Source organism: Heterocephalus glaber, unplaced genomic scaffold (assembly GCF_053883595.1).
Source record: "Heterocephalus glaber isolate CG9 unplaced genomic scaffold, H.glaber_assembly_v1.0 deba00001454, whole genome shotgun sequence".
Classification (NCBI taxonomy): domain Eukaryota; kingdom Metazoa; phylum Chordata; class Mammalia; order Rodentia; family Bathyergidae; genus Heterocephalus; species Heterocephalus glaber.
In genome coordinates this window covers 11,977,376-12,047,833 of record NW_028258303.1, presented here as the reverse complement: position 1 = coordinate 12,047,833, position 70,458 = coordinate 11,977,376, and the positions used below count along the sequence as shown (strand labels likewise).

General features: G+C 41.5%; 2 protein-coding genes and 2 pseudogenes across 4 annotated transcripts; 2 read left to right on the top strand and 2 right to left on the bottom strand.

The window, feature by feature from the left end:
- Positions 1 to 5,487: 5,487 nt before the first annotated feature.
- Positions 5,488 to 8,419, bottom strand: LOC101720067 (tripartite motif-containing protein 60-like; annotated as a pseudogene).
- A 1,471-nt stretch (positions 8,420 to 9,890) lies between these two features.
- Naaa (N-acylethanolamine acid amidase) lies at positions 9,891 to 37,079 on the top strand. Of its 3 annotated transcripts, none has more exons than XM_004848049.3 (11): positions 9,891 to 10,065; positions 10,395 to 10,559; positions 13,499 to 13,625; positions 18,467 to 18,557; positions 26,833 to 26,909; positions 30,690 to 30,862; positions 30,989 to 31,051; positions 31,765 to 31,831; positions 32,774 to 32,802; positions 35,538 to 35,614; positions 36,199 to 37,079. In XM_004848049.3, exons 1-10 carry the CDS (start codon positions 10,052 to 10,054, stop codon positions 35,611 to 35,613), a joined length of 882 nt encoding a protein of 293 aa, XP_004848106.1. In that variant the 5' UTR covers positions 9,891 to 10,051; the 3' UTR covers position 35,614; positions 36,199 to 37,079. The 3 variants fall into 3 exon arrangements, with proteins under 3 accessions (XP_004848106.1, XP_004848105.1, XP_021116709.1); XM_004848048.3 differs by having other exon boundaries at positions 9,896 to 10,136; XM_021261050.2 differs by lacking the exon at positions 32,774 to 32,802 and having other exon boundaries at positions 9,896 to 10,136.
- Positions 21,372 to 22,962, top strand: LOC101720408 (importin subunit alpha-4-like; annotated as a pseudogene).
- A 12,392-nt stretch (positions 37,080 to 49,471) lies between the features above and the next one.
- On the bottom strand, positions 49,472 to 51,692 carry LOC147827135 (cTAGE family member 2-like). Its single transcript, XM_087215842.1, has one exon. It carries the CDS (start codon positions 50,990 to 50,992, stop codon positions 49,976 to 49,978), a length of 1,017 nt encoding a protein of 338 aa, XP_087071968.1. The 5' UTR covers positions 50,993 to 51,692; the 3' UTR covers positions 49,472 to 49,975.
- Positions 51,693 to 70,458: the final 18,766 nt, after the last annotated feature.

The following is a 70,458-nucleotide window of genomic DNA, read 5'->3' as shown; positions in this document are numbered from 1 at the left end:
TAGCAGAGAATAAATGACTTTTTTCTCTGGAACAAGCCTATTTTTTTTTATCCTTTTTAAAGTCAAATCTCAAATATCGCACCTTGGTCTGACATATTTGTGCCTTTTTTCCAACAGTTTTTTTTCTAACTCACTATAAAGCAGGTCATATTGTAACCTGTTGGCTCTTAAACCCTTTGAAGATGCCCAATGTACACATATTATAGTAACATATTTAGAATTTAACCCTTTGATGACAACTAATGTAAACATATTTAAACTTTTTATAACATATTTGAAACCAACAAACATACATATTTTTTGATAAATCACTTTTGCGCATCTTTTGACACACCTAGGCCTTCCTGTCTTGTATATTTTTTATCTTTTTAATAAGACATACAAAAAATTTTACATCAAAATTGTATCTCTTTTACTTATAGCTTTTAAATATATATATATTTTTCTCACTATAGACCTTTTATCACAAACTTGTCTTTAGCTGTTAAAATTTTACTGTCCCTTTTTTCGTTCTCAGATTGTTACACTTTAAATTTGGTTGGCTGCCAATAGAATGGTAGTAACCTTGAGGTTTTTTTTTTTTTTAAACCAACAAAGTACAGAAAAGTGCAAGTTAACCTTATAATTACAATTGAAGATTTGCAATGTACAATACTTTAACTCAAACTGAAACACAGATACATTTATCAATTAACTAAAATTTGTAACCCTTTTAAAATTTCTTACTTTCTCTGGTGTTATGTCCTTCGGAGCTTTTTTTAGCTGTTTTTAATCCATTACTTATTTATTCTTACTAATTTTTAAAATTTGAGTGTAAGCCCTATTTGATCCTCCCTGAGTCTGACCAAGCATGGTGCTCTGAAGCCAAGCAGTTTTCATGCTTTTGTCCCCACCTCCTCCAAACCTGTGAATTTAGCAACTCAAAAAGAGGGGGAAAGTCTAAATTCTCTCAGTCTGGATCTGAAAGAACCAGTTACTTTTCAGCATCGTCCCCTTTCTGATAGATGACCAGGATGTTGCTTTTTGCTTCCAGGGAGCACATAGGAAGCCAAGGAGGCATTCTGTGGCACAATTTGAGCCATAAATCAATATAGGGAAATTGATCTGGATGTTCCCATCCAGGGGCAGTGACTGTTAGCCAGATGGACCAGACGAGACCCTCACCTAGGGATCTCCCAGTTGGCCAAGCTAGGCAAAGCTTGGGTCATTCTAACTCACAAAAGGCTCTAAGTTTTGGGGTTTCATCTTAATACCATAATTTCCAGTAAAACCTTCCTTAAAATCCTAAGCATGCATTCCAAAACAGTAGGACGAGATGTTTCTGTCCCTACAATCGATCGGACAGAGTGCTGGTGCGTATATGGGTACCCTTGTACGGAGACGCCAGACAAACAAAGGTGGGGGATCACTTGCTCGCCTGCCTGGCTGTGGGCTTCTCGGCCATTTTAAGGTCTTTTCAGGCTAAGGTGGGCTGTTGCCTAAGCCCACCATTGTGCCTTTGTTAAACACAACCACACACAAATTCTACGATTCAGGGAGGACTCTTTAAGCACAAGCACTTCCTCCCTCTGTCTTGTTTCACAGCTTGTTCCACACACTTTCCTATCCAGAACTCTTTCACTCACACATTTATTCAGAAGTTATCACATTCCCTCCCGGTGACCCCCTAACCTTAACCAAAACAAATGAAAGAAGCTACCTCCCCAAATGGCAAAGCACAAGGGGTGATCAGGCCCCTGCACTATGTTTGCCCAAAGTTCACAAAGTGAACCAAAACAAATAGGAGGAGCTATCTTTCCAAATGGCAAAGCACAAGGGGTGATCAGGCCCCTGTGCTGTATTTGCCCAAAGTTACAGAATACAAATTCACAAGGTGAAACCGCAAGTTAATGACTAGGGGGTTTCCCGGGGTTTCTTACCCAGCAAAGGAAAGAGACAGATGAGACACTAAGAACAGCAGTCCTCCTTCTGTAGTCTCTTCGGGTTCGCGCAATCCTCCGCCTGGTGAGCAGATCTCTGTGTCCTGTTGGGGAGCCTAGGAAATTAGTCCCAGGGGTGTGCCTTTCCTCTCCAGGAGACAGAGAGCCGCTCCCTCCAGTGGGGTTCGGGCCGATGCCCAAAAGGGCTATTTCATTCCTGATTCCCAGCCAACGCACCAAATGTTACAGAAATACACAGAGACACAGAATTCGAATAAAATAATAAAATTTCGGTTCCCAGTACCAAAAAAAAAAAAATAATAATAATAATAAAATTTCTTCTCCCGAGCGGATGGGAATGCCAGAAACCAGTGTTCAGGGTTTCCCTTTTTGTATCCTTTTTAGCCATTATTTCATCCCTAGTGGTCTTTGATATGTAAATACAATTCCAGTTCCTATTTACAAGTCACAGACACAAGATAGGCCATATACATTGTAAATTCACCCTGGCCTGGTAACTTTGTTAGGTTAATGAAGTTACTGATTAGAGTCAGATAATCCTCACCTTAAATAAGGAGTTACGGGAAAAGCAAATCTTAAAAGAACACATTACTTATTTTACTTCTATAACTACCTTAATATTCAATCTATTGAGTTATCTAAAACTTTTCCGTATCAGAGTTACATCAGCAGTTCTTTATTTTTTGAGACAAGGTTGCCCAGTGGGACTTGAACTTGCAATTCTCCTGCCTCAGCTTCCCTTAGTGCTGGAATTATAGGCATACAACACCATGCCTGGCAGAAATGTGATTTTTAAGTGTTTTTGACAGAAGAGTTCTTTCAGCACATAGTCATTTTAAAATTCTGGTTATCATCGTGGTAATAGATAAATGGCAGAGCAGAGAGTTTCTCTAAGGTGCATATATACAATAATGGTGTTTATTACAGTTTACAATGTACATATGAAAATAATTGCTGGGTTTAGATGGTGGGAATATAGGTGAGTGGTTTTCTTTTTTTCTACATTTTAAACATTTTGTAATATTATTTATAATTTATACTATGTGTCAGGTAAAAGGGCCGAAAACCAAGACCAGACCAGGCCACAACAAGCCTTTATTAGGGGAATAGATCTGCCGGGCTGTCTCTGAACAAAGGAGAGTCAAAAGCAACATGGCCGGGCAGGGAGAGTCTTTTACAGAGACTAGGGTGGGGTTTGTAGGGGCTGAGGTGGAGTTGAGTGAGGTAGTGACTAGGGAATGGAGGAGCGGGTGATGTCACTAGGTGGTAGGAGGTGAGCGAGTATTAGGTTACTTTCTAGATGGGAACAGGGGCATGCTGGAGAGAAGGGTTTATTCTTTGGTGGGAGCAACCATCTTGGCATGATATCACACAGGGGAGGGGCCAAGGCATGATAGGAAGAGGGCAGCTACTATACATAATAGCTGATGAGGTAGTGGGAGACCTATCACTATGCATTTTTTTAATAAATCCCAAACACTTCCAGTTCCTTCTTAGCAAAATGCAGTTTGGGTGTACATCCTATTTCTAGTATCTAAATTAGTTCCCCAGCATATATAAGGCCATGGGTTCAGTTCCCCATACTGCATAACAACACACACACACATACACACAAAACCTAACATCAGAACCTGATTTATTATTATTGGAGGGGTGTGTGTGTGTGTGTGTGTGTGAACAAAATGGGAACCGTAATTCTGGGAAATGTTATGAAAGAGGAAGAGTAAAAGAATTAGATGGAAGTTAAACTAAATGATGATATTCAACATAAGTTCTTGTTTTAAGAGCACTTTCAATCTTCCTCTAAAATTTTTTAACATTTTATAATTTTATGACTTATAATTTTATAATTATATGGTTATAAAATATAATTATGATTATAAATTATATAATTTTAAATATATAATTATATGACTTTTATAATTTGTGACTTTAAAAACTAGAAATATAGAAAGCAATGTGACATATTCATCTCCCAATTTTATGTAATATTGGTATCTTGCCATATACTTTCTTTTGAAGAATGAGAACATTGGGCCGGAGATTTAGCTCAGTGGTTCCTCCGCCTGCCTTGCAGCTGCAAGGTCCTGAGTTTGATCCCTGGTACCCCCCAAAAAAAAACCCTCAGGAAGAATGAGAAAATTAATAGCATAAATAAGGCTCCACTCAGCCATTTATTCTCCCTACTTAGAGATAACTATTATCTCGAAGTTGATGCCTGTCATACCTCGTTTATTTTTTCTACATCTGTATATGTGTATGTATGTAGTACACAGCATTAATTTGTATCTTAAAAGTTTACATAAAACTATTATTGTATACTTTAATTACTATGTAACAACATTAGATTTTTGAGTAATTAAGATTCATTTTAATTGTATGGTTTCCATTGTTTATTTGTTCATAATTTATCATTTCCTACTGAAAAGCAGTTAAATTGTATCCACTTTTTCTGCTGTTTAAAAACCTTGCTGAAGTAAAAAACTTTGAACATGTCTTCTGGGGTGCATGGTCTTAAGAGTTTTTCTTTAACCAACGTTTAGACAGAAATTTGGAATGGCTGAGTTATAGGGGCTGCGGTTCTTCAACTTTTTAGGCAATGCAGAATTGCATATTCCCACTGAGACTCATGAGTTTGTTTTTTACTACAACCGTGTCAACACTAGGCAGTGTTTAAAACTAGGCAGTCTTTTCCTATGAAATGATATTATTTTAATTTGTGTTTTATCTTTTATTTTGTTCTTTATAATTTGGCCTTCTCATACAAGAGAAACCATTCAGTATTTAATCTTGTGTGTCACTTAACATTATGGTATCAAGGTGCATCCCTTTTCCTACAAATAACTCAAATTTATCTTTCTTTAAGGCAGAGTAGTATTCCATGTGTGTAACCACTACATTTTCTTTATCCATTCATTTGTTGATGGACATATAGGCCTCTTCCATAATTTAGCTATTATGAATTGTGGTGCTATAAATATGGGTATGCATGAATCACTGTAGTACGATGTGTGTAACTCTTTGGGGAAGATACATAGAAGGGGAATAGCTGGGTAGTTTCAGTTTTTTGAGGAATCTCCATACTGATCTCCACAGTGGTTGTACTTGTTTGCATTCTCATGCTGCCCTGTGCTGAGGGGAAGCAAAATGTAGAGCCAGCTTGGAGTTGGTGGATGGTCTCATTCTTGCATGAGTGGCAGGGGTGTGGGTCTGCTTGTTCATGTGTAGGGGGCGCCACACCTCTCCTGAACCCTTTCTAATAGTCCAGGTTGTAGTTTCTCAGATTTATTATAAGCAGCAAGAATAAGCAACGTGACAGCTTCAACATACTGCCTCAAAATCTGGCTAGAATATCCAATTTCTTAGATATTTTTTCTTTCTACATTATGCTAGGCTTTCTGCTACTGTATGACAAAGGAATCTTTTACCTCTAGTTTCTTTTTTTTTTTTTTAATGAATGTAGATTTATTGACAACTACTAGAGTAATACATTCAGTTAAATACAATTTCCAAGTATTTTAAGAACTTCTAGTAGGACCCCCTTGATTTATCTACAAAGAAGGCACTATAATTACATTTTTTAGAACCTGATGAAAGACAAAATTATTTAGTGAAAACTGGAAAAACCCATCAACTACATCTATTTGAATAGATGCTATCTATTCAAATTGAATTTTATTAAATATTTGCTTGATAACTGGTACTATTATGTCCACTAACTGTAAAAAACAAACAACAAAAGAGATTTGCAATAGCTCATCATTCAGAATCTGTTATGGTACAGATTCTGAGGGGTCGTGACTCAGTTCCAGTGTAGAAATAAGGCCAAAGTGCTTCTCCAAAATAATCATTAAAAGTACACAGAAGAGATCTATCATTTAAATTGTAAAAGGAAACCTCACCCATTTCAGTGCCTAAGAAAATGCCGATCTTAGTGGGTATTACTTTTGGTAAAAGATTAATTTTCTTAGCACCGAATGCAATGTAACTAGTGTGACTATATCGCCCAATTCCCCATAGCCCCTCTTTTACTAAAAAGGGTTGATTCTGGTTCTTCTTCCTTCTGAGAAGAGACTCATTACAGACACCCAGGATCCACTCGGGCTTGTCTTTCACCTCCACCTCCCAGTACTGCCTGCCAGAGCTGTACCCCTTAGCCCCTAGTACAGCTGGCCAGATGTAAAACTTTTTTGGGCTATGAGGTAGTTTTTGCATATTTCCATAATGCACAGTTTTCCTATCTTCTGAGATAGTAAGTTTACGATGTGCTGTTTCAGGATCTAGGAGTACATCTACTTGAAATCACTTGATAATTTTGTTTAGTCCAGAATATTGTGGAGGAAGCTGGCAACTATAATCTTTGAATTGGAATGAAAAAATTTCAGGGCATTTTAAGCTGTTATATCTGTGGTAGATACTCTTAATACTTGTCAGCAAATCAACTTCTGACTTTATATGTTTGCTCTCTATCTCCTTTAATAGATATTTTAATGCAGAGGCATGCTCTGAAATGTCTGCTAGGTTTTCATTTACTTTTGCTGAAATCTCCTTCTCTTCATCTTGCAATTGCCTAAGAATAGTCTCTTGCTCATTTTGAAGAAACAGCATAAACTGTTCGAATTCAGACTTTATTTCTTCTTTCCTATGTTCTACCTTTTTCTTAAGTTCCACTGATTTTCCAGCCTGCATAGTAATCACTTTTTCAATCTGTTCCACTCTCTCCTTCCAGAGCTCGCTGTGCTGCTCTAGCTGTTTCCTATGATAGACAGTGGCCTTCTCTATGGGCCAGACATAGTGCTGCTGGTGATCAGCAGAGAAACTGCACTGTGGACACAAAACCTCTAGGTCCTTTTGGCAGAAAACAGTCAGAACCTGTTTGTGCTTCTCACACATAACATTCCCTTCCTCCCTTTTTCTCTTGCTCCTTCTCAGCGGCAGTAGCTTAGCTACTTCAGTCAGATTACCTAGCTGGAAATTGTTTTGGAATTTTCTGTGTGGACAGAGATAATGGCAAGAAGGGCAAGGGAAACTGACTTTTAGATCCTTCCAGGACTCACTGATGCAGGGGAGGCAGAAGTTGTGCCCACAGTAGATTGTCACTGGGTTTTTCAAGTATCCTAGACAGATGGGACAGCTAGCCTCTGTCTGGAGGTCGGCCAAGGCTGCCGCCAGCTCCATTGAATTGGAACCAAGGCAGTGGGCAAGGAAATGCTTCCTTAGTAAGCCTGGCTTTCCAGGGCGTACAGCCCAGTAAGAAGGGCGTGTCCTCTCCTAGACTACCTTGAACACCAACCAGCTCTCAGTTCTCCTGGTCAGCTAGCACACCAAGAGCAGCTTCTAAAAGCCTGCTTAGCCTTCTGCACCTCAGCTTCAAAGTCTGCACCTAGCAACACCCTGGAGTCTATATAATCTGCTGCGCATCAGAACATATCAGCTGGGCTGCTGCACTTTCCATTTGGTCATCTGAAGTGAGCTTCACAGCTTTCTTATTCAAGAAAGTAACCCCAGGTCCAAAACAAGGAATCTTTCTGTGTGAAGATCTAAGTATCTTTCTTGAATCTCATTTCTTTAACCTTGCTGAATGCATACGTAGTTGGCCCTCCCACGTCTTCAGGAACAGAATCTGAAGATCCAGCCAATCTAGGAATGTTAAGTACTCTGATAATTAACCTAAGAGCTGTTGTCTCATATGGTTGCAAAATCCTTAATGATTAGTCAAAGCGTTCTTGACCCGAAGGGCTTGGTGTAAGAGTGTGCTTCAGGAAAACCACACTGGTGGATCAGCGCTGTACCACCTAGCCGCGTCCTCTGCTCTTACCTCTAGTTTCTAATAGCATTTTTCTCAAATCTCTTGAAGCCTCTACTGGTGGCTGTATCCTTCAGGACTGTCAGACTCATAGTGTTTTTAAGGAAAATATCACTAACCTTGCTGGAAATTCTGCATGCTTCCACCCATTATCAGTTCCAAAGCAATATAACTTTAGGTATTTGTATGGTAACACCCTACTTGTGTGTCACCCAAATCTTTCTTAGCTATTTATTGCCACAGAACAAACTACCCACAACTTAGTAGCTTACTGCAATGAGCATAGTCGCTGTCTATCCAGGTGAGATACTACAGGTGGCTTAGCTGGCTTCTTAGCCTCTTCCATGATGGCTCACTCATGTGGCTTTGGACGAGAAGCCTCAGTTCCTCTCCTGTTCTTGGCAAAAGGCATCAGTTCCTCAACATGGGAACATTTTCATAAGGCTTCTTACGTATTCTCAGCATGTAACAGCTGACTTCCTTTAGAGCAAGCAATCTAAGAGGCAAAAAGAAGAGGCCATGGAGTCTTTTGTTACCAAGTCTTGGCAGTCAGTTGCTATCACTCAGCTATAGTCTGTTCATTAGAAGTGAGTCACTAAGTACAGTCTACAGTCAAGAGGGGGATTAGGCCTCACCTTTTGCAGGGAGGAGGACTGAAGGATATGTGGACATGTTTTAAAACTGCCATGCTATATTTAAACTGAACAAAATGAGATGCCAGCCTTTAAAAAAACATTTCGGACACATCCATCTTCTTGCACTGTCTCATTTTTGTTGTTGTTTTCCTTTTAAGACAGGGTATCACTTTTAGTTTAGGCTGGTCTTGAACTCTCTGTATCCCAGGCTGGCCTCAAACTCATGGCAATCCTCCTGCCTCAGCCTCCCGAGTGCTGGGAGTACAGGCATGTGCCACTCCCAGCTAGAAGTGTTTTTTAAACTGTAGGCTCTGATCCATAGATAAGCCATGACAGCAGTCATGTCTCTGAAATCTGTGATCAGTATTGTTTGTTTATTTGCTTTTTACATTATTGGGGATTAAACCCAGGGCTTTCATATTGAGCTACTTTGTTTTTTTTTAAGATGGAGTCTCCCTAAGTCACTAAGTTGCCCTATCTGGGCTTGAACTTGATTCTGCCAGAGTGCTGGGACAACAGGCATATATCACAAGCCACACCCAGCTTCTATTTTTCTTACAATTTTATTCCTTCTTTACTTTCTGTAGCGAAATGACCACCTCATTTGTTTCCACAGTGAACAAAAAAAGGCAAGGAAGCTTCAGATTAGAAACTAGGAAGGTGAGTTTGTCACCAGAGGGATTCCAAGACCCTTAGTGCTGAGAAGAAAAGAGACTCACGTTAAGGGCCCAGGAGCCTGTCCTCTGTCCCTGTGGAGGTCTCTGACAGGCTCTAGGTTCGACAGCCTGGTTTGGATGGAGATAAAGCTCACCTGCAAGTCTTGAGACCTGGGCAAGGCCCAGGGGAACGTTCCTCCTCAGTAAACCAGAGATGAATTAGAGCCTTTCTTTTGGCTTGTTTTGATGGCTAAATGAGATAGCGTCAGCAAAAATGCAAGGTACAGAAGTGTTAGCTAGCTTTTTAGACTTAAAAAAAAAAAAACTGAGACGAAATGAGAGTGTTAAATAGAAAGAACTCCCTTGTCCTTTATAAAATCCTAATAAACATTTGAAGAATTTAAAAATGAACAAAGCAGGTGGGAATAGGGTGGGCGAATGTGGATTCCTTTCCACTACAGTGGGATTCTCCCCGTACCTCCTCGCTACTACACATTTTAACTTCCCCAGGCAGCAGCTGGCACCATCCAGCTAGGCAGGAGCGGTCCTCTCTCCCGGGGTGCCTGTGGGGGCTTCCAGGCTGGGGGTCGGGGGGGGGGCGTGAGAGGCGGGTCCTGAGACGAAGATGGGGGCGGGCGGCCAGGGGAGCCAGGCTCCGGGTGGGGGCCGGGGCTCCGGCACAGGGCCCCTCCTCCCACCTCCCACCTCCCACCTCCCACCTCCTCTGCTTCGCGCTAGCTCCGCGCGGGCTGGCAGCCCCGTCCCGCCTGCGCATAGGTCCCGCCCCCCGGCCTGCCCCGCCCCCGCAGGCTCTGTGCCGCCCCTCACAGACCCCGCCTCCGCCACGCCTAGCCTCCCCCGCAGAATCCTCTCCTCGCGCCGCCAGCGGGTTGAAGTGAGGGCGCTCAGCTATGCGGGCGCCTGGGCTCCTGCCGTTGCTCCTGCTGCTGGTCGGGGCCGCGTCGCGACCCTCGGACCGGTTCCCCGGGCCGGCGCGCGTCAACGTGAGCCTGGATGCGGCGCCCGAGGTGCGCTGGCTGCCAGTGCTGCGTCTCTTTGACCCAGGCCTGGTGCGCGCCGCGATGGCGCGGATCGTGGGGTGAGCTGCGTGGTCTGCAGGGCGCACCCTGTGGCCAGGCTCTCGGGTCCGGGACTCCCGGGTGCACCCTGTCGTGGTCCTTGGGAGGCAACCTGAGCACCCCTGCGGGCCTCCGGCGTCCCCAACAACTACCCTTTTGGGTTCAGCCTCTGGGACTTTGCCTTTGGCTCCCAGACGTCACTGACGGAGGCATTTAACACACACCCGCTCCCATTGGTGCCCTGAGCGGGACACACACTCTGGTGCTTTCCTTTCCAGCGACAGAGTCCCCAGGTGGGTCCTCGGGGTGATCGGAAAGCTGGTGGCAGAAATGGAGAGCTTCCTGCCTCAGCCTTTCACGGAGGAGATTCGCGGCATGAGCGACTTCCTGAACCTCAGCCTAGCTGAGGGCTTCCTAGTCAACCTGGCCTACGAATCCTCTGCGTGAGTACCAGGGTGCGGGCATGGCCTCGGGATCTGCCGAGAGGGAGGAGATGTGTTCTCAGTGCCATAAAACCAAGGGAGTGACCTCCTCCTTACTTCGCTCTCTGGGAAATCTGAGCAGCAGGTCCAGGGCTTCCAGAAAGAAAGCAGTTTTCCTCTGCCCCAAGCCCCTGCCCTCTCTCCACTCCACAAATAGCACTCCACTTCCAATCTGTTTAAAATGTACTATTCCAGAGGTATTTGGAGGTAGCTTTATCTCATGGACCCTCCGGTGACCCCCTGGCTGTTACCTACACCAGGCCATGCTGCTCCCCTTATCCCACTGGATTTATCCTTTCCCTTTGTCCTGACCACACTTGCAGGGTCAGCTTTCACCAAGGCTGGGCTCACAGAGGGCTCTGCTCCAACAAGACCAGTTTGGTCTGCCTAGTGGGCACCCAAAGCCAGAGCAAGATGGGGAGTGCAGCTGGTCCCAGCATAGTGCAGGGTGTTTCTAGGCTCCTAACAGGCTCTGTTCATTCGTTCTTCCTTTCTTTCTTCCCTGCCTCTCTCCCTCCCTCCCTCCTTTCTTTCTTTCTTTCTTTCTTTCTTTCTTTCTTTCTTTCTTTCTTTCTTTCTTTCTTTCTTTCTTTCTTTCTTTCCTCTTCCTTCTTTCTGTTTCTTTCTTTCTGTCTGTCTGTCTCTCTCTCTCTCTTTTCTTCCTTCCTTCCTTTCTTGTATCGGGGATCGAACTCAGGACCTTGCGCTTGCAAAGCAGGCTGCATGTGGAACCACTGTGGACCCGGCCCCAGGTCCTGTTATTAAGGGAGGTGTGACTTGGCTTCTGCCCTGAGCACTTACTGTTCTGCCGCCTCCTGTAGTAACACCTGGCAGATCTTCCCATCTTCAGGCTGCTTAAAGAGGAAGAAGGGGAAGCTCTTGGGAAAATAAAAATTACACTACTGCCTCTGGCATCTTCCCAGAACACAAGGAAAGTAAGTTAGGAAGCGCCATGACTGTCTTCCTCTTTCATACACATGAAAGACACAGTCCTAGTAAATTAAAGTGCTTTTCAGTTGAATTAAGTTAACTGTCCTATTCTGATCTGTGCCTTTCTCAATTAAAAATGACAAATCATTTTCGTTCTCCTTTGGAGTCACTGTTCAAGCAGATTAAAGCAAAAATTCTAGTAAAAAATCTAACTTTAGGATCTCAGATTAAGGTATTTATTAAATTGTCTAATAATAAAACACCATCAGATTTCACTAGCATTAAGAAAGGAAATGGTTTTTGTTTGTTTTGTTTTGGAGGTTTCTTGGCTTGTGTTTTTGAGACAGGGTCTCACTGTATAGCCCAGGCTGGCCTCAAACTCACAGTTTTCCTGCCTCAGCCTCCAGAGTGCTGAGATTGTAGGTATGTGGCACCATGCCCTGCACAAAGGCAATGCTTAGCTCTCATTCTGGAAGGAAGGCTGTTTGAGTCAGAATACTACGAGCTACAATTTATTTAGTATACTGGGTTCCACTTTCACTTTGTGAACACAGCCCCAGGGGGAAGATACTATCTTCTGTTTTGTGATGTGGAAATCAAACCTCAGAGGAGACAACTTGCTGGCAGTCTCCTGGCTGGTGAGTTCCAGAGGTGCTGCTGAAGAGCACACAAGTCTCCAGTGCCCTGTGCGCCTTTCCCACAGCAGGACCCGTGTCCTCACTGTCCTGTGTTGTGCACTGTGTCATGCTGCAGCATTTGGGCGTGAGATGGAAAGATGGGGTCTGGTCAGGTTTGAAACACTACCTTCCTGAGTGACTCTGCAAACTGCTTGAGTCCCTTCCCATGTGTGTCAGTCCCCTCCCTGACATGAGCCCTTTGAAGATAAGAAACCTTAGAAGGAATTAAAAGCCAACTAAGCTTCCTTCTTTAAACAAACGAAAAAAACAACAAAAAAAGTAACACTTTGTCTCCAAATTATAAAAGTGATACGTAACCATTGCAGAAAATCAGCAGTAGAGAAAAGTATAAAGAAGAAACTCATCACAATCCTGTGACTCAGAAATGAGACAGGCTCTCCCTGAGTTGCTAAGTTGTTCAGGCTGGGTTTGAATTTGGGATCCTCCTGTCTCACCCTCTAGAGTGCTGAGATTATAGGTGTGTGGTCCCCTCCCCTGCACAAAGACAATGCTTATTTCTCATTTTGGAAGGAAGGCTGTTTCAGTCAGAATAATACAAACTACACTTTATGTGCTGGGATTACACTTATGTACCACCATGCCCAGCTGAGTCAGTTCTTTAGCAATCCTTTTCTCTTACTACCTGCATGCAAGGAGCTTTGAGAGGGACAGGACTAGTACTGAGCCCCTAAAGATCTGACCATCTTCCCAAGGGAACAAAATGAAGCATTGTGTAAATGAATGATTTAATGCCATTGAACATGGTCAGTGAAATTCTTGTGGGGAGATAGGCCAACCTACGTTTGAGTAAAGTTTTAGGTGGAATGTAGATATGTACTGCCAAGCAGAGGGATGAGCAGAGGTCAGCAGTCTAGCTGAGACCAGCATCAGTTTCTCAAGGAAGTGGTTGAAAGCCAGGAATGTAGTGCATGCTTGTCATCCCAACAGTCTAGAGGCTGAGGCAGGAGGATCACAAGTTTGAGGCCAGGGCTATATAGCGAGTCTCTGTTTAGAAAAAGAAAGTAACTGAAAATGAAATTCTCATGTATTATGTTTGTTGTGCCATCTGTGTGGCCAGGGCTTAGGTCTCGCAATCCTGAATGAGCAGATGAGTTGTGTCCAGTGTACTTTTCAGCTTGAATTCTGAATCCATAGTTTTGTATAAGAATTATAGTATATATGTCAACTAAGAAAAAATATCTGGTAACTTTGAGGTATTTTTGTTTTAAAAATGAAAAACCCATTTTCCTTGTTATTGTTTCCTCATTTATGGTGGGCTTCTCTCCTTCTCAGGTTCTGCACTAGCATTGTGGCCCAAGACACAAGGGGCCACATTTACCATGGTCGGAATCTGGACTACCCCTTTGGAGATCTCTTACGCAAGCTGACAGTGGATGTGCAGTTCTTAAAGAATGGGCAGGTATGGTCTGTACCACATAAGATAGACAATCCGAAGGCCTTTTCTAGACCACATCAGCAGTCATTTAAATAGCTAGCTAACTTACTGTATTTTCCTGAAAAGAAGACTGGCTTTTAAGTGAATTTTTGCTCCAAAAGATGCGATAGGGCTTATTTTCAGTGGGTGTCTCATTTTTTTTTTCACCTACAACAATCTACATTCATTCACTTAGGTACAAAATCTACATTTGCTCATCTGCATTTATTATAAATCTACATTATTATAAATTTCCATTATTATTCTGGCCTGAATTTCTTGGAACTCCACTTCCTGTAGGACCATTGGCCCCTATCTCTCATGTCCAGCAATAGAGCTCTCCTTAAACAAGCACTTCTTGTCCATGTAGCCTGCTTGTAGTGCATTGGCAACACACCTGTCAGTGATTTTATTCCATGAATTCTTCACCCAAGTCACGACCTCTTGCAGGCTAAGCTTCACAAAGTTTCCATTACACTGAGTGTTAATTGAGGACTTGCCAGACATGAGTGGCAACAAAAATGGTGACAGGAATGACTATCCAAGCCACTGTGTTCAGTCTTGCATGGTGGCCTTCCCTTTTGCTGTAGTGTGTGCTTCTTTTCATACTTTTATGTGGCCCAGACTTACTCTGCAAAGCCAGTTTCTTTTCCTACCTTTCATAAAACTTTGCTACTTTATTTATGTATTTATTTTTTTGGTACCGGGGATCAAACTTGGGTCCTTGTGCTTGTGGAGCAGGCAGTAGAACCACTGAGCTAAATCCCCAGCCCAATTTTGCTACTTTAAAAAAAAAAATGTGATGAAAAAAATGCAGGCACCAAAATTCAGAAAATGTTTCCTTTTTGCACAGCAGTATATTAAGTATGTTGGTTACAACACCTGACATATTGAGTTATGAAGATACATGTTAGACATAACCGCATCCATTTGTTATCAGGTATCTGCGCTATTTGTGTGTTGTGTATATACTCTAGTCACTCAGCAAAAAGTCTCGAGTTCATCTGTTTACGTACATGTTCACCTCTTGTCCAAAGGCTCCCGCTTGGGTATTTACACTTAATTATAATTTACATTATCATATATTGTAAGTACTAATGTCAATAATATTACTTATGTTTAATTTTATATTAATATTATTATTTTACAATTCATTGTGTCCATCATGTGTTGCAGTGGGGATACTAAATGCATCTGTCTGGGTGAGGATCTTAACTGGGGCTTATTTTGGGAGTAGTGCTTACATCATGAGTACCACGAAAAATCATGCTAGAGCTTATTTTCCAGTTAGGTCATATTTTAGGGGACATACAGTAAATCCGTTATCACTATAAGATACAAAAACAAACTAGGGGAGAGATGTACATCAATTATTCTTATAGGGTGAAGGGTCATTTATTGTTACTCAGCATCGACTTGAGGTCAACCAGTGTTCCTTAGGGAAATCTCTTCTGGGGCCTGATGGGTCTTCACCTATTGTGTGCAATCAGCTCCTTCCTCTGCTTTCCTGTGTTCAGGCTGCTTCTGGAACAGCGAGGCCCAAGGACTGCAGTGGCAGCTTTGGGTCTCAGTTCTGGCTTTGAATCCTGCTTTTGTCCCTTCCGTTATGAACCTGGAGAATGATAGCTGCCTGTTCCTGTAGAGTAAGCACAGAGAGATTCATAACCACATTGTTGCCATACGTTAAATGCAATCATGTATGCAAAGCATGGGGTAGGTGCTTGATAAATAGAGGCCACATATTAAACCTTCCTTCTACAAGTATGATTGACCCACACCGCTCTCGTGTAAGGGCTTTAAAAAATTAGTCTTAGGTTAGTTTGTTTTCTGCACGGTCTCTGAAAGTATCATCTAATATTTAGTGCTGTCACAGGACTAATAAGAGCTTCTGGAGAGACAGCATGAATCCATATTCGTTGAATACACAAGTAAAACTTGTTATTGCTATGAAACAGAACATGATATGCAGAAGACAAATTTTTAGCTTTAAGAAGCTTTGGAGTTGGGGCTTGATTCAGTAATCCTAAAAACTTGTTGTGTGGTTGTACAAGCCTGTGATCCCAGCACTTAGGAGGCTGAGGCAGGAGGATCACCATGAGTTTGAGGTCAGCCTGGACTACACAATAGCCCACTATAAACATATTGAGACCCTATCTCAAAAAAATAAACAAACATTAAAAAATAAAAACTTGTTTACAAAATACTCATTTAGTTATAAGCTTTTACAAAGATAAACTTATTCTCATAAAAATTAAAGCAATACAGAAATATTTTGAGTGAAAGTTTCTCTTTTCCCTTTACTTTGCTACCTTTTTTTTTTTTTATGGTACTGAGGATTGAACTCAGGACCTTGCACTTGCAAGGCAGGCAACAGCACCACTGAGCTAAATCCCTGGCCCCACTTTGCTACTATTAATTTGATATACCTATCAAAGGTTTATTTGGAAGACAATGTTAAGTGGTAAGATAAGTGATAGTATAAATGTATAGTAAATTCTTAAAGAAAATTTACTAAAATATTAAATTATTAGTGAGTGATGATATAATTATTCTACTACTTTATCTTTTTCTCCATTATTCTACAGTAAGGAAATATTCTCATAAATAGACAAAGGAATAATTGCAATAAAAATAAGCCATTCCAACTCTTCTCTCTCAGACTCACTGTGGCAGTTGTCGTCTCCATTGTCGCGTCTGTCCTGATGCCCCATGAGAAGCAGTCCATGCGGGGCTCCTTCTGCTCAGGTTGTTATTGGCAAACCTGGTTGGTTTACCGAGGACCAGGGCCAATAAATTGTTTCGCTGAATTGAGAGCAGGCTCTCCACAAAATACTTCATCTCTTGTTCTTGTCTAGTGTTCATCATTTTAAAAGTATTTTTTTCTATATAGGACCTTATTTAGCCCTGCCCGCAGCCCTGTGAGGCAGGCACAAGCCAACATTTTCAGTTTTTTTGTCTCCATGAGAGGCCTTCCAGAGACTCACTTGCCCTGGTCACAGCTGGGGACCTGGCGAGGTGGGGCGGAACCCAGGCCTTCAGCCTTCAAATAGCTTTGGTTTTTTTTTATTGTCCAAATCTCACCCTTAGTTATATTGTAAATTAGTCCCTTGCTAAGGATTGTGTATTTTAACTGACATGGCAGAGATAAGGAGATCTCCTAACATTTAGAAATACAGATTTACAAAGCTGCAAGATAAAATATCTTACAACTGTGTCTGATAATTATGTATTATAATTGGAAACTACACTGTGATTTTGATTTTCATGACTTTAATTCTCTCAGCCCTCTAGAAGTAACACTAGCATAGGGGCCAGTGTGTCTGCAAATTAGGTGACCCTAGAATTACTTCTTTTTTTCCTCATGGAATTAACATTTTAAAAGGGCTCTGTAGCAAGGAGGACCTATCATTTTACTGCTGTGAATGGAGATGGGAAGCATTTAGAAAACTAAGGCTATTGGCTTCACCTTTGTGATTTAATCACCTTAAATTATTTTCACAACCAGATGAGGTAAGATACAATTCAAGAAAGAGAGGTTACTGACTGAAGATTAAGTTTTCTAAGGAAAAATATTTACCTAGGCCTAATTCATTTCTTAATATATAAACACATTAGTGAACTTTTAAATAAGATGCCCTGTGAATTGTTCTAAGCATTTCCTTGAAAAATAAAATGTGGTATTGAAAGAATTGCCAGAGTTTGGTTTTTCTCCTGGGGTAATATAGGGGTTTCTTTCAATCAGAGTTTATTACAGTACAGTGGTACCTTGGTTCACGAATTTAATTTGTTCTATGATTTTGGAAAAGATGGCCACATTTGTGTTTGGGTGTGAAAGATGGCTGAGGTCACGTTGGTTACCTGATGTAGAGTTTTTTGCAAGCCAGATTGTTTGCAAACAAAAGCATTCATGAACTGAGGTACCACTGTAATTTAAAGTGGAGGTGATCCCTCTCACTCATGGGGTGATTGTAGGGTTAAATGAAAGACTTATGTAAAATGACTTTTTAAATATTTAAAATTTCAGTGTGACTATTATTGATGAGCAGTCCCACTTATAAAATGTATGATATTTATCTCTTATAATCAAGTCAAAATAACTATTTAATTTTTTGTTTTACTGGGGATTGAACCTAGGACCACCAGCATGCTAGGCAAGTGCTCCACTACTGAGCTGCATCCCCAGCCCCAAAACAAGTTTTAAAATCAGACTCCACCTGCTATTTCCAGGATAGGATTTCTCTGGGCATGAGCCCTTTGGTGAATAATGTTTTAAAGTACATAAAATGAAATATATTGGATTATGGAGAAAAAATTTATGTTGAAATATGTCCATTTTAATATTATAATTTTTTTAATAGCACACTTTTTTAGATATAGCAATGAGAGACTACGTACTGTGATTTCAGAGGCGTGACCACTGGGAGGTGGTGTCTCCAGTTATCTGCAACCACCACTCAGCATGTGAAAATGCCTGAGGTCCCTATTGGTGACAGGATCAACAGAGATGATTATTAGGGCATGATTTATTATAGGCATTGACTACAGAAGGAGTTTAATTTCAGGTGGAGTTTGGTGAAAATAAAGACATAACCTTTTTTCCCATCCAGTTTATTCCACTGGATTCTACCCAGGGACTTCTAAGATTAAGCACTTGTATTTGAGAAGGTTATTTCAGAGATCATTGTCATCATCGTCATTATTGTTATTATTATCATCATTATTATCAGAACTTAGAAGAAAAACAATCCAGGAAATCGTGGGACAAAAGCAGGTGATTTCACTCCATCTTTGCTGGCACCGTGAAATGACACCTCTCTTGGTTTCAGATTGCATTCACGGGAACCACTTTTATTGGCTACGTGGGATTATGGACTGGCCAGAGCCCAAACAAGTTCACAGTGTCCGGCGACGAGCGAGGTAAAGGAGAAAGCCCTCCTGAGCTCCATGCAACCCCAGCCCTGTTCACTTCTGTCCCTGTATCTCCTTCCCTTGGCCGACAGAACCCATGCACAGGCACTGCCATGGGACAGAGGCTCCGTCCTGGTGAGGGAGGCAGGAAGGAGTAGGTAGTAGCAGTCCATCGTGAAATCCTGCCAAAGCCTGACGGGGCATGTGGGAGGGGTCAGGAAAGGCCTCTCCCAGGGATTCCCTGCAGCAGCTCTGCAGAGGGTGCAGCTGGCCATTGCTGATGGACTTACACCACAGGTGGAAGCCAGAGGCAGGAAGACCTCTGGATTCTAGAAACAAAACCAGGTTCTTGTGATGACAGCCGGAAGTGAGGGGTGATGATGTTAGAGGTGGAGAGTATGCTGAGGACATGGAACAGGGCCATGTTGAAGGGTTTGCATTTTAAACATAATGGAAGCTATAGGGGCTCACCTAGCTGTGCTTCAGTTTCCTCTTCTGAAAAGCTGCTTTAAGGGTGAAATGAGTTAATGTAGCTGGATGTGGGGGTGCACACCTGTAATCTCAGTATCAGTCGAGGCTGAGGCAGGAGAATTGCAAATTCAAACACAGCCTTGTCAGCTTAGTGACTCAGTGAAACTTGGTCTCAAAATAAATTTTAAAAAGAGCTGGGGCTGTAGCTCAGTGGGAAGGCCCTGGGCTCCATCCCCAGCACTACACACACACACACACACACACACACACACACACAGAGGGAGTTAATATATTTAACTACTCAAGGCAGTTTCTTTGCTCCTGTCGCATCTCCAGGTGGGACTTCCTCTGAGCCCCAGTTGGAATCCCCACCCACCTCCCAGCACCTCCCCATGGATGTCTGCTGGGCCTCAGCAGGTCTCTTGCTTTCTTAATTTCCTCTGTTCTGGCCCCACTCTGCCTTTACCCAGATCTATTTTCTTCACTCTGCATGTCTCGGGAAATGACTCCTCTGCCCAGCCGATTGTTCTCGAAGTCATCTTTGACCGCTTAGCCGCTCAGTGTGGTCAGCTGTGCCACCCAAGCTAGACTATACTCGGCCATTCTTTCCAACTCCCCTGCCTGGCTGGCCACCTGCCTCCTTGGCTCTGTGCTCACCTTCTGCAGTTCCTTCTCTACCCAGCAGCTGGAACGGTCAGGTGGTCACCTTGTCTGACCCCCCCCCCCCCCCCCGCCCCGGGACTCAAATAACATAGGGCTTCACTTATGTGCAGAATCTAAAACTTTGAACTCAGAAGAATATAGAACAGTGGTTACTGGAGGGTAAGGAGTGGAAAGGGTGCAGAAAAGAAATGTTCAGAGGATACAGAGTCTCGAGTAGACAGGAAGACTGAATTCTGGTGATCCCTAGTCACATCATGGTTACTAATCAAGTATATTTTGAAATTGCTAATGGAAGGGATTTTAAATGTTCTCACTACAAAAAAATATGGTATGTGAGACAATGGATACATGGTCTAACTTGTTCATTCCACAATGTACACAGGACAGGTGTTGAATGTCACTTTGTATCCTCTAAATATATACAATTATTTGTCAATTAAAAACAAAACTTAAAGAATGTGACCCCCCCAAAAAAAAACCCTATGGTGACTTCTCATTTCATGTAGAGCAAGCATGGAGTCCTGGCTCTGGCCTCAGGACCCTGCTTGGTGGCCTCCTGCACTTCACTTTGCATCTCCCTCTCCCACCCACTTCTTGCTCCTTGAGCACCTCCCTGCATTTCCTCTCCTGCCACCTGCCTACCACCTGTGCTTTCTATCTAGAATGCTCTGCCCATTGTGGCTCAAATATTGACAGAGAGGCTGTCTAAAATGCTTCTCCCCAAAGGAGACTTCCCTCATCACTCACAATTACAAGATTTTATTTTCTTTATTACAGGTATGAAAACATTGCTTATTTAATGCTATACTAGTTTCTTTTGTTTCTGTTAAATACCAAGGATCTGGGCCAAGTCAGTTTTTTTTCCAATTTAAGCTGTTTTCTTAAAATTTTTATGGTAAAATACATGTGACAGAGTTTACCATCTTAACTATTTTTGAATGTACAGTTCAATGGTACTAAATACATTTATAATGTTTTATATCCATTATCACCACCTACCTCCATAACTTTGTTTATGTGTGTGTGTGTGGTATCGGGGATTGAACTCAGGACCTTGAGCTTGCGAGGCAGGCATCTGCACCACTGAGCTAAATCTCTGCCCTCCGTAACTCTTCATTAAAAATTGAAACAACTCTATATCCATGAAACAATTTTCATTTCCCCTTCCCTCCGTCCCTGGGACCAGTTTTCTACTGTCTGTTTCTGTGATTTTAAAAGCTACTCCTAAGTACCTAAAATAAAGGGAATCATGACTCTGGCCGGAGCCAGGCATGCTAGGAAATGTAGTTGGTTGGTGTCAACCGCCCGGAGCCTGCGGGGCGGTAAAAGCTGCCGAGTCCGGTTTCACTTCTGGCACCGGACGGACGTGAGGCCCTCCTGAGGAGTAGAGGACCGTTATCCCGAGAACCAGTCAGGGGAGCGAACCAGTCAGGGGAGCGTCTGGGCTGCTTGCTCCCGACAAGCGCACGCAGCTCCTCAGAGCCATTCCGCCACGTCGGACCTGTTCTGCCCGGCCGGCCGGCAGTCTGCCCGCCCCCACCCCAGCGGGCCCACCCCAGCGGGCCCACCCCAGCGCTGCTGCCACCTCTAGCACTCAGAGGGGTCACGGAACGTGCACTCCCTCCCCCTCCCTTCCCCCCCTCCTGACTTCTCCCTCTTCCCCCTCCTGCGCCGCCGAGTCTCGAAGCAGCCGCCTCGGTCGCTGGAGTAGGCACCGCAGGAGCCTCGCGCAGCCATGGCTGAGAACCCCGGCTTGGAGAACCACCGCATCAAGAGCTTCAAGAACAAGGGCCGCGACGTAGAAACAATGTGAAGACACAGAAATGAAGTGACAGTTGAATTACGAAAGAACAAAAGAGATGAACACTTACTGAAAAAGAGAAATGTTCCCCAAGAAGAAAGTTTAGAAGATTCTGATGTTGATGCTGATTTTAAAGCACAAAATGTAACACTAGAAACTGTATTGCAGAATGCCACAAGTGATAACCCAGTGGTCCAGTTGAGTGCTGTCCAGGCAGCAAGAAAGCTGTTATCCAGTGACAGAAACCCACCGATTGATGACCTAATAAAATCTGGGATTTTACCAATTCTAGTCAAATGTTTAGAAAGGGATGATAATCCTTCATTACAGTTTGAAGCTGCTTGGGCATTAACCAATATAGCACCAGGAACTTCTGCACAGACTCAAGCTGTTGTACAGTCCAATGCAGTACCTCTTTTTGTGAGACTTCATTCACCACATCAGAATGTTTGTGAGCAAGCAGTATGGGCTTTGGGAAACATTATAGGTGATGGTCCTCAATGTAGAGATTATGTCATATCACTGGGAGTTGTCACACCTCTTCTGTCCTTCTTCAATTCCTCCATTCCCATCACCTTCCTTTGGAACGTCACATGGGTCATTGTAAATCTCTGCAGGAATAAGGACCCCCCACCGCCTATGGAGACAGTTCAGGAGATTTTGCCAGCTTTATGTATCCTCATATATCATACAGACATAAATTAAAACAACTCTATATCCATGAAACAATTTTCATTTCCCAAATCTTTTATAACACCCAAAAGAGAAGATAAATAAGGAAGCAGTTATGGTTCCTTTCCAACATAACAGCAGGCAACCAGCAACAAGTTCAAGCTGTAATAGATGCTGGATTAATCCCTATGATTATTCATCAGCTTGCTAAGGGAGACTTTGGAACACAAAAAGAAGCTTGGGCAATTAGCAATTTAACAATAAGTGGCAGAAAAGATCAGGTTGAGTACCTTGTACAACAGAATGTGATACCACCATTTTGTAATTTACTGTCAGTAAAAGATTCTCAAGTGGTTCAGGTGGTTCTAGATGGTCTAAAAAATATTCTGATAATGGCTGGTGATGAAGCAAGCACAATAGCTGAAATAATAGAAGAATGTGGAGGTTTGGAGAAAATTGAAGTTTTGCAGCAACATGAAAATGAAGATATATATAAATTAGCATTTGAAATCATAGATCAATATTTCTCTGGTGAAGATATTGATGAAGATCCTAGCCTCATTCCTGAAGCAACACAAGGAGGTACTTACAATTTTGATCCAACAGCCAACCTTCAAACAAAAGAATTTAATTTTTAAGGTTAATTGAGTCCAGCATCTTCTTCACATTCAATATGAAGCACCACCAGATGGCTCCCAAATGATAAGAAAACAACAGCAACAAAAGGCTCCAAAACATACATGCCTCTTCGTTTTGATGCTTCTAAGCAAGCCATGTCTCAGTCACTTTGCAATTGCCAAAAGTCACTTTCACATGGACTCTAAATGCATATGCATGATTTCTTAAAGTGTTTTAGAATTCTCCTTAACAGTCTCAACTACCCTGTTTTTCCATTCCTTGGTGCCACATGCTGACAACTGCAGTCTCCAGTTTAGAATATTCCATACTGATGGTGTGTCAGCTGCTCACTGATATTCCTTTGGAAAATGTTGCGTTGTGGATCAAGACACTTTGGTATGATGCATCTTCACATTGGAAGACTAAGGAGGTGCAGTATGATCTGAGCCTCCACCATTGTCCTCCACAAACATATTTTCATACTCTTTATTTGGAAGAATAGATTTTAAAGTACAAGCCAAGTGATTTTCATTGGTGGAACTGGCACACAAAAAAGTAACTTAAAAACAGAAACTTGGTTATTGATTAAACAGATAAGTTTAAAAAACAAAACAAAACTGTGTACTTCATATACCAGTAATTGATGTGTTTATTATCTGCCTCAGAAGCCAGGGTTGGAGGAAGAACTTTAGATATGGATGGTAATGCTTTCACCGTTATACATAATTTTTAAGAACAGCAAGCCCTATTTGACCACTCATTTCAGCCTGTGTGTTCCTGCTGTTTTGAAGTAATCAAATGCTGTGGATGGTATTTTACCTGAGCTGCAACCTGTTACAGACTTGAACTTCTGTTTCAGTTGAAAGCAAGAGTCCCTGACTACAAAGGAAACGCAAAAACAAAAAAGCCAAAAGTAGTTTTAAAAAGCAAACAAAAACTGCAAAGATCTAAAATACTCATTGGTGATGTTAAAAGTCTTGCTTTCAGCTTTCAGGAGTTAATATTTTTTGTTTTAATTTGATAATTGGATATGGTTGATTTATATTGGGTTTAAACTGTGGAGCTTTCATGTTTACTGTAATTTAGTCTTAAAATATTTTTTTGCTAGTAACCAGTGCTTTTGATAATGTGGTTGGCAACAAACCAGCAGTTATTTAGAAGAGTTGTAAGACTTCATTGAGTATTGGGAAAGTTACTTCAGATCCTACTCTAAAAGCATTGGCACATATTAAAAGACCCCCCCCCCGCAAAAAAAGATTCAAAACAGGGATCTGTGTAGAGGTATAATCTGTGGTAATTTGACAAAACCTGATTTGCAGTGATCTTTTAAGTAATTCTGGCATTACTATGGCAAGTCAATGCTTTTGGTAAATGTCTGACCCAGATATTAATGAACAAATAAGGATTTGAAATTTTTAAACTGAATAATTTGTACTGTTGCAGAAATGGATTTGTTGCTCTTGTTTACTGGGTATAATTTCCCAATGTGTTGATGTGAAGGGATAGAAAAATCTAAACTAATTTAGTTATTCGATGGGGGTGTATTTACTGTGATGAAGATGAGACAGATTCCATCAAAGCTTTACTAATCAGCTGGGGTGTTTTCACTGATAAACAACACATAGAAGATGTGCGTTCATTACAAGTATATGTATTTGCCAAGGTGGAGCCACTTTAAAGAGTGAATTTTGTCTTGTATCTAAAGTGGATACAAGTGTATGTTTAAACTGCAAGATTTTTACTTGCTAGAGAATCTGTTTTAATATAGTGGTTTGGCCTCTGATTATTTATAGGTTTTAATAAATTTTAGAATCAATTTCTCTTTAAGGTGGCTCAGATTTTTCAACTCTTGTGCACATAAAATTGAGTTGAAGTTCATTGTGCCTTTTTTCTTTATCCAAATTTTGAGTTAAAGCTTCATATGGTAACTGCATCCTGTTCAGATACTACCGTCTAGATATTTGCAACTGTGTGGTGTTCACTAAAAATAAGAATAACAAAGCAAATTAAGGTCACAAACTTCGGTGAAACCCTTAAAGTCCAAATCTTCTTGATATTGTGAATTGTCCCCCTTTCTAATTTCTTCTAGACTCTCCATACTTAACTGACAGTTACCTTTTGAAATTTTGCACACATTCAGATTAAAATTGGACCTCTACTGTGATGATTCCTATTTCCTCTTACGTTTTAATGCAAACTAACATTTAAGTGAAATTAGCATCAAGTAGTGCAGACATATGTATGCATTTGCTTGATTCAATTTATTGTGACCTTATCAATTTTTAATTGGAATTGCACCATTTCGTAGATAAAGGAAACTAAGTATATTGCTGCACTTTTAAGTTTTCAAAACAGTGTTTAAAAATTGCATTGTTTTTATTTTTTTTTTAACTCATTTGAAAATGACTAAAACCTTCTTTCAAAAGAGGCATCTAAACGTGTTCCTAATTTTGTATATGGGCTTAGGTTTTGTAACCAATAAAAAAAAAAGCTGCTATCAAATATGATAAAACATTCAAAGACTTATTTCTGAAAATAATTGCTTAGCTTTGTTTTCTGTATGTATGGTTTAGATTTGGAATTGTTTTTTATGTATCAGTCACAATAGGAGTAAAGCATAAATTACTCTTTAAAAAAAAAGGGAATCATGCAGTATTTATCTTAGGACTGGCTTATTTCACTTAACATACTGTCCTCAAGATTCAGTGATATTATGTATGTCAGAATTTCCTTCACATCTAAATAACATTCCATTGTATGTATAAAGCATGTTTTGCTTATCCATTTGATAGCTATTTGGGTTGCTTCTGTGTTTTAGCTATTGTGGATAAAGCTGCTATAAATGTGGCTATACTAATGTCTGTGCAAGACCCTGTCTTCAATTCTTTGGGGTATGTAAATAGAAGTGAAATTGCCAGATCACTTGATAATTCTGTTTTTAATTTTCCAAGGCACCACCATACTGTTTTCCACCATGGCTATGCCATTTTACATCTCCCCAACAGTGTATAAGTGTTGTAATTTCCCCACATCTTTGTCAACATTTTATTTTTTTTATAGTAATCAGTAAGTATGAGGTGATGTCTCATTTGTATTTCTCTAACGATTAGTGATGTTGTATACCTTTTCATGTGCTCATTGACCACTTGTATATCTTCTTTGGAGAAAAAATTGTTCAAGTCCTTTCCCCATTTTTGAATTTGGTTTTTGTTGTTGTTGAATTTTAGGCATTCTCTATGTATTTTTAGATACCAATCCTTTATCAGATATGTAATTTGCAAATGTTTTTTTCCCATTCTATGGGTTGGTGTTTTATTCCTTCAATATTGTTTTTACTGCTAAGAATCACTAAATTTTTTTTTTTGATATGGGAATCCGGCTCAGGACCTTATGCTTGTGAGGCAGGCACGGTGCCGCTGAGCTAAATCCCTGGCCCAGAAACTTTTAAAAGAAAAGTAATGTGGGGAATGACTGAAGGTTTGTAGTTTTTAAAAAATGTGAGCCCAGGGGCCAGGGATTTAGCTCAATGATTTCACCATCTGTTGCACAAACGCAAGGACCTGAGTTCAATCCCTGGTACCAAAAAAATAAAAATAAAAATAAATAAAAAAATAAAAAATGTGAGCCCAAAGAAAGTTAAAAAAGAAAACAACAACCAAAGATGTATGTACAAATCAAACTTAAAGGTCTTAAGGGTATAAATTATAAAGATACTAGTTTTCTACATTTTTCCTAATATTTATTGAACTAGTTCTCTTGGAAGATACCTAATTTAATTTTGAAAAGAATGATTTTAGCATAATAATCATTGTATCAGGATACAAAAGATTCTTTGAAAACTTTATTGTGTATATTTTATTGAGTATATACACACACTTGTGCACATATATATGTGATGTTTGTATGGTTGCCATGAAATTCAGGCTTAATCTTTGAAAACTGGATACTAGTAAAATCCCTCTCCATCAGCCCATGATATGGGAGAAAAACAAAATTTAAGGAAAAGATGTTTAGGTGTGCTTGGACAACAAGCTTACTGTACCTTCTTCAATTCGGCAGATAAAGGCTGGTGGTGGGAGAATGTGATTGCGGCCCTTTTTCAGGGGCACTCTCCTGTCAGCTGGCTCATCCGCACTGTGAGTATTCTCTCCCTGACTTTGTCTTCCACTCCAGGATGCTCATGTGACCATGCTTTGTGTCCTGTAATGTATTGCTTTTAATGTGAGAAGGTCCTGAAAAGAATAAGTATCTAAATGTTTGCAAAGTGTATATAAACCTTTTGATAATGTGTCAAAGCCAGACCTAAAGTGGTAAGGATAGATTTTAATCAGAAATATATTATTGGAATTGGAATAAAAATCTACTGTGAACTCAACTCAGTTTTGATTTGTGCAGAGGTGACTGGGCATTATAAAGAAAGAGAGAGGAGGTGGGCATAGTGGCACACAACTATATTCCCAGTACTGAGGGAGGCTGAGCCAGGAGGGTCATGTTAGGGTCCTGTCTGGGTAACTTAGCAAGACCCTGTCTCAAAATTAAAAAAACCTTTTTTTTGTTTTGTTTTTGAGACAGCGTCTCACTATGTAGTTCAGGCTGGCCCTGAACTCACTGTGAAGTCCAGGCTAGCCTTGAACTCATGGTGATCCTCCTGTCTCAACGTCCTGAGTGCTAGGATTACAGGTGTGTGCTACTATGTCCAGCTAAAAAAAATTTTTAAAAAGCTGGGCATGTATGTAGCTCGGTGGTAGAGCACTGTTGGTTTCAGTCCCCACTATGGGGCTGGGGTGGGGAGAAGAGTGAGGGAGTAGGGAGGGGATGAATGGAGACTTAGTACAGTCAGAGAGTGGACAGTTATGAGAGGAAAGAAGAGGTTGGTCCACATGACCCATGTGGACTTTGTAACTGGCCTTACTGAAGTTGGGCTCCTACCCTTCCACCCAGGATGGAGCAGGGACTCTGTTTTTAGGTGTGGACTGGAGCAACAAATTCTTCTGATGGCCTTGAGTTTTCCCAGACAGGAACTTGAAGGAAGGTTAGGGTCATTTTGGGAATGCGACCCTGAGCTGCTAGAAAGTGGTAGTATTTGTTCCTCCTTAGGGCCCAAGGCTAAGGCAGGCAGAGGAAGATACAGAGGAGCCTGGCTACTTTGGTCAAGGAGAGACTCTTTGTCGTGGCCTAGAGGTTTCCATAATACTTTCTTGAGATAAGGGATAATTTTATGTTTTTCTATGGATATAGATATGTAGTCCTAGAATCTCCATTTATAGATATGCAGAGTAGCAGAACAAATAAGTGAATGAACCTGTTAAAATGAGCAGGTTCCAGGCCACATGTCACTTGTAACTAAGAACGGAAAGCCCACTTTTGGGAGTACCTATCTGGACCAGGATCTGGCCCTGCCCAGCCTGCATCTTTGTGGCCATCTTGCTCTGCTCTAACTCACCTGGCTCCTGTCTCCCTGAGCTCCTCCTCAGCCCTTTGTTTGGCCACTCCCTACATGTACTGACAAGCTTCGTCCATCTCATGTTCTGAAGATCACTTCTTTTTTTTTGAAGATCACTTCTGAAAGTTTTCACCAGAAAATTAAAACCTGCAAAATATCCAGTGTATCACAGATGGTGGCATTTAAAAATAAGAGGCTAAGGATGTAGCTCAGTTGTAGAGCACTTGCCCGCCATGCATGGGGCTGGGGGTTTGATCCTTAGTACTGCCAAAAACAAAAAAAAAAGCATTAAAATAAACCATTTACAATTATCCACCAAAATATAAATACTGTGATGATTTTCAAATTTTTATGTATAATTTATACATCCATTCATACATACAGTGAAATGCACAGATCTTAAGGGTTTTCTTCAATGTGTTTTGACAGTTATGCACACTCCCTTAGCCAAGTAACCATCAGGAAAACAAGATTTAGAACATTTCCAAGTCCCTGGCAATTTCCCTAGTGCTTGTTTAAAACCAGTCCCCACCCTGTGCCATTCCACTCCTGCCTACTCTCTGCTCCAGATACCTGCTCTTTGATGTCATCTGTCACCACAGACAAGATTTGCTTGTTCTTGAATTCAGACTCATGAAAACAGAATGTGGACTCTTCCTCTCATCCAGCCTAATGTGTTCCAGCCCGTCACACTCTTCATATCACTAGCTTGTTTCTATAACTGAGGAACATTCAGGCCTATGAATATGCCATGATTTATCCTTTTCCCGTCAATGGACACTAGGTTGTTTGCAGTTTGGAGCTGTTATTATTATTATTATTATTATTATTATTCTTTGGTACCGCGGATCGAGCTCAGGACCTTGCACCTGTGAGGCAGGCACAGTACCACTGAGCTAAATCCCCCGCCCTGGAGCTAGTATTGTAAGGCTGCTGTAGAAATTCTCATACAAGTCTTTTTGTGACCATCTGTGTCCATTTCAATTCAGCTGGGTAAGTACTTAAGAGTGGAATTGTGGGCCATAAGGAGATATGTATGAGGTGTAATTCACATGCCATGTAACTCACTTACTTAGCATGTACAACTCATTAATTTTTAGTGTTTTTAGTTTTAGGTAGTTTCAGTTCACAGAGTTGGCAGGCAACAGCACAATTTTAGAACATTTTCTTTCCTCCAAAAAGAAACCCCTTGCTTGTTATCAGTCACTCCTCATTTCCTTCTTGTTTCCTGAGACAGCTCAGGCTTGCTTTCCCTGTCTTTGCCTCTGTGAGATTCAATCTTTAATGATAGTTGGGTAATGATGAGGCAGCATAATCAAATATCCCATCACTCCTCCTACCTCCCTGTATCATCCTGTTGAGCTCAGAACAAACCAACTCAAGTCAAAATATCTCACCCTAATGTGATGAAGGCAAGGAAATGTTGCAAAGCCCTGTCATGGGCTTGTGTTCTAAATAAGGGAGCCATTTCAGACCCTGATATTTTGAATTGTTCTTTTGTTTGAACCTGTCCCCACTCCCACCCATGACAGTGAGCTTTGGCAGTATTCAAGACGGGGGAGCATAAAATATACATCTCTCTCCTAGAGTGGTGGGAGAATGACTATGCAGGTACAGGTAGGAAGGGCTGGCCCTCTTCAACAGAATGACTTTGAGCAGATCAGCTCAGGTACAGAGCACACAGGAAGCTGAAGATTTTTAAAGTAATCCCCTAACTGTCCATGTCACCAGCCTTTGGATGACTCTTCAGGCTCCTTGGGGGTGTGAGAACACCCGGGAGGCTCTTCACAACAATGTCACACGTGCTTTTTCATCCCATGGCTTTGCCACTTGAGTCTGTCTAGGCAGCACTTGCTCCCCTCCCCACTCCTTTTCCTGCGACTGCCACTTGACCAGTCTGACTTCAGTGTGCTCTTTGGGTGCAGCTCTTGTTATATTGCCCTGAGATGCCCCCTTCACTGGTGAGCATGGTCCCCTGCTGTCACTTCCTTTTCCAGGGCTAATACTTCTTACACAGTGTCACGATTGCTTGTTGACTTTTCTGTCTTGGACATTTGAGGAGAACAAGGACCAGGTCAGTCATATTGCTCTCACCCCACTCCTATGCTGACTGCACACATAGGAGGAATTCATGCAAGAATTCTTGTTCCCTGTTGAAAGAATAAATGAGTGGAGATACATGAAAGTCCTCTGTGTTGTGATCTCCTTGAAAGCTTTTGGCTATGTTTGTTGAGCCAGGTTTAGGACTTGTCAACTGTGCAACCCTTTCTTGAGAAAGTGCCACTGCTGTTGGCTCCCCACTGAAGCTGAGGTTTCTTCCCTCTTAGGAGGCCCAGTGATAGGAGGATAAAGTCAGAGCAGCTCCATAGCCATGTCTTTGGATGTCAGGAGAGAATTCTTTGGACCATGTGTCTGTCAGTTGTTGTGGACCATTCTCTCGGATGATGTTGCCAATGCTTGTCTTTCTATTTAGACCCTGAGTGAGTCAGAAGACTTTGAAGCATCTGTTTATAAATTGGCCAAGACTCCCCTTATTGCTGATGTTTATTACATCGTTGGTGGCACATCCCCTGGGGAGGGAGTGGTCATCACCAGGAACAGAGGTGGCCCGGCAGACATTTGGCCTCTAGATCCTTTGAATGGAGCGTGAGTAGAACTGAAGGCTCTGGTCAATTTTTATAAAATCTCTTGTTGATTAGGTAAAACTAGAATATATTTCTTCAATAGTTATGTCCTAAATGACCTTGGGTAAGACGATATGCTGTGTTGCAGGTGGTTCCGAGTTGAGACAAATTATGACCACTGGAAGCCAGTGCCTAAGACAGATGACCGAAGGTAGACTTCTGTACACTTTCTGGTTTGCAAAGTTTTCTTGTGGTCAGGAACCTGTCCCCTCTTACCTCAGGAAATAGAGAGACCTCCAGGTGCTGTCCTCTTCCAGAAACAGCTCCTCACCCCCACGGCAGTGCCTGAATTATGGGGGAGGGGAGTGTATGAGGTGGAAGATGGCGGTGGGGAGGTTGGTGGGAGTTGGATCATGTTGGCCCTGGCCTTAGGGTCAGGAGCCCAGAGGTGGGGGATTCCACCACTGGCCCTCTGTGACTCACTGTGAGGCCCCTGGGGCCTCTCTTCACCCACTTGCAACATGAAAGGAGAGGCCAGATTCAGAGGCTTCTATGTAAGACTTTTGGGAGGGAAATATTTCCCTTAAACAAACCAGTCCAAGGCTTTCATTTTTCCTTCTAATTGTGAAAATTCCCTTAGCCAGTGTGTCCCTAAAGAGAAGGTGACTGTGTACCTCACTTGGCTTTTGCCTCATGGGTGTGGTGGCAGATTCAATTCTGCAGCAACTGTCCCAGCCTTCGGGAGCACATGGGGCCAAGCCAGCTGTCGAGTGAATCCCACTGGGGCAGTCCTAGCTGAGACAGGTCATGCTTGAAAGCCAGAGTCTTTTGAGGAAGGGGAGAAGGGACCTTGCATTGTGCCTTCCACACAGCAGCTAAGAGGATTCAGCTGTGCCTAGTGACCTTTGACTGTTGTCTCCACAGAACACCTGCTATCAAAGCTCTAAATGCCACAGGGCAGGCAAACCTCAGTCTGGAGGCACTTTTCCAGGTGAGTTGTGTTGTGTTGTCCAACTTCTCCAGGATACTTGTGTCTTAGTTAATAGCGATGAAGAAAATTCTCCTCTAAAGTCAAAGAAATGTGTGGATGAAAATGTTACATTAAAAAGTTCTACGTAGGACTGGGGATTTAGCTCAGTGGTTCCGCTGCCTGCCTTACAAGCACAAGGTCCCAAGTTCAATCCCCAGTACAAAAAAAAGAAAAAAGTTCTGTGTAGTCAAAAGTACTTTTTTAAATGCCACAATATTTTCTGAACTTGTTTTCGTATAGGAAAAAGTATCCATCTCTGTCCCCACCTAAGTTTTTTTTTTTTTTTGTACCAGGGATCAAACTCAGAACCTTGTGCTTGCGAGGCAGGTGGCAGAACCACTGAGCTAAATCCCCGGCCCCCTAAGTTTTTATTCATGTTAAAAAGAAATAGGCAGAGGTGGGGATTTAGCTCAGTGGTTCTGCCGCCTGCCTTGCAAGTGCAAGGTCCTGAGTTCGATCCCTGGTACCAAAAAAAAAAAAAAGAAAGAGGCACAGTTGAATATATGCTCATTGTTTTTTAAAAACAAAGAGCAGCTGGGAGTGGTGGTGCATGCCTATAATCCCAGCACTCAGAAGGCTGGGGCAGGAGGATTGAGTTCAAGGCTGGGCTATACCAACCTCTCTCAAAGTCCTGGCACTCTGGGAGACTGAGGCAGGAGGATTGAAAGTTTGAGCCCAGCCTTGGTTATTTAGTGAGACCCCATCTCAGAATACAAAAAGGGCTGAGGATAAAGCTCAATACAAAGGCTCTGGGTTCTATCCTAAGTGGCCCCCCCAAAAATCCAAAGATTAAAAAGTCTGCAGTGATTACCCCAAGATACACTAAAGTATGAAGTGGTTATAGTCATCCTATGTATTTCATCCACCTTTTAATATTCTTTTAATATGATTTTTCCTACTCAGGTTTTATCAGTGGTTCCAGTTTATAACAAGTAAGTGACATGTCAAGCACATCTGTTCAGTTGTCATCACAGGATGGTGACCTCACACGCTCTGGCTCATCAGTTATGAGGGCTGCTGTGACCAGGTGTTGTAGGGCCATGGGTTGTCAGTGAATAAACAATGTCTCTGCCGTGTGGGCTGGGGTGGGGAGGAGATGTACATACCATTCACAAGTCAGGTGAGAAGTTCGTGAAGGAAACCAAAGGCCAAAGCAACAGGGATTGGAGGCAGAGGGCACTGATAAGTTCCATCATTGTGGTGCTGTGACAGCCTCACTGGCGATGACGCCTTCATGGCTTCTGTCACACTGATCTTGTATCACTTTTCTTTCTCCTTGGCTTCCCAAGGGAACTCCTTCCCCCTACTTATTACAGTCAGTATGCTATTAGTATTTCTCCACCGCTCTTTTTGCAGTACTGGGGACTAAGCCCAAGGTCCTAACACAGCTACATCCCCAGCCCTCTTCCCCTTTTTGGTGACAGGTTCTTGCTAAGTCACCCAGACTGGGCTCACCCTTTGGATCCTCCTGCCTCAGCCTCCAGGGTGCTAGGATTAGCACAGCATTAGCATGCTGTGGCATGCACCCCATACCAGGCAAATAAATGTATTATAAAAAAATTTAAAATATAGTTATCACATAATTACTTTAAAACTGTAAGAAAACAAAGGTAGTTTTAGAAGTGTCATTTAAAAAATGAATATTCTAAGAACAAATGAGCTATCTGAATAATGAATCATTCCCAGTGATCTATAATAAATTAGCTCTTTGGGGCAGGAAGGAAAACTCCATGATATGTATTTGTGGGTTTCCATGTTGTAAAATACAAGTTGAATATCTTGTATCCTGCATGCTTGGGAACAGAAGTTTTTAAAGATTCCAGAGTTTTTTCATTTTTGGAATATTTGCATAGACTTTACAGTTGAACATCTCTAATCCAAAAGAGCGGTCTGAAATCCAAAACATTTTGCCAACATGAAACTCAAAAGTATGAATTTTGGAGCAGTTTATATTTTTAGATTTTTGGATTAGGGATGCTCAACCCATACTCCCACTATGGCTGATTTCAAGCTTCCAAGTGGCTTACAGACTTCTGCGTATTTAACAGTTGCCTTTTATGGGCCTCTAGGAGCCAGCAGTGCCAACACATGGCTGGCTTTGTCCCTCCACTGGGGCACTATTTTGCCCTGATAATTATTTTTAAAGTAGGCACTAAAATGCTATCTTTGGGTTCTGATAGTTTATAATTACATGAGTGATGATTATATTTTATAAACACTAGTTTTATAATGAAGTAGTTATATTTATTTTAATAAAGTAAATCATTTTCTATGCTTTGAATATTCCTCCTAATTTTAAATGGCTCCATAATGGCTTTAGATGTATTTTAAGTAAGTATTCTCCACTGGTTAGCTTTTCCTCCATTCAACTCCGAGCTTGGGGCTGGGGTGTCACTCATTGGTACAGTCTTGCCTAGCATGTGTGCCTGAGACTTTGATTCAATCCCATTGCTGCAAAAAAAAAAAAAAAGAAACCCAAAAAAACCAATAAACCAAAACAACCCCCCCACAAACAACAAAACAAAATCAAAAACCAAATGAAAAGACTACTTTGAAATAAACTTATTTGTTCAACTTCACTCCCAGTTTGGATTGTTTTTTCATTTGCGGAATTCCCAGAAGTAGGATTACTGAATGAAAGGTTATGAATATTTCAATAGCTTCTGCAATGTTTTGCAAAGTAAAATTGTTAGAGGTTATGTCAGTTTACTGAGTAGCATTTTTCTCTGTTGTATGACTGAAAATCCAAGAGAAATGGCATTTAAATGACAATGACCATAGAGCCAGGTATATACACAGCCCTGACTCTCTGGCCTTCCCCGGTGATGATGAGCCCAAGGAAGACAGTGGCTGTGAGGTTAACTGAGCTGTCTGCACACAGAAGCTCGGTTCCATGCTGCCCCCTTGTGCTGGGCTTCAAACTCACACCCCCGCAAGAGCTCAGTCCTGTGGCCTTCAGCAGAGAAAACCTTAGAATAGGAGGAGAGCTCCATGCTACTCACAGTGCTGTTTCAGCCAGTTCTGCCTACTCTCAGCACCATGGCTCCCAGTGCTTCAGCATCCCTACCTCCATTCCCAAAACAGGAGGGGAGCAGGAGTGCGGGCAAGTTAAATTGTGTGTGTGTGTATGTGTGTGTGTGTATACATGTGCTCAGGTTACTTGTGTCTCTTCCTATCAGAGTGTGGAATAAGTGACATTGTGCTTGTCATCCTGAGACCTGGCCAGGGGACATGTGAGCCTCCAGCCTTCTAGCCCCTACCTTCCCGATAGGAGAGTTTGGCCCAAGGACTCAGGACCTCAGCCTGAACGCAGTGCTCTCCCCTGCATGGACTCCTGATGGCGGGGCCAGCCACTGTGGTCATCCTGTCCTGATGAGGGGCTAAAGGACGAAGGCCAGAGTCAAAATGCGAGCTAGGCTGGCTCTCACTGCTGCAGCACAGAGCTGGGAGGAATCTGAGAATCTGAAATTGCAAATTGGCCTCCACAGTGTTGTCAGAGGACGCTCTGACTTCATGATTTACACATTGTAAACATTTTCATGGGCCTCTATCTGTATTCTTGTCCTAAAACCCAGGTGTTCGGGACGGCCTAGACACATCTGCCTTCTTTTGAAATGTGGAGGGGGAATTATGCATATGTACATATAGAAATTCCTCTTGTTTTCAGTTTTACAGTTTATACCACTGTAATGAGTGCTGCCACCCCAGACAAGTACATGACTAGGATCAGAAGCCTGAGCTGAAGTAAGTAAGCAGAAGAGGATTTGCCCACAGTGTGAAAGATTGGCCAGAATTGTTGTCTGGGCAGGGGTGGCATGAGGTGAGGTGTGCTGGTGTTTCTTACAGAAGACAATAGCCTCCTTAAAATTTATATACATGTATATTCTGACAAGCATTTGGCATGATTGTCATCATTAAGTAGCATTTTATTTTGCATTGTTTGTGTGAGACTAGAATCTTCCAGTGCCCTTTGCCCCTTAATAAGCTCTGCTATTAGGCAGGCTGTTATCCTTCCTGTCCTGGAGGAGTAAGTACAGGAAAGACTCCTGTGTCCGCATAATGAGGACTAGCACCTTTGTGGCATCAAAAGACAAATTCTGAAGGCAAGGACACTTAGAGAATTTCTTTCAGGTGCTGGTGAGCCCACAGTGAGGGGCAAGCCATGAGAAAAAAGCAGGAGTGTCCATCTTGCTGTCCCTGAAGTCAGACCCTCTGGGCAGCACCATCATATGGCAAGGGTCTTATAGAGTTTTCAGACCTGGCTGTTCTCTGTGGGAATGTTAAAATTCTCTGTTCAGATTAAATTCATTTATTTTTTGTTCCCTTAGGTGATTTGTTTTTAATGAAATTCTTCAACAGCTGCACTTTAAAAAATGAGACAAAGTGGAAGTATGGTATCTTACAAACAATATAAGCTCCTTCCTCAGGCTCCTCTCACCTGTGCTGAGTGGGGAAGGGAACTCTGGAGCACATCTTCGGAAGTGGGTAACAGGCGTGTCTTGCACTTTCCTCCCTTCCTGGTTACCTTGATCCTCATGAAATATCCACCCTGGTGTGAACAACTCAAAGATCATTGGTCTTAGAGGTCAGACTATATTTTTTGACTTTCTTCTTAGCTTCTTGTGATTCTCTTGTTCTATCTCTGCCTATCCATTTAAACAAAGAGCTGGAAAGGCTTCTTTGTTCTTTGTGAAGTACTTTCAGATGAGCCCAACAAAAACTTCTTCTAGGGCTGGGCATGTAGCTCATAGACAGAGCACTTGCCTGGCATGCACAGGGCACTTGCCTATCATGCATCATAGGGGTGGGGGTGGGAGGTCGGGGAGGAAAGAAAAGGCTTCTACTGAAAAAACAATAGGATGGAGAACTCTCATCTGAATAGAGCTGCTCAGGGGTGACCTTCGATCATGTATTTTCATGTGGTGGGATTTTCACTTTGTATAATGAGTCTAATGTCTAAAAAATAACAGTGGACCTTTTTTCTAAATAGATATTTTTCTTACTGCTTTTTTTGGGGGGGCGGGGTACTGGGGATCGAACTCAGGACCTTGTGCTTGTGAGGCAGGCGGTGGAACCACTGAGCTAAATCCCCGGCGCTCTTACTGCTTTTTGAAAGTAATAAGAAACCAAATGATCTCTTATTCTCACTTATTGCTCAATAAAATGTCAAGAAAAATGTTGGCAAGGAGAATAAACTTTTCCCCCAGGATCCTTGGTGTTGTGTTCTCTCTACTCATTTTCTCCCCTGAAGTTAAGTGGTTCTGAAAGCTGGCCCAAGAAGCAGCTCTCCTAGATGTCATATGATATGTGAGAGGATTCCAGCGAGTGTGCACCGGCTTTGTAGAGTTAGATTTGTATTTCACAGGTATATGAATGAAACTTTTTTGAGGATGAAGTCAGAAAGCTGAAAGCATTAACAGAGGAGTTCTGAGGGGCTGTTTCTTGGTTAGTGTTCCAACAGGTGGAAGGAACATGAGTCTCCAGAAGGAAGTGATACCAGGACAGAGCATCCCTCTAATGCCCTGTACTGCATACCTACCTAGTGGCCCAGAATCTTCATGTTTCTTCATGGACAGTGTTGGACAAACATTATTCAGTTTCCATTATCCAATGCCCTTCTAAAATCAACTGTCAAAAGTAGTTTACTCATGCCAGATATATCACTGAGGGTGAGACTAGACATTTGTACCCATTAGTGTCATTCTGTTCTTGTTTTCTTGAAAGTAGACCATGGTCACTAGATGGAAAAGTGGAGAGTTGCCAAGCCATGGAGGGCTTATCAGCAGGAAAGGGATAGAAGGAATCCTAGTCTCTGGAAGACTCCTAGATACTTGTGTTGTGTAGTTTTACTATGGTGTGACTAGATAGAGGTTTGCTTTTATTTTGCCTGCTTGAGATTTGTTGTGCTTTGGAAGTATCAAATGCATGTGTTTGATTCAGTTTTAGAAAATGCTGAGATAGGTAAGATTTGTTTTTCTACATTCTCTTTTCTCCTGAACTCCAACTGTGTTCAAAAGAAGTTCAGAACATGGCCCAAAATGCACCACTTTGTGATAAGGATTCATTACATCTAAGACACTTTTTTAAAAAACAGCAGGTACAAAAACGTTGCTCTGGCCCTCCCTGTTCTGTTCCTGAATGCAGGAGAGAAAAACTCCACATGGGAGGTGTTCTCCCTATACCAGAGGAAGAGCGATGTTCTTACTGAGGATAGGAAGTCAGAGTGAGAATTCCATACAAATATGCCTTATTCAACTAACCCTCATCTCCCTCGTCCCTTCTCCACTCAACTGCCCACCCTGGTCCAAGCCCCTCTGTCTGGTCCTGTTTTCACAATTTACTAGTCTTTGTCCAATTTGGTAAAGATGTTCCTCCATTTTGTTGGGCTTACACCCCCCAAAATCCATCATAAATTGAAAATACTGTAAGTCAAGATGTATTCAGTACAGTAACCTAGTGAACATCATAGGTGATAACACAGCACCCTGGAGAGTACCCACTCTGCCCTCATAATCTCCATGATGGCTTGGCCAACTGGGGGCTGCAGCTCCCTGGGCTGGAGGTGATGGAAAGAGGAAGAGTGATTAAAGCATCAATATAGAAACTAGAAAATATGGATACTACAGTGTAAAAATTTTTCATGATCACAAACAATAGAGTAATGAAAATCTTTATATAGATTTGTTGAGTACTGTGCATGATTTAGTAAGATACTTAAAAAGTAGAATTTCTACATCAAAGGGTGTCTATATTTAAAATTTTTAATATTTACATAATTTAATAAATTACAATTTAATCTAAATTCCAACAAGGTGAAACAATTTACATTCTTACCAATAGTATCTGGCAGTGTCCTTTTACCTAAGCTCTCAATACAGGATTTTATCAGTCTGTTTAAGTTAGCTTGGAGAAAGAATGGTGCCAGTTAACCACTAACACAAAGTGAAACAATGAGAAAATAATATCAGACAAAAGAGAATTCAAGGCAAAAAAAGGATTTAAAAGAGCAGAGTGTTATGAATTTTTTTTTTGGTACTGGGGATCAAACTCAGGACCTTGAGCTTGTGAGGCAGGCTCAGTGCCACTGAGTTAAATCCCCAGCCCAAGAGTATTATTAAATTTTTACGTCACCCTCTACCAAGAAAGCAAAACACCCATAAGCTTTCACATGTTATAATTAGGTGACTGCCAATTCAGGATTCCCTGAGTGGTTTTGTAATCTTCTTATCTGTGTTCAACATATCACATAAATTATAAAGTGATACTACTCTTGTACTGGGGATCGAACTCATGACGTTATGCTTGTGAGGCAGGCATAGTGCCACTGAGCTAAATCCCCAGCCTGCAGTGTCCCGTCCCCCCACCCCCCTACAGGGATCGAACTCAGGACCTTGTTCTTGCACTGCAAGTGCCACACCACTAAGCTAAATCCCAGCCCTACCGCTCTTAAGAAAATCCAAAGTACTCTTTAATTTTGCCATATAGTTGAATTTTAATAATTTAAATCCATGAATCTAGCTTTCTTCGGCCTTTAATAACATTTAAGTAGCCAGGGCCTTGCTTCATCAGGAGGTTTAGATGACCTTGCTACATTTTAGTTAAGGGTGTTTCCCTGACCCCTACTTCGTATGTATGCCTTTTTTTGTCATGGTAGAAAAACCCTTCTTTGTTCCTTGTCAGCAACTCATGAAACATCTCTGAAAGATTAAAGTGTGCTTGTTTGTTTGTTTTGTAGTACTAAAGATTGAACCCAGGGCCTTTGCACTAAGCTGCACTCCTGGCCCTTTTTTTGAAACAGAAGTCTCACTAAGTTGCCCAGGCTGGCTTGCATTTGTGATCCTCTCACCTCAGCCTTTCAATATTGGGATTTCAGGCTTGCACTCCCATGCCAAGCTAATATAAAATCATCATCATCATCATCATCATCATCATCATCATCATCATCATTATTATTATTATTTTAGTACCGGGGATCGAACTCAGGACCTTGCGCTTGCCAGGCTAGAGCCAGAACCACTGAGCTAAATCCCTGGCCCCTGTTAAATTATTTTTAATAATATCTTATTTAATGTAGTATAGCCAAATAGTATCATTCTAACACATAGTCACTATAAACATCGTTCATATTTTACATTCCCGTTTTTGAGCTAATTGAAATATAGCATTTATTTTGCACTACAATAGAATTATCTCAATTTGAACTAGCCATTTTCACGCATGCTAATCTATCATTCCAATTTTAGTATATGTATGCATACGTATACATATAATACTCATGACTTTTCATTAATTCACCAGTTCTTCTGATTCTTTCCACATTTTCAAGTTTGTTCATGCTCAAAGAGTGAAAAATTTAGCCTGAAAGGTGGTGCAAGATGGAGGGTGCAGTGGCAGCCATGGCAGCCGAGCTGGGTGCAGCAGGATCCCTGCAGGTGCTGGAGATGGAGGGCATGGAGATGGCTGCCGTTGGCTCTGCCCACTGGCCACTGAGGTCCAAGGCAGCGGCACAGTGGACTTCGGGCCTGGGCTGTCGGCCATGGAAGCAGGCAGCGGAGAGCCGGTCCCCAGGGCAGAGGACTTGCAGTGCAGCTCCCACTTCTCCAAGTTGTCCTGGCACCAGAAGTAGCGGTGGCGCCTGGCCCTCTTCTGAGACATCACTCTGTGCTTCAGTGGTAGAACACTTTGCCAGATCTAGACTTGGGTTCAACCCCTAGCACTTCAAACACAAAGAGCTTATACCTTTTTGCCAGGAATTTACACTTCAGGACCCTATGCGTTAATAACAGGCACACAAGTATACAATGTAACATACTAAAATGCTCTTCATAACTATATTTCAAAAAGTTAAAATAGAAATCTAAATGTTTACCCATCAGAGAACTAAAATATAGTACACATACATTATGCAGCTGATCTAGAAATTGCAATTTTTTACAAATTTTGCTTCATCTACTCTCTCACTGAGAAAGTCAGGGGTCAAAATGGGACAAAGGTGCAGGTAGGAGAGGGGCATGATAAAATTGACTGAGTTCCACTGAAAAGCACTTTAATTGACCAGGACTGTGACTTTCATGTGTCTGAAAGCATTTCCATAGAGGAAGGCAGTCATGGCGCTTCCTAACTTACTTTCCTTGTGTTCTGGGAAGATGCCAGAGGCAGTAGTGTAATTTTTATTTTCCCAAGAGCTTCCCCTTCTTCCTCTTTAAGCAGCCTGAAGATGGGAAGATCTGCCAGGTGTTACTACAGGAGGCGGCAGAACAGTAAGTGCTCAGGGCAGAAGCCAAGTCACACCTCTCTTAATAACAGGACCTGTTAGGAGCCTAGAAACACTTAAGGGTCACCCTGATCTGCACTGTGACCAACTGCACTTCCCATCTTGTTCTGGCTTTGGGTGCCCAGTGTGCAAACCAAAGCCCTCTTGCTGAAGCAGAGCAGCCTGTGAGTCCAGCCTTGGTGGAAGCTGACCCTGCAAGAGTGGTCAGAATTACCTGTCAGGACAAAGGGAAAGGATAAATCCAGCGGGATAAGGGGAGAGGCAAGGCCTGGTGTGGGTAATAGCCAGGGGGTCACTGGGCTAACCAGAGGGTCCCAAGAAATAAAGCTACCTCCAAACCCCTGGGGAACAGTACATTTTGAGCAGAGTTTGGAGGTGGGGTGCTACTCGCGCAGTGGAGAGAGGACAGGAGGATCTGCTCTCTTTCTGGAAGCCCAGGACCTACTGCTCAGATTTCCCAGAGAGGTTAGGAGGAAGTCACTCACTCCCTGGTTTTTATGGCACTGAAAACACATCTCCCTGACACCCAGCTGAGCCACCCTGTCCACCTTGTAGCCCTGGCCCTCACACTGCCATCTTCCAGGCTCGAGGTAGAGGAAGTCACACAAGTGCTGGATCGCCTCTGTGAAGGCCCACACAGGAAGCTCTCCAGTTCTCCACGAGTTCTACTATCAACATGAGGTCTCTCTTGGAAAGGAAAGCAGGAGGGCGCCTGGTCTGCTTGGGCAAGGGGAACACGGGTGTGTTCAATGCCTCAGCCAGCGGAGCCCTGGAGGGAAAAGCAAAGACCCAGAGGCTGAGACCCAAAAGAGCAAGTGTAGGTGCACAGGCTGTGGGAGAGGGGTGAGCTGGTTGCTTTCAGCAGAACTAGGCTGGGTGAACCCTGTGGACCCCAGTTGGAGAGCTCGTCTATGGGGTGCAGCCCCCACACCCTGCAGATACCATGCAACGGTGCACAACCCACGACCCATGCACTTGGCCTCTGATCCTCATGCATTCTTACCGTAACCTGCACCCGACTGGCCCCACACAGTGCAAGCTCACCCCATGCTCACTCCACGCATGTGGCACAGAGGTGCGCTCCAGGCCAGGTGGAAGCTTTGTAGCCTCGTGGCCATCACACATGGGGAGCCAGGACCAGGCTCACGTAGTAGGTGGAGGACCAAGGTGCTGGTCAGCGGGGTGCTACATAGCCCTGGCCTTACCTCCTTGACTTTAACTCTGCCCTCTCTGGGGACCCAGGACCAGAAGCGGAGGGGTGGGGCCTGCGGGGAGGACAGGAGCTGCTGCCTTCAGAATGGCGTGGAAAACCCCACTAGATCTGCAAAACTCTGTGTAAGAAACAGAACCACCAGCAGACTTCCATTTATATGTCCTCACTACACTCTAAAAATAAAACCTGGTTTTTAAGATAAATGTGAAGTAGTTTTGAAACAGAAGGCTAAATGCAAAGTCTTTTTTTCCCCCTCCATCATAGAAAGTAGGCCTCAGTGAATTTAAGGTCAACCTTCCACTGGCATAAAATGAAATAGAAACACGGAAAATATTGTAGGAGCAGAGTTTGCTCTGCTATAGTCTAACTCGAAATATTAAAGGGAAAATCTGTTTTCACATGGTCAACTTCCCTTCATTGAATACATGCATTTTAATTGTGGAATCGGGGAATTTGTCTCTAAAAGATGTGTAATCATAGTAAAAACAATAATCTCCAAATGGGGAAATGAATGAAAATCCTAATTACACAGAGTAGAACAGCAAAGTAGCCTGGAAATGGTAGTAGAAATCGAGGGAACCACGGTAGATAGTGTTTTTCAGCCATGCTCTCTGAGTATTTCCTTTGTTTGTACCTTCTGAACTCAGAATCAGCCTGCAGCTCTTCCCCAGTAGTTCTTTTGCTTTGTTTCTTGGGAATTCCTGAATGGTGGAAATCAGCTGAATTGTCCCTAATAGTTGCGATCTGGAAGTACTCAGGGAAGTCATCTCGGTGATTTTCTTTTGGAAAGCCAGAATTAGAACCCATCTTCAGTTGGTTTCTTGTAAAAGCAGAGTAATAACCAATTTTCCATTTAGTCATTGTGTCCCCCTATCTGTCCCAATACTTGAAGTTTCTTCACATTTCAGAGTTGGAATGCTCCATTTTGAAACGTTAGAAATGACATTTGCTATATTTTTGAATAAATGCCTCGCATCGTGGTGCAAGCCTGTAATGACAGCACTCAGGAGGCTGAGTCAAGGGGATTGCCTGGAGTTTAAGGCCAGCCTGTGCTATATGCTGAGTTCAAAGCCAGCCAGAAGTAATAGGAAGACCTGTCTCCAAAAACAAACAAACAAACAAACAAATAAAAAAACTGAACAAAAATACGGACTGGCATAAGGTTAATGTTCTAGGACATCTCCCATTGTTAGGAAATAGCAAAGCAGCAATTGTAAGATTGGGGTAAGGGTCTAGAGTGTGGCTCGGTGGTAGAGCACTGGCCCAGCATGCACAAAGCCCTGGGTTTGCTCCCTAGCACTAGAAAAACAAATTATGGCAAATATTTTGGGTAGATAATATAAGTGTGGAATTGCTGTTTGAAGGGGTAGATGAATATTTAACTGCCGAAGTTTTCTAGTGTGAGTGTGGCATTTTACCCTTCTATCAAAAATTGGACTCAAAGTTTCAGTTGCTGAGATTTGATGGCATTCTCAGTCTGTTCACCTGTCTGTCCTGGGCCCTTTCCTGTCCTCTATGGTGCTTTCCTAAAGGGCAGTTGCTTTTAGTTTTTGTAGAGCTCAGTTTACTTTTTCCTTTGTCTTCTTCTTCTTCTTTTTTTTAACCGTTACTGCCCGCTGGGTCCATAAAAAAACAACTCTGGTTTAGCTAAAGGTGAGTTGGGTCAAGAGCCTGACAGGGTGAGAGCAAGAGGCAGGGCAGGGACTGGCCAGGATGGGCGGGGGAGGGTCAGCAGCTGAGTCTCCCTGACCTAAGGCCCCCAGCCTGGGTCACAGCTGGAGGTGCTGCTGAGCAAAGTGGGGAGGAACCAGGGCCAAGTGGAGGGAAGGGGAACAAGCCCAGGGTATGAGCCTTCCTTGGGGGAGCCCACAAGACACTGCCTCACCTCGTGGGAGGACCTCCCACATGGTGGATGCCATCAGCTAGGGGCAAGCTTGGGCACCAGGTAGGGGGCCATGACTTGCTCCCTTGAGACACTGCGAATGCACAGGGATGGTGGCCGCTAAGGTCCACGCAAGGGAAGGGAAGGGAAGGAGAAGGGAGGGAATGGCAGAGGTGTCCACTGACAGGAGCAGACCCTGGTTCTGTCCTGCTCACCTGGCTGTGTGCTCAGGCTCATGCACATGGACTGCTATAGTTTCCTATTCAACAATTGGCCCAAATTCTCCCGTGACTCAGTTACTCTTTGGTATAATAGACATTCTTAATTATGATTCGTTGAATGTATCACATATTTTGTGTTCCTGATTAATTATTCCCTCATTCACAGAATATTTTCTTTTGTGACTTCTAAAATTTTTGTAGCGTTGGCTTTTACTCGAGTTGTTAATCCTGTACATAGGTGGGTTCTTCCTGAAGTTTGTATAGGCTACATTGTTCTCACTACAGTATTGCCAATTATGTCCAGCACTCTTGATTTTTATGTCATGATGTTTAGTTGGAGAGAACCTTTCCAGAAAATGTACAGGTCATTCCTAGGTATTTAGGTCTGCCTTGCATCTGGCTTTGGAGTGGGGAGGGATGTGGCAGGGCTGATCACCTGACAGGGGGATTCTGGCTGCCTTTGGCTCCTGAGGAGGACCCACTTTCCCTGAGGCTGAGCAGCAGAGGGAAGTGGGAGAGCACCTGCAAGGGGAGATGCACCAGGAAGCAGCCACTTGGAGGGGCAGGTGGCTGGGGAAGAGCAGACAGGTCTGGGCAGCAACCTCTTTCCAAGCTGGGGAACCGTGGGAGAGGGCAGGGATCCCTGTCCATGCCAGGGGACAGAGAGGGAAGGGAGGCCATGGCCTGTCCAAGTTTAATCTCTAGAAAGGAAAGGGGGCCCCTGGGTTCTGGTCTTGGTGATTATCTGCCAATGTCCATGTATGGCCACAAACACAGCCTGTTTATTCCTCCTGAACATTTAATTTTTGTGTCAGTTTCTGACTTTGGTGTATTTTATTCATTCAGAGAAGTGTTCTGAGATCTAGCTATGGAAAACAACTTGCTCTAAATTCTGACAGACTTTCTGCTGGGGCCATCAGATGCCAGTGAACAAAGAACAGGGGTGAGGTGTATTTCAACAAGTAAGTGGGTCTAACTGTCCTGTGTTTTTAGGCGGTTTACCAGATTTCTGGAAGTCATTTGGACCCTTGGGAAGTTACTTTCTTTCACCCACTATATAGACAGGCCTAATATCACAGTCCATTGTCACTTGTCAAACATAGGGGCTAACCTCTCCTCTGAAATAGACTATTCTTTTTTGATTTTTTCTGAGACAGGGTCTCCCTATGCAGCCAAGCTTTGACCCTCCTACCTCAGCCTCCAAGTGTCGGGATGACAAATGTGAGGCAGCACACCATGTTGATATGGAAAATTCTTCCAAAGTGGGTCCCTGGTCCTGTGGTAGATTTCTTCTCCTCCCTGAGTGGCCAGGGTAACCTGCAGGACAGACCAGTCTTCACCGTGAAGGGAAAAGCTTTCCTCTGTGTGTCTTTGCCACAGAGCCAGGCGCCAAAGAAATGGTCATTCCATTCAATTGAACATAATAAGAAGCAGTAATGTAAGTGGAAGCAGTGATTCTCTGACAGTGGAATAGACAATAGGCTGGGAGGAGTGGAGAATTGATTTGGGGTCTTAATATACCTCTCACGACACCACAAGGGTCTTGTCCTACTGTGTCAAATCAGTCCCCACTAGGACTTGAACTCAGGAGAGAGGGGGAGAGATTAGGAGTTCAGGGTTAATGAAAAGATTGGAAGCCACTGGAGCAGACACCTCTCCAGGAAAGAGGACACAGAGGAGAGGAGAAGCGGGCAGAGCCTTAGGCATAGGCCACGTGAGTCTCAGGTAAGGAGGAGATGGCGAGGTCAGGCAGCAATGGAGATGGGAGCGTGGGGGCACAGACTGTCCAGGGCAGGGAGGGGAGCCCCCTGTGTGGAATAGTGATGAGATGAGAAGGGTCAGCATTTCCTCATTTGACTCTGCCTTAGACAGCAGAATGGGGGTGGGGGTTGGGGTGGGGCGCTAAATTTGATTGTTTTTCTATGATGAGCAGCACAGTATACCAAGCTGTCTGTGTGCTTTGCGGCCCTTCATGTATTTCAAATCTTCACCTGACATCTCTTTAAATGTTTACCCACCTCGATCAGGTTGTCTGTTATTGAGTCCCTGTATCTTTCACTTTGGGGATAGTAAGAAACATGGAGGAACAAAGAAGCTGGTGGTCATTCTGTTTCAGCTGCAGGGAAACCTCAAAGCTGTGCTTCCCTTGGAGGGTAAGGGTGTGGCTATCTTTCTGCCCTAGCCCCAAACTGAGCGTTTTGTGACATTGACTGTGGTGTCACTGCCTTTTGAGCACCTGAACTGTCGGGGTCTCATGGCCATACCCACACTGTCACCCCCTTGTCCCCTTTCTTCTTTCAGCCAGATGCTCTGCCCATTCCTGGTGTTTCTGCAGCCAGGACGATCACAGTGATCACTTGAGACTCCCACAGGGATCCCTGCCTTCCTCTGGGGCAGGGCTGCTTCTCTCCTAAGAGGGGACCCAGTGCTGTCAGCCTCTCTCCCAGCTGTGTAGGAGGCAGTGGCTCTGGCAGTTCACTTTCATCCTGGCTTTGAAACCCAGGGCATGAGATTGGAATCATTCAGGCAGGACAGGACTCACTGTGTGTCACTGATTTGCTGAGCCTGGCTACCATGACCAAAGTCCTGAGTGCAGTGCATGAGACTCTATGTTAGGAGGAATCCAGTGGAATTCAGTAGTGTCATTGTCGTGGCCGGGGGAACATGTGACAGGGCAGGGGAAGCTATGGTCTCTGACTCTGTGGCCAGCTCGGTAGCCTTTGACAAATCACTCGTGGAGCTGAACCTTCCTCCCTGAATGTGACTGTAGGATTTTCGATGGGTGGAAGTTGAGTGTTGAGAGGACTAGAATTGAATTATTAAGAATTACATCGTAGTCTCAGCTAACCAAAACACGAGATATGTAGAAGTACTTCTTTTTTCATTGTATTTTATTGATATAATTATTTAATTATTTATTTATTTGTTCTGAGGTTGTGTCTTGCTATCTAGTTCAGGCTGGCATTAAAATCATTTTGTAATCCAGCCTGGATGGAAATTCATGGAGATCCTTTAGCCTTAGCCTCCTGAGTGTGGGAATGATTATAGGCCTGTGCCACCATGCCTAGCTAAGAATTGTGTTCCTGAGGTTAAATACATGATGTACTAAATGATTACTTGAACATTCCTCTTGACAACAAAGACTTTTGTGACTAGAGTACTTTTTTTCACTATTCCTTCAGACTTCAGTAGGATCAGTGAATTTAGAGTATCATGCCCTCAATTATACCAGCAGTTTTTAGTGTAGAATAAATGTAGGTAGGGATGGTTTCAAACATTTGAAGATGATGCCAGGGAATCATTGTCAGAAAATCATCCCCATGATGTTAGTAAAATCATGCAGTTAAAAAATTCACAGTTATGATTTGTATCACTGTGTACCTTTTGGAAAAAAATCTGCTGTGGAAGGCTTCTGAACAATAACCATCTCCTATCCCACTCCTTCTTCCCTGGCCCTCCCTAGAGGCAGGCACTTGGGAGTGTCCGCTCCCAGGTGACAAGTCACTGTATTCCCTAGGCGGTGTTCCTCCTGAATCCACATCTCTTGCCATGCTTGTTGCTCACAACCATTGCTTTTCATTGGTTGGCACCCAGCCATACAGTGCTCAGTATGAGCTGCTCAGCCTCCCAGAGTGTGGGAGTGACAGGTGTCCTCCCCCTGCACCTGGCTGTGTTTCCTTAGCAGCTCCAACTCCCCCCCTTCCCTATGGAAGAGAATGCTGGGAGGAAAGGGTTGTCCCCAGGAGCCACCAGCTCACTGAGATCATCTAGACACCGCTTCCCCCTGTGTGCTCGGAGTGGCTTCTAGGAGACTTGATATCTCAGAGTCCCTGTCCTTACTTCTTAACCCTGGACATACCTGTTCCTGACTTCCTACCTTTCCTTTTCTGAACTAACAAATTTTAGATATTAGCTCATCTTCATTTTCATGTCCTTCTTACTTCTTTGTACTTTCCTCTTGTCATGTACCAGATTTTGTAGCTGAAGATGTCAGATTCCATGCTTTTTTAAACAGGTACACAGTTTTGGTAACTTTTCAAATATTTGTTTCCAAATCAGTATTTTTAAATTTCAATCACATTCTGTCTTAGCTACTGAGTTTAGAAAACCATCTACCAATGGTGTAATATATTTTATTACATTACTGATCTATTGTCAAATTCCCACTTTGTCTACAGTATTTTCTGTTTTGTTGTTTGTAAATGGAAATTCTTCTCAAAGATTTGAATACAGTTACATATTCAAAATGTCCTAGATCTCATCGTGTGTTAGCCAGTAAGTCTCTAGTTAAAACTAGTAATCATTTATTATGTTTATAGAATGTCAAGCAAAAACACACTAACACCAAGTCTATAAAAGTAAATGAATCTTCTCCTTTTTGTCTTGCTGATATTTTAAACTGATCTGTTTATCAGTACAGTGTGCAAATAGTCATAAATGACATTTAAGTAATGGGTAAGCTTCGTTTTCTAAGCTTAGGTATTGTATGTTAGTTACTCTTATGGAAAGCTGACGACATCCCCGTAGTAAGAAAAAAAAAGCAACATATCTACTGATGGTGATTCTTACATCTCATGTCTCTCACAATCTACTTTGTCACCTTAATCTTTCTGATTCACCTGATCCTCAAGGACTGAGAAGCAATCAGCCACAGACAGTGTCTGCCATTTCTTCCCACAGTCTGTGTGGCAGCTTTTACCTGGGGATATTTCCTGGAGGCCTGAAAACCAACTGGAGAAAAGTCCAGTGTGCTCAGGCAGAAGTTTATTGGATTTTCTTCACCCTACTTCTTGTTTTTTAGGTGAGATGTTCCTTAAGACCCATTGATAAAGGGAATGTTATGATAGGGACCACCAAAGGGAAATGACCATTGTGGTTCTGGGAACTCTGCTTGTCACTCTGTACTCGGGAAAATGTACACTGTATTCCTTTTTATTTACTTCTAATTCATATAGACTTAGGCTCTGAGCATCTACAGTTTTTTATATTTAAATTCTCTTTATTTATTAAATACTATGCTTGAGAAAGAGCACAAGTGCAGAAAGTGAGGGAGACTGTGGGAATGACTCTGAAGGGAGAGCAAAGCCATGGCCCAGCTTCCTGTTGTGGGGCTGGGTGTTGAGTATCAGGCTCCTTGGGAATCTGAGTGGATCCCAGAGGGGCTCCTGCTTTCAGCTTGTGGGGGTTGGGGAAACCTCAGCTCCTGGGGGAAGAGACTGAGGAATAGGCCGTGGGGAATAGACCTTTGTCACTGGGAATGCTGGCCGTGGGTCAGGGAGATACCTGAGGGGCCAGTGATGTGCACATGCTTTGTCCTTGTTTCCTGGAGGTGGCAGAGGAGGAGCAGCGGGACCTCTCGGGACCTGGGCCACTGGGGGTCTTAGAAACGATGGAGCTCCACCTGGAGGAAGAGCAGGAGGAATAAAAGACTGTGCCGAGGCCTGGCTTTGGGCAGGCAGAGCTGAATGAGGCCCAGGTGAGAGGCTCTGGATGGGCTTCCTGGTCCTGTTGGAGTCTAAGCTGAGCTTACCGGTGGCTCCTCCCACAGAGTCTGAAGAGGGTGAACAGATAGATCTCTTTGCAGACTTAGGGCGACCCCTAGGGGAGGGACCCTGTGAGCAGATGCACTCTTTGTGACATTGAGTGTGGCAGGATCTTTGCCCAAAAGGGGAGCTTTCAGCTCTGTTGCACTGAGGTGTTGTCTGGTGCGAGCATTGGCTCTTCTTAAATCCTGGCGCTCTCTCTCAGCCATGCGAGCTGCTGCCCAGTTCTCAAGGGCCTCTCTCTGCAGCGAGGTGAGCTGCTGTTGGTAGAAATGGATGGTCCTCTCCCATTCCTCCTCTAGATCTTGGGCTCGCTTTCTGTAGGTGTTGAGGTCTTCAGCAGCCTGGTCCATCTCCTGCAGGGTGGATAGTTTCTGCTCTTGTTCTGCCCAGGATTTCGCCTGCACTCTCAGTTCCCTGTGGCAGCTCAGGACTGTTTGTTTATAAACTTGGGTCCTCACTGTAAGCTTTTGCTGAAGCTTCTGGCACTCCCTTTCCAGCTGTGTGTTTGCTGACTGCCAAGATGCTCGCTGAATCTGGAGATGTTGCAGAGACTCCGCCAGTTCTTCAGTTTTCTCAGCCTCCAGGAGTTGAGAGTGAAGTTGATTTCTTTGTTCTTCCATGGTGTTTAGGGAAGCCTTTAACTGAGAACCATAGACCAGTTTCTCCAAAGCTCTTTTTGGCCAGTGACCTAAGCCAGGACCATTTTCCAGTTGACTCCTCATTTCCTGCTGCCAGTTTCCAGTGTGTGTGATGTCTTCTAGGTGCCTGGGAACCCAGCCTTTTGTGGTGATGAGCAGGTGCTCAGTCAGAGCCTTGATGTGTTTCCCTTTCTCCCAGAACAGTTGTTCTGGTTGAGCCTGGGAGTCTTGGAGCATGGTCATCTGTAAGGTGAGTTCACTCACCTTCTCTTTCCACCCTTGAGCTTCCTGGAAAAGCTGTGTCTGGTCTTTCTGGAGTTGAGTGTTTTCCCTCAGAGCATCTGTCATTGCTCCCTGCAGACGTTCTTTGCTGATGTTCAACAGTGCAACCTTAGTTTCAGCTACTTCTGATGTGAGTGATTTGGATTCCTCTGCTCGGGACCGGATCCTTTTGGAAAGCTCTGCCAACCTGAATTGCTGGTATTGAAAACGTCGTGAGTGCTCTTCTTTGAGCTCTTGGAAGAGAAACCTTATCTCCTCTTGAAGTCTGGCTCTGTCCCCAGCCACCTTCTTGTAGGCTGCGTCCCAACGTTGTGCTTCCCTGGCTTCCTCTTCCAGGTGGGGGTCCTTGAGAGCTGCCTCTAAGGCTTTGTCCTCCTTTTCAACTCAGTTGAGTTTGTCCAAGAGTTGGCATTTTTCCTGAATGAGTCCTGCAAGCTGGAGACCAAGCTGTTTTTCTCTCCTCACTGCAAGCCGGCTTGGCTTCGAATGGAGCAAAAAGTCCTCCACACAAGTAAGAGAAGGGTCAAAAGACCTGCAATGGCTGACCACTCCATGGCACATGGTTGCCTGGGCAGTTGCCTCAGCCACTGAGTACTGGCCTAGAATGTTCCGGGTTTGGTCCAGAGCCTGGCAACAGGAGCGGCCCACTGCTGAGCCCGATGCGGGGGTGGAGTGTCTGGGCTGATATTATGCTCTCTGTCCTGGAAAAGCTCTGGTCCATGCACCTCCGTGAGTCTTCAATGTACCCTCTCGAGCCACCCCACCCCTCCCTTTGGTTCCATCTGGGCTGGTGCTGTTGGAAGATGTGGCAAAATCATTTTTCAGATACTTTGGGTATGCGTATCAGTGTCTAAGAAATAAATCTTTCAAAGACACATAGCCTAATATACTGCCAGACCAAATATCTCACGATAAGTCACTGAAATTATCTCGACAAAGAAGAAAAGTTGTTTCTTCACAAAGTGATATGGTTTCCTCTGCTATTGTTAGATGTTTTAATCTCAATCTTATCTACACAAACACACTTTGATTTCAGTCTTGGTTTTCCACATTCCAGACTTTCTTGTGTCTGTCTGCTCTTGACCTCTCTATTTATTTTCTTTCCTTTTGGTCTTCATTTCCCTTTGTTCATCCCTTAATTTTTTTGGTTGTTGTTTTGGAGTCCCATTCTGAAATGTTATTCTCATTCTGTATTTCCTCACAACTGGTTTGATCAACTCTCACATTTTTCAACCATCACTTCCTGTCACTCACATCTATACCTCCATCCCAGGTCATCCCTAAAATCCAGCCCCACATATCTGGCTTCATGTTAAATACCTTCATTGAGTGCCTCAGACTCTGTATCTGAAACAGAATCCACTTCCTTTCCCCTCCCCTCATCTCTCCTCTTTTGTTTTTCTTTAGGTCTTTGCCATGACCTTTGCATTTTTGCTTTTATCTGGAATGTTCTTCCTATCCAGTTTGTCCTCACCTGGATAACTTGTCTCATTCCTGTGGGCTCTCATTAGGCATATTTTTTTGAGAAGCCAGTGTGACCTGTCCCTTCTCTAAACTCCTGCATAAACCGTTCCCCTCCCTGCCTCTGAACACCTTGGTGTAGTTTCATCCCTTGTCTCTCTACCATTAGACAGTGCGTTCATTCAGAGCAAGACTCCATGTAAGTACATTCATCACCCTACACTCAGGATTTAGCACTGTTTGTGCCACATAATAGAAATTCAATAAAAATGAAATTTTCTGGCCACAGTTCATTTTACATAACAAACATGACTTCCTCTTGTTCTTTGGAAACAACAAGTATTGACTTAATGTCAAAAGTGAATTATATTTCTTTATTTTTTTCCCTTCCCCATTTCTATCGCCCCAACCCCAATTCTATTCTTCCTCTGTATTTGTAGATTGTGGTATTGGGACTTATCTAAGAGTTACCTTTCCTTTGCAAATCAAAGGCTTAACTTGCTTATGTTGGTTGGCTTATTTTGAATAAACAAAAGAAAAAATGACAATGATCTCTTTGATGTGTGTGTAAAACACTTCACAGTTGTATGAAATACCATGAGACCAGAATTTGAAGATGGGGTATAGATGTCAGAGGAGCAGTTTGCTGAAATAGCTCTAGTGCAGAGGGCCCTGAGAGGACTGCACTGTGGTGACAGGTACTCGATAGTTAAGATAAACCATCAGTCTAGTCCTTTTTTAAACAGCCAGTGGTTTCACAATGTAAAAGGTTTTCTCTTACCCTTTCTGGTTGGCGTTAATTTATTACAAGTTCACAATCTCTCTTAGGATTCACCAAAAATAAAACACTAATTGCTCACCCATTAAAATGTTCTAAGTAGTCTATTTATAAATAGTTATACACCTAGAACAATAACAAATAATTATAGTCCAGCATGGCCAATACATCTAAGAGCTTACTGTAATTTAAAAGGAATTGTTTTGCAGTGTGAACTACAAAGCGAGAACCTGTCTCAAAAAACCAAATAATAATAATAATAATAATAATAACAACAATTTTTTTGTGTGTTCTTTGTTTCTTGTTTGACTGTTTAATCTGATTAAGGTACCCACAACTGCTTTGCCAAAGTTTTTAAAGCTCAGGTCAATTTTCATTTTTCTTTAGTTTTGCCCTTGTAAACTTCTGGTTCTTTTGGGTCTTCCACGAAAAATGGGTTAAAGTTTAATAGCATAAGGGTTATATATGATTTTATACATATATATTAAATTCTTTTATTGGTACATTTTTTGGTATATAATACACTTACATTTCTCACTGGGAAGTTATACCTTTACATGATGTATCTTTGTTCTTATTTTTCCCTATGCCCTGCCCTCCCTTCACCTCCTCCACCCTTCCCTATTTATAAAGACTGTTTCCATCTTTTCCATTTCTCATAATTTTTCCTTTCCCTTCTTTCCTTTCCCCTCCCCCTCCCACTACCCCTACCCCTTTGGACCTTTTCTTCCTATTTTGCATTATCGATTATTCATTCTAATCATTGGTACATTTTAGGTATACAATATAATGACATTCATCATTGGAAATTTGCACCTTTACATAATCTCTCTTGGTTCTTATTTTTCCCCCTTCCACTACCCTCCCTTCAACCCCTCCATCCCTACTTACAAAGGCTTTATTTTCATTTTTTCCTGTTAGTTCCATTCCCTTCTTTGCTTTCCCCTACCCCTCACTTCCCCTTCCCCTTTGCCCCTTTTCTTCCTATTTCACATTATCTATGTACCTTTTAGTCCTTATTTATACTTTCAGTTTCTCACCCTAGAGAAACTATTCAGTATTTACATGTGTCTTATTTATTTCACTTTAGAGTATTGCCTCAATGTGCATTCATTTAGCAATTAATGTCTCCAATTTCTCATTTTTTATGGTTGAGTAGTACTCCATTTTATAAAAAACCCCACAGTTTCTTTATCCAGTCTCCAGTTGATGGGCATTTGGGCTGTTTCCAAGTTTTAGCTATCACAAATTGTGCTGCTATGAACATGGGTGCACATATATCACTGTGGTATGATTCTTTTAATTCTTTGGGGGAGATCCCCAGCAGTGAAATAGCAGGGTCAAATGGGACTTCCAGTCCTAGTTCTTTGAGGTATCTCCATACTGATTTCCACAGTGGTTGCACCAGTCTACACTCCCACCAGCAGTGGAGCAGGGTTCCTCTTTTCCCACAGCCCCGCCAGCATTTGTTATTGGTTGATTTCATGATAGCAGCTATTCTTTCTGGAGTGAAGTGGAATCTCAGCATTGTTTTCATTTGCATCTCTTGAATGACCAGTGATGTTGAACATTTTTTCATGTATTTATTTGCTATTTCTACTTCTTTGTCTGAGAAATATCTGTTCATTGCAGATGCCCATTTTCGGATTGGATCTTTAAATTTGGGAGGTCTGATCTTTTTAAATTCTTTATAGATTCAAGATAGTAGACCTTTGTCTGAGGAATAGCAAGTGAAGATTGTTTCCCACATTGTGGGTTATCTCTTCACCCTCTTGGTGGTTTCTTTTGCTGTGCAGAAGCTTTTATTTTATTTTTTTGGTACCAGGGATCGAACTTGGGTCCTTGCGCTTGCGCAGCAGGCAGTGAAACCACTGAGCTAAATCCCTGGCCCTACAGAAGCTTTTTAATTAGAAGAGATCCCACTTGTTCATTGTTTGTGCTAGTTCATGGGCAACTGAGGTTTTGTTCATAAAATCTTTTCCTGCACCAGTGTGTTCAAGAGTTCTACCTAACCTCTGTTCCAGCTGGTTCAGTGTTTCTATTTTAATATTTAGATATTTAATCAATTTAGATTTTAGTTTAGTACATGGTGAGAGATACAGGTTTAGTTTTAATCTTTGGCAAATTGAAACCCAATTTTTCCAGCACCACTTATTAAAGAGGCTATCTTTCCTCCAGTGAGGGTGTTTTACTGCTTTATCGAAGATGAGATGGCTGAGTGTTTCTGGCGTTGTTTCTGCATCTTCTACTCTGTTCCACTGGTCCTCAGGTCTGTTTCTTTGCCAGTAGCATTGTGTTATTATCACAATGGTTTGTAGTATAGTTGCAAGTTGGGGATTGTGATACCCCCTGCCATGTCTCTGTTATGTAGAATTGCTTTTGCTATTCTGGGTCTCTTCTTGTTCCAAAAGAATTTTTGGATTGTTTTCTCAAGGTGCATGAAGTATGCTGCTGGGATCTCAGCTGGAATTGCATTGAATCTATATAGCAGTTTTGGAAGTATGGCCATTTTCTCTATATTGATACTTCCTACCCAGGAGCAGGGGATGTCTGTCCATTTTCTGATATCATCTTCCATCTTTCTTTTCAGAGTGCTATAGTTTTCAGAGAAGAGGTCTTTGATTTCTTTTGTTAGGATGATTCCCAGGTATTTCAGTTTTTTGGATGCTATTTTGAAAGGAATTATTTGCCCTATTTCTCTCTCAGTGAGTCTGTCATTGGTGTAGAGGAAAGCTATTCATTTTTGTGTGTTGATCTTGTAACCAGCTACTTGACTGAATTTGGTTATTAAGTCTAGAAGACTTTTGGTGGAGTTCTTGGGGTCTTCTATATAGAGTATCATGTCATCTGCAAATAATGACAATTTGACTTCTTCATTACCTATCTTTATTCCTTTTATTTCTTTCTCTTGTCTAATTGCCATGGCTAATGTTTCTAAGACTTATATTGAACAAGAGTGGTGATAGTGGCCATCCTTGTCTTGTTCCTGATTTTAGTGTGTCCGGGGATCGAACTTGGGTCCTTGTGCTTGTGAGGCAGGTGGAACCACTGAGCTAAATCCCCAGCCCTGAAGGATTTCAGTTTTTGATCATTTAGTATGATACTGGCTGTTGGTTTTTCATAGATGGCTTTTATCAGTTTGAGGTAGAGACCATCTATTCCAAATTTTTTTTAGGGTTTTTATCATAAATGCATGTTGGATTTGGTCAAATGCTTTTTCTGTGTTTATGGAGATGATCATATGATTTTTGTCCTTGGCTCTATTGATATAGTGTATTACATTGATTGATTTGCATAAGTTGAACCATCCCAGCATCCCTGGGGTGAATCCCACTTGATCAGGGTGTATGAACTTCTTGATGATCTTCTGCAGTCTATTTGCTAGTATCTTATTAAGGATTTTTGCATCTATGTTCATTAGTGAGATTGGCCTATAGTTCTCCTTTTCGTTTGGGTCTTTCTCTGCTTTGGGGATCAAGGTGATGCTTGCTTCCAGGAATGAATTTGGGAGTATTGCTTCCCTTTCAATTCCATTAAAGAGTTTAAACAGTAGTGGCAGCATTTCCTCTCTAAATGTCTTGTAGAATTCAGCAGTGAAGCCATCAGGGCCTGGGCTTTTCTTAGGTGATAAGTTTTTAATTGCATTTTCAATTTCATTGATTGATATTGGGTTGTTTAGAATTTTTAGGTCTTCTTCATTCAACTTTGGTAATTCATATGTATCTAGGCATCTGTCCATTTCTTCTGTGTTTTCCATCTTACTGGCATATTGGTTCTGGAAGTAGATATTGATGATCCTCTGGATTTCTGCTGGGTCTGTTGTCATTTCACCCTTTTCATTCCTAATTGCACGGATTTGGGCCTTTTCTTTTCTTTTTCTGATAAGATTGGCTAAGGGTTTGTCAATTTTGTTGATTCTTTTGAAGAATCAACTCTTGGCTTCATTGATTTGTTTTTGTATCGTTCTCTTAGTCTCCATTGCATTGATTTCTCCTCTGATCTTTATAATTTCCTCCCTTGTATGAGCTTTGGGGTTGTCCTGCTCTTCTTTTTCTAGAAGCTTGAGGTTCAGCATCAGGTTGCTTAATTGGTGTCATTCTGTTTCCCTAATCTGTGTATTCACCGCTATGAATTTTCCTTGTTAGACTGCTTTCATTGTGTCCTATAGATTCCGTTATGTTGTATTGTCATTGTCATTTAATTGAAGGAACTGTCTGATTTCTTCTTTAATTTCCTCTGTGACCCATTGGTTTTTCAGAAGTGTGTTGTTCAATTTCCACTTGTTTATGAAACTTTTTCAGTTTCTTCTGCTATGGATCTCCAATTTCATCACACTATGGTCTGATAATGTACAGGGGACAACTTCAATTCCTTTGCACTTACTTAAACATGTTCTATGTGTGAGTAGGTGGTCTATTTTGGAGAATAACCCATGTGCAGCTGAGAAGAATGTGTATTCTGATTTTGTGAGGTGGAAGACTCTGTAAACATCTGTTAAGTTCATTTGTTCAAGAATTTGATTGAGTTCTAGTATTTCATTACTTATTTTTAGTTTAGTTGATCTATCTATTTGGGACAGTGGGGTGTTGAGGTCCCCCACTACAATTGTATTAGTGCATATATGACTTTTCATGTCCGTTAGTATTTATTTTATATAGTTTGGTGCACTAGTGTTTGGTGCATAGATATTTATGATTGTCATCTCTTCCTCTTGGATTCTTCCCTTTACAAGGATGTCATGTCCTTCTTCATCTCTCTTAATCAGTGTTGGTTTGAAATCTACTTGATCTGCCAAGAGGATAGCTACTTCTGCTTTTTTTTGGGGTTCCTGTCACATGCAGTATTGTTTTCCACCCTTTAACTTTCAGTCTATGAGTTTCCTTTTGAATGAAGTGTGTTTCTTGTATGCAGCATATCGGTAGATTTTTATTCTTGACCCATTCTGCCAGTCTATTTCTTTTGATTGGTGAATTGAGACCATTAACATTGATGGTTATAACTGAAACCTATTGACTTGTCATTGCCATGACTTTTTCTTTTTGTTGGGTTCTCTCCCTTTACATTTAATTTCTTGTTGTGCCAGGTGGGTTCATTCTGCTTTGCTTCCTGGGGTTGTGATCCTCAATGTCTGTTCCTAGGATATTGTGTAGAATTTTTTGGAGTCCTGGTTTGGTATTCACAAGGTTCCTAAGGTGCTCTTTGTCATGAAAGTATCTTATTTCTCCATCAATTTTGAAAGATAGTTTTTCAGGGTACATCCATGTGGGTTGGAGGCTGTTTTCTTTTAGGGCTTGGAATATGTCACTCCAAGCTCTTCTTGCCTTGATGGTTTGTGTTGAGAAGTCTGCTGTGATTCTGATGGGCTTTCCTTTGTATGTGATTTGTTTCTTTTTCTCTGCTTGTAGAACTTTATTCTTCTGTTGAGTTTCTGGAATCTTAACAATTATATGCCTATGTGTAGTTTTTTTTTTGATCCAGCCTATTTGTAGTCCTATATGCTTCACTGCTCTGTATGTCAAGTTCTTTTCCCCTTCTTTGGAAGTTTTCTGCCATTACTTTTGCGAAGGGATTTTTTTTTTGTCATCTGCACTCTCTCCTGTTTCTTCATTGACTCCAATCAGTCTTATGCTATTCTTCTTTGCATCATCTAGCAGCTGCTGGCCTGATTTCTTGTGTTCCCTTATAATTTTGAAGCAATTTTTCTTTTCCTGTTCATTAATTGCAATCTTCTCTTCTATATGTGAAATTCTGTCCTCACATTGGCTCATTCTGCTGTGTAGACTTTCAGTGGAGTTTTTCATGTCCTGGAAATCTATTTGCATCTGTTTTATGGATTCCATTTGTTTCCTGTATTGGGATTCCATCATGTACCTGAGCTCCTCTCTAGATTTATTAATCATGTCTTGCACTAGGAGCACAATTTCTCCTGGTATCTGAGAAATTATTTCTGATTTCATTTTTTCCAGATCCCCTTTGTTGCCAGTTCAGTGGGTCCAGGTGGTTGAGTATCAGAGTGTTCCATGTCATTTCCCTTTGGGGTTGCTGTAGTTGATCTGGAAGTCTGGTTTTGAGACTTATTTAAGTGTTTTCTCATTTCGACTGGGGCGGGTGGCTGTTAATGTCTGCATGGATTAACTCCTCTGAGCTGGGAGAGGTGGGACAGGGGCCGGGAGCAGTGGTAGGGATGGTGACTCAAAAGCCTTTTCCTGTGGGCTGGGAGCAGCGGGAGGGATGGTGTCTGGGAAGCCCCTTCCTCTGGACCATGAGCAGTCTGATGGCGGCTCAGAAGCCCTTACCTCTGGCCTGGGAATGGTGGGAGGGATGGTGGCCTGGAAGGCCCTTCCTCTGGGCCAGGAGCAGTGGGACAGAAGGTGGCCCAAAAGCCCTTTCCTCTGTGCTGGGACCGGCGGGAGGGATGGTGACCGGGAATCCCCTTCCTCTGGACCAGGAGCAGTGGGACAGTGGCTCAGAAGCCCCTACCTCTGGGCTGGGAGCAGCGGGACTCAGTACCTTGGTCTGGTGGTCTGGTGTCCTCTGCATCTTTGTAGTGTGGAACCAGGTGGCTGCCTGTCTGTAGCAGGGTGATTCGGCATCTTCTGCATGACTGGGGACCTTGGTAGGGCGTGGGCAGACCTTCCTGTGTGCAGCAGGCTGATTCAGTGTGTTCCATGCGACTCAGGACCTCCAAGGGTATAGTATTATTATGAAATAAGTTGAGAGATAGATTAACAAATGAAAAATGTTTTTAAAAGTTTTAATGCACAGTGTACTTACCATTCTTATTCTCTAATAATTTTTGTTATGAAAATTATTCTTTCATAGAATGGCTTTTATATTTTCTTTATTAATGTCTACTTATATTGCATTAAAAATAAAAAATAAAATGATTCATGGTCCCTTATCACACAACATAAGATTTAAGAAGACAAGGGTATCCCATTGAAATGGTTTGGCCACTGGAGCTGTTCTGCACCCACAGAGATATGAAAGTTGAATTTACAGAACATTTTAGGATGAACCTACCAAACAGAGTTAACACTGGAATATTTAGTCACACACGAAAATGGAAGGATCATGATAAGATGTATTTTGAAAAATGTGAGTTATGTTCTATTTATGTTTAATAATTAGAAGTTATCAAGTAGCCTGGGAAACAGAATAGCTTTGTAAAAAGCAATATGCATTGAGCATTAGAGGCAGCCATTGCTCCCCCAAAAAAGAGATGTACTGGTAGTTAAAGAGTTAATTTTGTTAACACAAATTTAGCAAAAATTCTAATCAATCTTTTAGTTTACCAAACACATCTGGGCATTCCACTGAGTTGAATGTATGGCTGAAGATGTTGAGTTATTAGTTTTTTTCTGTGCCTGAGTAAAGACTTTAAACTTAAGAAAAAAGCAAAAATAGAAACAAAATAGAAATAAAATTTTTGAATGCTTTATTTACTTTATTGTATTCTGGCTTTTAACTAAGTTTTTACAAATTGTCTAAATAAACCTTTAAATTTTTACATGTTAATATAATGTAAAACATGTATTTTTGTTTATTTTCTATTTATCAAATGTGTCAAGGTCTTTTTTGTTGATTTATAAAGGGTTCTTATATTGTTTATGTATTAATACCTTATCAGTTTTCAACCATTTTTATTTGCATTTCATTTTCTTATGCATTCCATAAAATGATTTGTTTCCTTACTTTTCACATATTTTGCAAAAATATCCATCATTTTTTTCTGATTGGATTTTTAGGGGGTTAAAGAGATCTTTATAATGTAACAAAATTCTTATTTATTTAATTTATGGCTTTAGTTTTAACTTTCCCACTAATGCATGTGAAGAGTAACTTTGTACAAAGGCCATGGGCATTTTTCTCTATATCATGAACTCATTTTGTCTACAGTTTTATTAAATAAGTAATATTACCCTAGTAGTTTATAGTATCACTTTTATTTGAGATTCTTTGAAACTTTATTTTTATATTAATCTATTACTGTTCTTACACAACAAAATTTAATACTCTACCTTAATTAGTATGTCCCCATATGTAGTAAAGTAGTATCTCTGTTAGTTGTTGTTTTTGGTTTTCAAAATCAACTATAATACTTTCATAAATGTTTCTATTATGGGAGAAGTTTAATGTGTTCCTGGGAGAAAATAGAGCAAAATATCTTAATGAAATCTAATTGCAATTGTATTAAATTTATTTGCTTGTGGACAGCTGACAAACTTTCCTGTCAAAAACATGAAAACTCCATTTATTCAGATTCTACTTTATGTCATTAGTGTTCCTGAAATATTCTCAAGACTCTTATGCATTCATTAATGTGAATGCTTGTATTGTCATTATGATTTCACTTCTACTTTAAGGTTTCTTGTTTTGATGAACATAGTCTTCAATTTAATAGTTAAGTATTCTGACTATGAAGGAAAATTTCTAATTTATAACAAAGTAGCTGTACATTCAGCACACTTGTGAGCTTTTTCTCTGTTGTGAGTCCTTACTGACTCTTCAGGTTAGCTGTCGAATTTCTCCTATATAAATGAGGACAATACTATGGTGAAAGCAATCATCACAGTAAGCAGGCTTCTTTCTGGTCTTAGTGAGAATGAGTTTTAGTTTGTGTTCACTGAAAGACAAGTCAAGATATGGACATGGTTCACATAGTTTCTATTGGAGGTCATATAAAGAACCTGGGTAAGAGATAGAATGATACAAGAAAGGAAGAAATGCTAATAAATAGGCGTGTTGCTAATGTTGCTTCTGTAGGTGACAGGGGATCAATTCTTCCTCTGACAGGTGGGAGGAATGCCTCCCATGACTTGTCCCTGGCCCTGATCTTGGTGGTTTTGGGGTGTTAACCCCTGAACTTTCTGGGTACATTGGCACATAAGCTGAACATCTTTTAGCTGTCAAGAACACTAAGAGCAGAAATAGAGAGATGCCTAGTGGAGGTTCAAGGTAGGAGTTAGAATGATCTCAGCACATGTGTAACTGCCCCCTGCAGCTGCAGCTGAAGTTGGTGGTGCCCAAAAAGGATACAATGGAGTATCAAAAGCCCTGTGGGGGTTAAATTTCATATTTCAGCTTAATTGGCTTGGGATCCACCTGGGGGGCTGGTGAGGCACATTTCTAGAGTGTCTGGGTGGGTCATAAAGGAATGACTGACCATGGCTCTGTATCTAGTCCATCACCCTTTTCTCTCTGGTGCTGTTCTGCTGCTCTCCTTCTGATCTGGGAATAGACTCTGGGGTCTTCATCCTTTATATTAAGGGCCAGAGTGTAAATATTTTAGGTGCTATGGGCCATAATGGTTTCTGTGATGACTAATTTTCATCAATGGGCAAAGTAGCTGTAGATAATCCAAAAACATTTCTGTATAGTTACTACTTCCATTAAGACCTGCAACTCAATATATCAATCCCACAAATGATGGGGATGGTCATTCCATTACTGAATTGTCACCAAGTTGCTGGTTGATCTGTTCTCCCGAAGTGCAGCACTGTACTGAGAGCTCATTACCTCCACTGCTGGCAGCTCAAGCATCAGCAGTTGCTTTCAGCAGAACACCCTCAGGGTAGGCACAGCTCTCAGGGTACCCATTTATAACATACTTCCTGGCTGTGTGGACAGTTCCCTCCTAAAGTCTGTAGAGCAAGCACTGGAGTAAGCAAATGACATCTCAGAAATGAATAATGCTACTTTTCGATGTATATAGATGCTATAGACTTTAAAAAACTGAGATCCAGAAATCACGTAATACGACTTCAAAAACATGGAAAGAGGAATATGTTCCTCAATATTTCTCTCTCAGAACTACCCACCTTTTCTTTCTTATATCCTCTCTCAACATGCGAAGGATCTATTCCTAGCAGCTGTCCTTTTTGGGCTTTTTGTCTGTGTTCTGTTTTGTTTTGTTTTGTTTTGCTTTGTTTTGAGACAGGGTCTTGCTATATAGTTAGGCTAGTCTTGAATTCACTATAAAGCCCAAGCTGGCCTCAAACTCAGAGATAAACTTCTGCCTCAGCCTCCCAAGTGCTGGAATTTCAGGCCCTCACAGTAATATTCTAACAGGCCTTAACACCCTGATCATTGTAACTTAAGTATACATAACAGCCAACATTCATTTACTCCTGGACTTTTCTTTTATTTTAAACCAAATGAATTACTCTCCTCAATTATAGTTATTTCTGACATCCAGGAAAATAAAAAGAAAATACATTAGAAGTTGTACAGATTCCAAAGTAAATTTTTATAAGCCAATATTTATTTTACTCCTTATGGAAAATAAAATCATACTTTAAAAAATAATCTTAGTTTAAAAGTGGATCAGATGATAAATTTTGCTATGTTTCTAACCAAGATTTTAAAAGGACATAAAAAGGAAATTATATTATAAAAAAGAGATTAAATACAATATAAATTCTCAAGAATTAAAAAAAATCTAGTAAAATTTTGTTTTGATTGTTCCAGAAGGTTATGTATGAAGTTTACATGTCTATTTTTCACTGGGTGATGTGTATCCATAGGGACTCATGAGTTAGGCACAGTCATTAAAAAGTAAAAATTGTACCAAGACACATAAGAAATGGATTGACCTTGATGTTTCCATAATGACCCAGGAAAACAGATGATATGTTATCAGAAGAGATATTAATCAAATTGACAAAAAGCAAAAATGTTTTTTAAAGTTCAAAAGAAATATCCCCAGATTGACACAACAGCACTGTGGCAGGACACCCACAGTCACAGGGGCTCCACTCCAGTGATTCTATAGCACCATAATTCCTATGATAATGTGCTCTTGGAAAAGGAAGCTAGATGCACTGTGATTTAGACCTTGGAACAGTGACAGAATATTTATCAAAAAGTGGTGTGTAGTGTAATTGCAGGTAATGTCTCAATTCTCATTTCTTAACTTTGATTAGTATTCCTTATATATAAAATGCTAACATGTAGCAAATCTCCCCAAAGGGCACACAGAAACTTTCTACAGTGTTTTTGCAGTTTTCTATAACCTGAAAGTTATTTGAAAGTTAAAAATTTGTTAACAAATCAAGGGAAACCCAAGTCTATGCCTGTCAGGGTGGGCCCTATTGATGATGCCCAAAGCAGGCTGTGAACAGTGCAGGCTATAAACAGTTAACCCCACAATTAGCTTGTTTATGGAAGTGAGTCAGGCCAAAGCCTACCTACAGAGGTAAGAGTGCTCACATGCATATTCTGTTCCTAAAGTTAAAAATGTTTTAAATAAAAAGACAAGGTTAATTATTAACCACAACCTATATTTTGTCTATTCTGTTCCTAATTCAAGAATGCTTTGTCTTTTCCTTTACAAGCCTTGCCTGCATCAGTAATGTGTCCATAGCAACTACACATCCTCTCATAGCCCCTTTATCTCAATCTAACTGTGATGTCTCCAATAAATATCAACAGCTCTGGGTGCTTGGGGCCTTTGCTTGTTCAGCCTTGTTTGCATGAGCATTGCTCATCCTGGCTCCCCATATTTCTGTCTCTTTAATTCTTTCTCTAAGTCTTTCTTCTCACTATATGTCGTAGTACTGAGCAGGAGATTGCAGCCTGCCATGGGGGTCTTTGATATACACCTATCTACACAATAACCCAAAACTGAGCTGGGATGATTCCTTGATAGCAGCAATAGAGAGGAACACATGAGTGTCATTTCAGAACAACCTCTGGACACTGGAGGAAGCAGTGACTAGGAGAGGGGAATGAGGGGCTTCTGTGTGCTGATCATGCTCCTTTTTTTGACCTAGAGTAATGGCAGCACATCTGTGTTCACTTTTTTGATAATTTGCTAAACTGTACTCTTTGTCACACTACCCTGCCATAAAAAAATGTTTAAAAAACTTTCATGTTACTGGTAAATTCATCTTTGTTACTGATAAAGTTTAGAATGAAGAGAACACAAGAAAATAAATAAACTGCACAAGTAGTAGAAGAATCTACACAGACACAGATATAATAGTTATTAAACTGTAAGAATTTCTAAGAATGGAAAGCCTCTTGGCAGTCAATGAGTCCAGCAGTGGTCAATTCTCAGTGGAGGCCACTATACAGGTTCTCCCATGATGAGATAAGTTGGGGCCCAGATAGCAGTATGTCAGGCAAGTTCCTCAGGGGAATCTGATGCACAGAATGTATCACTGAGCTGTGCCAGGAAGTGACTTCTTAGAGCCAGAATGTCCTAGAAATTATAGAAAAACCACATCACCAGATCCCTGGCCCTCTACTCTATATCCTGGCTAAAGTCCCACTCAGGAGCCCTAGATATTACAATTCCATGAAAGAGAAGTATCAGCATATTCTACCAACATTAATAAGCTGATCAAACACATTTTCCATGATCATAGCTTTTTTGAACCATAGAAATCAGTTTTTCCAACACATTTTAGATTTTATAATTCTAATACACCCTTAATACATTTGTTATTTATTTAACAATTGAAGACTACAGATTTAAAGACTGTTAGTACTGGTGGGATACTAATCTACCAATTCATTTTAACAATGAGGAAACTGATATTAGAGATATGAGTAGCTTTCAAGAGTTCCCAGAGTTCAATTCTCCCTTTTCAGTCCAATAAATTATATTTGTTTTCCATAGTTACTGTCTAATGAGTTGAATGAATATATAATATATAATATCCTTAGGCTTTTATCTTGGGTTCTTCTATGTATATTTTAATTTGTTGTGATGGTGTGAATGATTCTATTGAAAATGATTGTTGTTATACAGTGATGTGATGGAGAATAAACAGAACACCATAGGGAAGAAAACGTCACTGGATACTTTAATTAAGTTGCTCCTTTTTAATATGAGTACAGTTCATAGAAATTAAAGAGGAAATTAAGCATGCTCTTTAAGGAATAGCAAATTTAGATAGGCAATTGTAAGGGAGATAATTATTGTACAAGTCAAAATCAAGTGATTTCTTCCACAAGCCTCAAGGTGAGAGATTGATGCCTTGGATTGTCAAGAATTCATCACCAGAACATCTGAAATTCAATAGAAAAATAATATAATTTATTGCTAGCACATGTCAAATTTACTCAATATATTCACTGTTCATTTGATAAAGAAACCTATAAGTTAACCAAATTGTTAATAGTTATTCCTTCATGTGTAACAGCTAACAGCCACTGAATGCTTATAATTTCTGTAGATAACATTTAAGCAACTTGTACCTAGGAGGTTAGTGAATCCTTAAAGATATCTAAAGAAATATAGTATTCATTTAAAAGAGGAAAGTAACTAGACTTTTTGAACTTGATCAGTATTACAGAGTGACAGTATGTCTCTAGCCTCAGATTCATTTGTTTCCAAACCTATAATATGGGTCCCTTCCATGGACATTTTTATCAAGTAATATATTACTTTGTCTTAATGAGCAATGCTAGGCTACAGCTTTATCCGTTGACACCTACAACCCTTGCTAAGGTGATCAAACCTTTTTGTAGTTCTGCTCACCACAAGACAGCCATCCAGAGCATAGGCTAAGAATTCTCAAACTAAAAACAGAGGAGAGTGGGTTCTACAGGCCAGAGTCACATTTTGTCAGCTCTTGCACCAACACTATAGTGAGCCTTGCAGAATCTCAACTACAGTATGTTACCACGAGGCCCAGGGATCAGACTCAAACTTTAGGTAGCAGCCAGAGCAGGGCAGGACAGCCTAGGCTTGCCACATGTAAGAAAGCACCTGCTACTAAAAATGTCTGCTGCAGTCATAATTATTGCCTGCTAGCATATCTGTGCATTTCCTGGAATTTAGTAGTTCCAAAACCAGCCATGCCCTCTCTTTGCTATGCAAATATCTCCCTCCCCACTCTTATGAGGCGAGCCTTGGGTGAGTGTAAAGCCTGTGGTTAGGCTTCCTTACCCTTATCCAATAAGGATATATACTTTTTGAATTAGCAAGATAAACTTACAATAAGAGAATTATCTCTTTCTCCATTAATTTATCAAAATCAAATACTAAAATCAATTCTACAAAAGCCCAATATATTAATATTTTAAAACAAGATCTAATTTTATTAAACCTGTATTTATTTTATGACATACAAAAAGTGAAATTCCATTCTCAAATTACTGAAATATGTATTTCTTCCATTATAGGGTAGGTCTTATGATACAGTATTCCAAGTTAGTTTAGACACATACAGATACATACACAAATGTTCATACACACACCTGTATGCCTTTGATTTCTAATGCCTCCCAAAAGCCTGAGGCAGAAGGAAGTGTCAGAAAGTGTCAGTGGGGCCATGTTTATTCCTTTTATGTTGTTGCTGCCCTTCAAGCTCTTATTACTGTGTGTCGGCTGCCTCACAGGCAACAAATACCACATGCACTGCGGAGAGTATATAAGGCCTTGTTAAACTCTCCAAGCTGGTCATTAAAATTCAAATGTTTTGAAGTCTGTGAACTTGAATCCATAATCGAAACATCAAAAGGCCAACTACAAATATTTCTATAAATTAAATGCAATTTTGACTTCAATAGATTGTAGTTTTCCAGCATGTTCACTTGCACTAATGCACAATGAATTACTTTCCAGTTGAAAAACTTTGGCTCAGTAAGCTTTGTTGACTTGAAAGGACTTGTACCACCACTGAGCCCAGGGTCTTTTACCTCACACCACAGTAGAAAGCAAAGCCATGGTAACACTGAACACAAACTTACATTACACCATTGAGACATTCACTCATTTCTGTTGCATTGATTCCTGAACAGAAGTCTTGTCCCAAGAAATCATTATGCTGCAAAGCCTATAACACAGGCAGGAGTACAGCAATGTAAATGTTTTGAAGTTTAAAAACTTCCAAGGAATTATCACAATTGTGTCCTGGAACTCAGTCCTTATTGTTATTTCTAAAATCATCCCAAGTTTCACATTCACTTTCTTTCTTACACCAAAGCAACTAAAGTTATTTCCCATTCAATATAGAGGCCTGGCTTAGCATGTTGCTTCCATTTGGCCAAAAGGGGAGAGTGCTGAATAAATTACCCCATAGCTCCTTTTTTCTTTTTTCTCAAATTTATAAATACTGTATTTTTATATTTTTATACTTTTATAAATGCTAAAATTCAATGATCACAATGGTGCTTAAGAAATACTGTTTATTTATGGTAATATGTCCAAGTGTGCGACTGTGGATGTGCAAGCCATGAAGATTACTCAGAGTTGAGATTTCGTCCAATCACCCAGAACTCAGGGGAGCAGTTTCTTGGGCATAAGACAGTCTCAGAGAAACAGCAATCAACTGAGATCTGTGTGGTTATTTGTGACTCAAGGAGATGAGAACAAAGACACAGAAGAAAAGTATTTTGCAACATATTGTATAGGAGTCATTGCCAGGGGATGGGGCCAGAATGGGACAGTTTGTTACATGACACGTTACCCTAGTGTAGGCAAACTTGTTAGGGTAGAGGGGGCACAATGGCCAAAGCGAACATCTATGACAGTAACCTGTTCTTAACTCTGCTGACTGTTGTCCTGGGGATTTTGTTCTAAACTCTAACCTTGCTTTCCAGAAACATGGGAACAGTTGTTCCCCTAAGGTCCCTTCCTTATCACACTCAGGTTCAGTCACTCCTTTGGATAGCATCTATCTACAGTAATGTTCATTTGTTCTTGTTTGTTTTCATCAAAATGTGTTGTACAGAGGAATCTTGGTTCATGAACTTAATTTGTTCAACTATTTTAGGGAAGAAGGCCATGGGAGTGTGTGTCACCCACTATAGAGTTTGAATGGAAGAAAATTTTTCTAAACGCTTGTTTGAGAACTGAATTGTTTGTTAACAAAAGCATTCATGAACCAAGGTTTAACTGTAATTATGGGAGTTAGAATTTCAGTTATAGGGTATTAAGAAAGAGAGACTTTTCATTGATTAAATTGCCAAAGCAAATATGACTCTCACTATTATATGTTCATTGTTTTCTCTTCTAATGTACTTGGGGATACAAACTACATAGTGTAGTCTTCTGCCCTCTCACATTGATTTTCTTCTTGAACTGAAACACAGTATGGTTTCCATTAGTTAGTCAATCTTTCCCACTTTACTATGAGATTTCTCTCCACAGCCCATCTCTTTTCAAACAACAAAGTACCTTGGGAAAACCTAGAGGATTCCTTGACCCTGTGCTATCCAAGGTGTGATGGTTGAGTGATTGTGTCAACTTGAGAAGTTTGGCTAAGAGAATCTTAGTCAAATTAGCTCAGCAATTCCACATCTTAAGGGGTGGGAGATTCACCCTAGGGCAGCTTCTTGCCTGACTGTTATAAAGGGGAAATAAGGAAGGTCGAGTTCTCTTCTTCTGTTCCTTTGGAGGAGCTCCAGTCTTTGCCTCCCAGCGCAGACCCATTGGCTTCCTGATACAGACTCCCACAGGACACTGCAGTGAGCTCCAGAATTTTGACTGAATCCTTCGGTCTCCAGTGTGCAGAGAAACCCTCTGGACTCCTCCTCCTCTGACCCTGTGGGGGGCTATTGTAAGCTAATATTGTAAATTCTTATATATATCTATACATTTGTGTTCTATTGGTTTCTCTAGTAAATATTAACTGATACACAAAGCTAATAGAAATTCTCACCCATTGCTCATAAAAAGAAATGCCCAGATGGCAGACAGTCACAGTGCTGGGGGAAATGAGATGGTTAGGCTTTATTTCATTTGTTACCAGAAGGACAACTGACCAGAAAGCTATAATAAGGAAAGGGGATGGACTGAAGCCACAACAGACCAGGTCCCAAAGCTCCAAGACTTACAATGAAACCTGAAAAACAAATCAACAGAAGTCACAAAGTGTTAGAACTAGTTCAGTTCAAGATTTTTATGAAAATTTACAGATTAAGACCCTCTTCAAGAACCCTATAACTTTCTAAACATTTATGTCAAGACCAACACTTTCTTCTGATGAGCTTTCCTTTGTATGTGATTTGTTTCTTTTCTCTGACTGCTTGGAGAACTTTGTTCTTCTGTTGTGTTTCTGGAATCTTAACAATTATATGCCTATGTGTAGATTTTTTTGATCAAGGCTATTTGGAGTCCTATATTCCTCACTTATCTGTATGTCAAGCTCTTTTCCCTTGCTGGGGAAGTTTTCTGCCATTATTTCTGTGAAGAGATTTTTTATGTCATCTCCATTCTCTCCTGTTTCTTCATTGAGCCCAATCAGTCCTATGTTATTCTTTTTTTGCATTGTCTAGCAGATGCTGGATTGATTTCTCATGTTCCCTTATAATTTTGGAGCAATTTTTCTTTTCCTGG

Coding starts and splice junctions, on each gene's coding strand:
- Naaa (XM_004848048.3), top strand. CDS start 9,949: ATGCGGGCGCCTGGGCTCCTGCCGTTGCTCCTGCTGCTGGTCGGGGCC. Junction 13,626..18,466: donor AGTTCTTAAAGAATGGGCAG/GTATGGTCTGTA, acceptor TCTTGGTTTCAG/ATTGCATTCACGGGAACCAC. Junction 32,803..35,537: donor GTGGTTCCAGTTTATAACAA/GTAAGTGACATG, acceptor TCTTGTTTTCAG/TTTTACAGTTTATACCACTG.
- LOC147827135 (XM_087215842.1), bottom strand. CDS start 50,992: ATGACAGATGCTCTGAGGGAAAACACTCAACTCCAGAAAGACCAGACA.